This window comes from Nothobranchius furzeri, chromosome 15, assembly GCF_043380555.1.
Source record: "Nothobranchius furzeri strain GRZ-AD chromosome 15, NfurGRZ-RIMD1, whole genome shotgun sequence".
In the NCBI taxonomy this organism is placed as follows: domain Eukaryota; kingdom Metazoa; phylum Chordata; class Actinopteri; order Cyprinodontiformes; family Nothobranchiidae; genus Nothobranchius; species Nothobranchius furzeri.
Window position 1 is genome coordinate 16298320 of NC_091755.1, and position 72089 is coordinate 16370408.

The following is a 72089-nucleotide window of genomic DNA, read 5'->3' on the forward strand; positions in this document are numbered from 1 at the left end:
CTTGGCTTCTGAATGTCCTAGAGAGGTTAGGTTTGTTTTAGTGTACTCCAATCTACAGCCCCTACAACCACAAAAAGGAATGGAGTCATTAGCACTTATGGTTTGTAAATGGCACCCAGAATTATGTTGCACGAAGCACAATTTCACATCATTCTGGGTTCATTTGTGTGAAAACAAGGTCAAATCAGGCTGAAACGTTACAGGAAGGTAGAATCTATTGAGTTGTAAGTGATCTGAACGTTTAATGATGATAGCACTTTCCTAAGGGGGTCAAACCATGTCCCAAAGGTCACCGGATCTGGTGTCAATTTAAAGAAGTAGTCCAGTTACACATGTGTGGGCTTATAACTTGGTTTCTGAATGTCCTAGAGAGATCAGGTTTATTGTAGTGTACTCCAATCAACAGCCCCTACAACCACAAAAAGGAATGGAGTCATTAGCACTTATGGTTTGTAAATGGCACCCAGAATTATGTTGCACGAAGCACAATTTCACATCATTCTGGGTCCATTTGTGTGAAAACAAGGTCCAATCAGGCTGAAACGTTAGAGGAAGGTAGAATCTATTGAGTTGTAAGTGATCTGAACGTTTCATGATGATAGCACTTTCCTAAGGGGGTCAAACCATGTCCCAAAGGTCACCGGATCTGGTGTCAATTTAAAGAAGTAGTCCAGTTACACATGTGTGGGCTTATAACTTGGTTTCTGAATGTCCTAGAGAGATCAGGTTTATTGTAGTGTACTCCAATCAACAGCCCCTACAACCACAAAAAGGAATGGAGTCATTAGCACTTATGGTTTGTAAATGGCACCCAGAATTATGTTGCACAAAGCACTATTTCACATCATTCTGGGTCCATTTGTGTGAAAACAAGGTCCAATCAGGCTGAAACGTTAGAGGAAGGTAGAATCTATTGAGTTGTAAGTGATCTGAACGTTTCATGATGATCGCACTTTCCTAAGGGGGTCAAACAATGTCCCAAAGGTCACCGGATCTGGTGTCAATTTAAAGAAGTAGTCCAGTTACACATTTGTGGGCTTATAACTTGGCTTCTGAATGTCCTAGAGAGATCAGGTTTGTTTTAGTGTACTCCAATCAACAGCCCCTACAACCACAAAAAGGAATGGAGTCATTAGCACTTATGGTTTGTAAATGGCACCCAGAATTATGTTGCACGAAGCACAATTTCACATCATTCTGGGTCCATTTGTGTGAAAACAAGGTCCAATCAGGCTGAAACGTTACAAGAAGGTAGAATCTATTGAGTTGTAAGGGATCTGAACGTTTCATGATGATAGCACTTTCCTAAGGGGGTCAAACCATGTCCCAAAGGTCACCGGATCTGGTGTCAATTTAAAGAAGTAGTCCAGTTACACATTTGTGGGCTTATAACTTGGCTTCTGAATGTCCTAGAGAGATCAGGTTTGTTTTAGTGTACTCCAATCAACAGCCCCTACAACCACAAAAAGGAATGGAGTCATTAGCACTTATGGTTTGTAAATGGCACCCAGAATTATGTTGCACGAAGCACAATTTCACTTCATTCTTGGTCCATTTGTGTGAAAACAAGGTCCAATCAGGCTGAAACGCTATAAGAAGGTAGAATCTATTGAGTTGTAAGTGATCTGAACGTTTCAAGATGATCGCACATTCCTATAGGGGGTAAAACCATGTCCCAAAGGTCACCGGGCCTGGTGTCACTTTAAAGAAGTAGTCCAGTTACATCTTTGAGGGCTTATAACTTGGCTTCTGAATGTCCTAGAGAGGTTAGGTTTGTTTTAGTCTACTCCAATCAACAGCCCCTACAACCACAAAAAGGAATGGAGTCCTTAGCACTTATGGTTTGTAAATGGCACCCAGAATTATGTTGCACGAAGCACAATTTCACATCATTCTGGGTTCATTTGTGTGAAAACAAGGTCCAATCAGGCTGAAACGTTACAAGAAGGTAGAATCTATTGAGTTGTAAGTGATCTGAACGTTTCATGATGATCGCACATTCCTATAGGGGGTCAAACCATGTCCCAAAGGTCACCGGGCCTAGTGTCACTTTAAAGAAGTAGTCCAGTTACACATTTGTGGGCTTATAACTTGGCTTCTGAATATCCTAGAGAGGTCAGGTTTGTTTTAGAGTACTCCAGTTAACAGCCCCCATTACCCCAAAGAGGAATGGAGTCATTAGCACTTATGGTTTTTAAATGGCACCCAGAATTATGTTGCACGAAGCACACTTTCACATCATTTTGGGTTCATTTGTGTGAAAACAAGGTCCAATCAGGCTGAAACGTTACAGGAAGTTAGAATCTACTGAGTTGTAAGTGATCTGAACGTTTCATGATGATAGCACTTTCCTAAGGGGGTCAAACCATGTCCCAAAGGTCACCGGATCTGGTGTCAATTTAAAGTAGTCCAGTTACACATTTGTGGGCTTATAACGTGGCTTCTGAATGTCCTAGAGAGATCAGCTTTGTTTTAGTATACTCCAATCAACAGCCCCTACAGCCACAAAAAGGAATGGAGTCATTAGCACTTATGGTTTTTAAATGGCACCCAGAATTATGTTGCACGAAGCACAATTTCACATCATTCTGGGTCGATTTGTGTGAAAACAAGGTCCAATCAGGCTGAAACGTTACAGGAAGGTAGAATCTATTGAGTTGTAAGTGATCTGAACGTTTAATGATGATAGCACTTTCCTAAGGGGGTCAAACCATGTCCCAAAGGTCACCGGATCTGGTGTCAATTTAAAGAAGTAGTCCAGTTACACATTTGTGGGCTTATAACTTGGCTTCTGAATGTCCTAGAGAGATCAGGTTTATTTTAGTGTACTCCAATCAACAGCCCCTACAACCACAAAAAGGAATGGAGTCATTAGCACTTATGGTTTGTAAATGGCACCCAGAATTATGTTTCACGAAGCACTATTTCACATCATTCTGGGTCCATTTGTGTGAAAACAAGGTCCAATCAGGCTGAAACGTTACAAGAAGGTAGAATCTACTGAGTTGTAAGTGATCTGAACATTTCATGATGATAGCACTTTCCTAAGGGGGTCAAACCATGTCCCAAAGGTCACCGGATCTGGTGACAATTTAAAGAAGTAGTCCAGTTACACCTTTGTGGGCTTATAACTTGGCTTCTGAATGTCCTAGAGAGGTTAGGTTTGTTTTAGTGTACTCCAATCTACAGCCTCTACAACCACAAAAAGGAATGGAGTCATTAGCACTTATTGTTTGTAAATGGCACCCAGAATTATGTTGCACGAAGCACAATTTCACATCATTCTGGGTTCATTTGTGTGAAAACAAGGTCCAATCAGGCTGAAACGTTACAGGAAGGTAGAATATATTGAGTTGTAAGTGATCTGAACGTTTAATGATGATAGCACTTTCCTAAGGGGGTCAAACCATGTCCCAAAGGTCACCGGATCTGGTGTCAATTTAAAGAAGTAGTCCAGTTACAAATTTGTGGGCTTATAACTTGGCTTCTGAATGTCCTAGAGAGATCAGGTTTATTGTAGTGTACTCCAATCAACAGCCCCTACAACCACAAAAAGGAATGGAGTCATTAGCACTTATGGTTTGTAAATGGCACCCAGAATTATGTTGCACGAAGCACAATTTCACATCATTCTGGGTCCATTTGTGTGAAAACAAGGTCCAATCAGGCTGAAACGTTACAGGAAGGTAGAATCTATTGAGTTGTAAGTGATCTGAAGGTTTCATGATGATAGCGCTTTCCTAAGGGGGTCAAACCATGTCTCAAAGGTCACCGGATCTGGTGTCAGTTTAAAGAAGTAGTCCAGTTACACATTTGTGGGCTTATAACTTGGCTTCTGAATGTCCTAGAGCGATCAGGTTTGTTTTAGTGTACTCCAATCAACAGCCCCTACAACCACAAAAAGGAATGGAGACATTAGCACTTATGGTTTTTAAATGGCACCCAGAATTATGTTGCACGAAGGACAATTTCACATCATTCTGGGTTCATTTGTGTGAAAACAAGGTCCAATCAGGCTGAAACGTTACAGGAAGGTAGAATCTATTGAGTTGTAAGTGATCTGAACGTTTCATGATGATAGCCCTTTCCTAAGGGGGTCAAACAATGTCCCAAAGGTCACCGGATCTGGTGTCAATTTAAAGAAGTAGTCCAGTTACACATTTGTGGGCTTATAACTTGGCTTCTGAATGTCCTAGAGCGATCAGGTTTGCTTTAGTGTACTCCAATCAACAGCCCCTACAACCACAAACAGGAATGGAGACATTAGCACTTATGGTTTTTAAATGGCACCCAGAATTATGTTGCACGAAGCACAATTTCACATCATTCTGGGTTCATTTGTGTGAAAACAAGGTCCAATCAGGCTGAAACAATACAGGAAGGTAGAATCTATTGAGTTGTAAGTGATCTGAACGTTTCATGATGATCGCACTTTCCTAAGGGGGTCAAACCATGTTCCAAAGGTCACCGGATCTGGTGTCACTTTAAAGAAGTAGTCCAGTTACACATTTGTGGGCTTATAACTTGGCTTCTGAATGTCCTAGAGAGGTCAGGGTTGTTTTAGTGTACTCCAATCAACAGCCCCTACAACCACAAAAAGGAATGGAGTCATTAGCACTTATGGTTTGTAAATGGCACCCAGAATTATGTTGCACGAAGCACAATTTCACATCATTCTGCGTCCATTTGTGTGAAAACAAGGTCCAATCAGTCTGAAACGTTACAGGAAGGTAGAATCTATTGAGTTGTAGGTGATCTGAACGTTTCATGATGATAGCACTTTCCTAAGGGGGTCACACCATGTCCCAAAGGTCACCGGATCTGGTGTCAATTTAAAAAAGTAGTCCAGTTACACATGTGTGGGCTTATAACTTGGCTTCTGAATGTCCTAGAGAGATCAGGTTTGTTTTAGTGTACTCCAATCAACAGCCCCTACAACCACAAAAAGGAATGGAGTCATTAGCACTTATGGTTTTTAAATTGCACTCAGAATTATGTTGCACGAAGCACAATTTCACATCATTCTGGGTTCATTTGTGTGAAAACAAGGTCCAATCAGGCTGAAACATTACAGGAAGGTAGAATCTATTAAGTTGTAAGTGATCTGAACGTTTCATGATGATAGCACTTCCCTAAGGGGCTCAAACCATGTCCCAAAGGTCACTGGATCTGGTGTCTAAAGAAGTAGTCCAGTTACAAATTTGTGGGCTTATAACTTGGCTTCTGAATGTCCTAGAGAGATCAGGTTTGTTTTAGTATACTCCAATCAACAGCCCCTACAACCACAAAAAGGAATGGAGTCATTAGACTTATGGTTTTTAAATGGCACCCAGAATTATGTTGCACGAAGCACAATTTCACATCATTCTGGGTTCATTTGTGTGAAAACAAGGTCCAATCAGGCTGAAACGTTACAGGAAGGTAGAATCTATTGAGTTGTAAGTGATCTGAACGTTTCATGATGATAGCACTTTCCTAAGGGGGTCAAACCATGTCCCAAAGGTCACCGGATCTGGTGTCAATTTAAAGAAGTAGTCCAGTTACACATTTGTGGGCTTAAACCTTGGCTTCTGAATGTCCTAGAGCGATCAGGTTTGTTTTAGTGTACTCCAATCAACAGCCCCTACAACCACAAAAAGGAATGGAGACATTAGCACTTATAATTTTTAAATGGCACCCAGAATTATGTTGCACGAAGCACAATTTCACATCATTCTGGGTTCATTTGTGTAAAAACAAGGTCCAATCAGGCTGAAACAATACAGGAAGGTAGAATCTATTGAGTTGTAAGTGATCTGAACGTTTCAAGATGATCGCACATGCCTATAGGGGGTCAAACCATGTCCCAAATGTCACCGGGCCTGGTGTCACTTTAAAGAAGTAGTCCAGTTACACCTTTGTGGGCTTATAACTTGGCTTCTGAATGTCCTAGAGAGGTTAGGTTTGTTTTAGTGTACTCTAATCAAAAGCCCCTACAACCACAAAAAGGATTGGAGTCATTAGCACTTATGGTTTGTAAATAGCACCCAGAATTACGGTGCACGAAGCACAATTTCACATCATTCTGGGTTCATTTGTATGAAAACAAGGTCCAATCAGGCTGAAATGTTACAGGAAGGTAGAATCTATTGAGTTGTAAGTGATCTGAACGTTTCATGATGATAGCACTTTCCTAAGGGGGTCAAACCATGTCCCAAAGGTCACCGGATCTGGTGTCAATTTAAAGAAGTAGTCCAGTTACACATTTGTGGGCTTATAACTTGGCTTCTGAATGTCCTAGAGCGATCAGGTTTGTTTTAGTGTACTCCAATCAACAGCCCCTACAACCACAAAAAGGAATGGAGTCATTAGCACTTATGGTTTTTAAATGGCACCCAGAATTATGTTGCACGAAGCACAATTTCACATCATTCTGGGTTCATTTGTGTGAAAACAAGGTCCAATCAGGCTGAAACGTTACAGGAAGGTAGAATCTATTGAGTTGTAAGTGATCTGAACGTTTCATGATGATAGCACTTTCCTAAGGGGTTCAAACCATGTCCCAAAGGTCACCGGATCTGGTGTCAATTTAAAGAAGTCGTCCAGTTACACATTTGTGGGCTTATAACTTGGCTTCTGAATGTCCTAGAGAGATCACGTTTGTTTTAGTGTACTCCAATCAACAGCCCCTACAACCACAAAAAGGAATGGAGTCATTAGCACTTATGGTTTGTAAATGGCACCCAGAATTATGTTGCACGAAGCACAATTTCACATCATTCTGGGTCCATTTGTGTGAAAACAAGGTCCAATCAGGCTGAAACGTTACAAGAAGGTAGAATCTACTGAGTTGTAAGTGATCTGAACATTTCATGATGATAGCACTTTCCTAAGGGGGTCAAACCATGTCCCAAAGGTCACCGGATCTGGTGTCAATTTAAAGAAGTAGTCCAGTTACACCTTTGTGGGCTTATAACTTGGCTTCTGAATGTCCTAGAGAGGTTAGGTTTGTTTTAGTGTACTCCAATCTACAGCCTCTACAACCACAAAAAGGAATGGAGTCATTAGCACTTATTGTTTGTAAATGGCACCCAGAATTATGTTGCACGAAGCACAATTTCACATCATTCTGGGTTCATTTGTGTGAAAACAAGGTCCAATCAGGCTGAAACGTTACAGGAAGGTAGAATCTATTGAGTTGTAAGTGATCTGAACGTTTAATGATGATAGCACTTTCCTAAGGGGGTCAAACCATGTCCCAAAGGTCACCGGATCTGGTGTCAATTTAAAGAAGTAGTCCAGTTACAAATTTGTGGGCTTATAACTTGGCTTCTGAATGTCCTAGAGAGATCAGGTTTATTGTAGTGTACTCCAATCAACAGCCCCTACAACCACAAAAAGGAATGGAGTCATTAGCACTTATGGTTTGTAAATGGCACCCAGAATTATGTTGCACGAAGCACAATTTCACATCATTCTGGGTCCATTTGTGTGAAAACAAGGTCCAATCAGGCTGAAACGTTACAGGAAGGTAGAATCTATTGAGTTGTAAGTGATCTGAAGGTTTCATGATGATAGCGCTTTCCTAAGGGGGTCAAACCATGTCTCAAAGGTCACCGGATCTGGTGTCAATTTAAAGAAGTAGTCCAGTTACACATTTGTGGGCTTATAACTTGGCTTCTGAATGTCCTAGAGCGATCAGGTTTGTTTTAGTGTACTCCAATCAACAGCCCCTACAACCACAAAAAGGAATGGAGACATTAGCACTTATGGTTTTTAAATGGCACCCAGAATTATGTTGCACGAAGGACAATTTCACATCATTCTGGGTTCATTTGTGTGAAAACAAGGTCCAATCAGGCTGAAACGTTACAGGAAGGTAGAATCTATTGAGTTGTAAGTGATCTGAACGTTTCATGATGATAGCCCTTTCCTAAGGGGGTCAAACAATGTCCCAAAGGTCACCGGATCTGGTGTCAATTTAAAGAAGTAGTCCAGTTACACATTTGTGGGCTTATAACTTTGCTTCTGAATGTCCTAGAGCGATCAGGTTTGCTTTAGTGTACTCCAATCAACAGCCCCTACAACCACAAACAGGAATGGAGACATTAGCACTTATGGTTTTTAAATGGCACCCAGAATTATGTTGCACGAAGCACAATTTCACATCATTCTGGGTTCATTTGTGTGAAAACAAGGTCCAATCAGGCTGAAACAATACAGGAAGGTAGAATCTATTGAGTTGTAAGTGATCTGAACGTTTCATGATGATCACACTTTCCTAAGGGGGTCAAACCATGTTCCAAAGGTCACCGGATCTGGTGTCACTTTAAAGAAGTAGTCCAGTTACACATTTGTGGGCTTATAACTTGGCTTCTGAATGTCCTAGAGAGGTCAGGGTTGTTTTAGTGTACTCCAATCAACAGCCCCTACAACCACAAAAAGGAATGGAGTCATTAGCACTTATGGTTTGTAAATGGCGCCCAGAATTATGTTGCACGAAGCATAATTTCACATCATTCTGCGTCCATTTGTGTGAAAACAAGGTCCAATCAGTCTGAAACGTTACAGGAAGGTAGAATCTATTGAGTTGTAGGTGATCTGAACGTTTCATGATGATAGCACTTTCCTAAGGGGGTCACACCATGTCCCAAAGGTCACCGGATCTGGTGTCAATTTAAAAAAGTAGTCCAGTTACACATGTGTGGGCTTATAACTTGGCTTCTGAATGTCCTAGAGAGATCAGGTTTGTTTTAGTGTACTCCAATCAACAGCCCCTACAACCACAAAAAGGAATGGAGTCATTAGCACTTATGGTTTTTAAATTGCACTCAGAATTATGTTGCACGAAGCACAATTTCACATCATTCTGGGTTCATTTGTGTGAAAACAAGGTCCAATCAGGCTGAAACATTACAGGAAGGTAGAATCTATTAAGTTGTAAGTGATCTGAACGTTTCATGATGATAGCACTTCCCTAAGGGGGTCAAACCATGTCCCAAAGGTCACTGGATCTGGTGTCTAAAGAAGTAGTCCAGTTACAAATTTGTGGGCTTATAACTTGGCTTCTGAATGTCCTAGAGAGATCAGGTTTGTTTTAGTATACTCCAATCAACAGCCCCTACAACCACAAAAAGGAATGGAGTCATTAGACTTATGGTTTTTAAATGGCACCCAGAATTATGTTGCACGAAGCACAATTTCACATCATTCTGGGTTCATTTGTGTGAAAACAAGGTCCAATCAGGCTGAAACGTTACAGGAAGGTAGAATCTATTGAGTTGTAAGTGATCTGAACGTTTCATGATGATAGCACTTTCCTAAGGGGGTCAAACCATGTCCCAAAGGTCACCGGATCTGGTGTCAATTTAAAGAAGTAGTCCAGTTACACATTTGTGGGCTTAAACCTTGGCTTCTGAATGTCCTAGAGTGATCAGGTTTGTTTTAGTGTACTCCAATCAACAGCCCCTACAACCACAAAAAGGAATGGAGACATTAGCACTTATGGTTTTTAAATGGCACCCAGAATTATGTTGCACGAAGGACAATTTCACATCATTCTGGGTTCATTTGTGTGAAAACAAGGTCCAATCAGGCTGAAACGTTACAGGAAGGTAGAATCTATTGAGTTGTAAGTGATCTGAACGTTTAATGATGATAGCCCTTTCCTAAGGGGGTCAAACAATGTCCCAAAGGTCACCGGATCTGGTGTCAATTTAAAGAAGTAGTCCAGTTACACATTTGTGGGCTTATAACTTGGCTTCTGAATGTCCTAGAGCGATCAGGTTTGCTTTAGTGTACTCCAATCAACAGCCCCTACAACCACAAACAGGAATGGAGACATTAGCACTTATGGTTTTTAAATGGCACCCAGAATTATGTTGCACGAAGCACAATTTCACATCATTCTGGGTTCATTTGTGTGAAAACAAGGTCCAATCAGGCTGAAACAATACAGGAAGGTAGAATCTATTGAGTTGTAAGTGATCTGAACGTTTCATGATGATCGCACTTTCCTAAGGGGGTCAAACCATGTTCCAAAGGTCACCGGATCTGGTGTCACTTTAAAGAAGTAGTCCAGTTACACATTTGTGGGCTTATAACTTGGCTTCTGAATGTCCTAGAGAGGTCAGGGTTGTTTTAGTGTACTCCAATCAACAGCCCCTACAACCACAAAAAGGAATGGAGTCATTAGCACTTATGGTTTGTAAATGGCACCCAGAATTATGTTGCACGAAGCACAATTTCACATCATTCTGCGTCCATTTGTGTGAAAACAAGGTCCAATCAGTCTGAAACGTTACAGGAAGGTAGAATCTATTGAGTTGTAGGTGATCTGAACGTTTCATGATGATAGCACTTTCCTAAGGGGGTCACACCATGTCCCAAAGGTCACCGGATCTGGTGTCAATTTAAAAAAGTAGTCCAGTTACACATGTGTGGGCTTATAACTTGGCTTCTGAATGTCCTAGAGAGATCAGGTTTGTTTTAGTGTACTCCAATCAACAGCCCCTACAACCACAAAAAGGAATGGAGTCATTAGCACTTATGGTTTTTAAATTGCACTCAGAATTATGTTGCACGAAGCACAATTTCACATCATTCTGGGTTCATTTGTGTGAAAACAAGGTCCAATCAGGCTGAAACATTACAGGAAGGTAGAATCTATTCAGCTGTAAGTGATCTGAACGTTTCATGATGATAGCACTTCCCTAAGGGGCTCAAACCATGTCCCAAAGGTCACTGGATCTGGTGTCTAAAGAAGTAGTCCAGTTACAAATTTGTGGGCTTATAACTTGGCTTCTGAATGTCCTAGAGAGATCAGGTTTGTTTTAGTATACTCCAATCAACAGCCCCTACATCCACAAAAAGGAATGGAGTCATTAGACTTATGGTTTTTAAATGGCACCCAGAATTATGTTGCACGAAGCACAATTTCACATCATTCTGGGTTCATTTGTGTGAAAACAAGGTCCAATCAGGCTGAAACGTTACAGGAAGGTAGAATCTATTGAGTTGTAAGTGATCTGAACGTTTCATGATGATAGCACTTTCCTAAGGGGGTCAAACCATGTCCCAAAGGTCACCGGATCTGGTGTCAATTTAAAGAAGTAGTCCAGTTACACATTTGTGGGCTTAAACCTTGGCTTCTGAATGTCCTAGAGCGATCAGGTTTGTTTTAGTGTACTCCAATCAACAGCCCCTACAACCACAAAAAGGAATGGAGACATTAGCACTTATGGTTTTTAAATGGCACCCAGAATTATGTTGCACGAAGCACAATTTCACATCATTCTGGGTTCATTTGTGTAAAAACAAGGTCCAATCAGGCTGAAACAATACAGGAAGGTAGAATCTATTGAGTTGTAAGTGATCTGAACGTTTCAAGATGATCGCACATGCCTATAGGGGGTCAAACCATGTCCCAAATGTCACCGGGCCTGGTGTCACTTTAAAGAAGTAGTCCAGTTACACCTTTGTGGGCTTATAACTTGGCTTCTGAATGTCCTAGAGAGGTTAGGTTTGTTTTAGTGTACTCTAATCAAAAGCCCCTACAACCACAAAAAGGATTGGAGTCATTAGCACTTATGGTTTGTAAATAGCACCCAGAATTACGGTGCACGAAGCACAATTTCACATCATTCTGGGTTCATTTGTATGAAAACAAGGTCCAATCAGGCTGAAATGTTACAGGAAGGTAGAATCTATTGAGTTGTAAGTGATCTGAACGTTTCATGATGATAGCACTTTCCTAAGGGGGTCAAACCATGTCCCAAAGGTCACCGGATCTGGTGTCAATTTAAAGAAGTAGTCCAGTTACACATTTGTGGGCTTATAACTTGGCTTCTGAATGTCCTAGAGCGATCAGGTTTGTTTTAGTGTACTCCAATCAACAGCCCCTACAACCACAAAAAGGAATGGAGTCATTAGCACTTATGGTTTTTAAATGGCACCCAGAATTATGTTGCACGAAGCACAATTTCACATCATTCTGGGTTCATTTGTGTGAAAACAAGGTCCAATCAGGCTGAAACGTTACAGGAAGGTAGAATCTATTGAGTTGTAAGTGATCTGAACGTTTCATGATGATAGCACTTTCCTAAGGGGTTCAAACCATGTCCCAAAGGTCACCGGATCTGGTGTCAATTTAAAGAAGTCGTCCAGTTACACATTTGTGGGCTTATAACTTGGCTTCTGAATGTCCTAGAGAGATCACGTTTGTTTTAGTGTACTCCAATCAACAGCCCCTACAACCACAAAAAGGAATGGAGTCATTAGCACTTATGGTTTGTAAATGGCACCCAGAATTATGTTGCACGAAGCACAATTTCACATCATTCTGGGTCCATTTGTGTGAAAACAAGGTCCAATCAGGCTGAAACGTTACAAGAAGGTAGAATCTACTGAGTTGTAAGTGATCTGAACATTTCATGATGATAGCACTTTCCTAAGGGGGTCAAACCATGTCCCAAAGGTCACCGGATCTGGTGTCAATTTAAAGAAGTAGTCCAGTTACACCTTTGTGGGCTTATAACTTGGCTTCTGAATGTCCTAGAGAGGTTAGGTTTGTTTTAGTGTACTCCAATCTACAGCCTCTACAACCACAAAAAGGAATGGAGTCATTAGCACTTATTGTTTGTAAATGGCACCCAGAATTATGTTGCACGAAGCACAATTTCACATCATTCTGGGTTCATTTGTGTGAAAACAAGGTCCAATCAGGCTGAAACGTTACAGGAAGGTAGAATCTATTGAGTTGTAAGTGATCTGAACGTTTAATGATGATAGCACTTTCCTAAGGGGGTCAAACCATGTCCCAAAGGTCACCGGATCTGGTGTCAATTTAAAGAAGTAGTCCAGTTACAAATTTGTGGGCTTATAACTTGGCTTCTGAATGTCCTAGAGAGATCAGGTTTATTGTAGTGTACTCCAATCAACAGCCCCTACAACCACAAAAAGGAATGGAGTCATTAGCACTTATGGTTTGTAAATGGCACCCAGAATTATGTTGCACGAAGCACAATTTCACATCATTCTGGGTCCATTTGTGTGAAAACAAGGTCCAATCAGGCTGAAACGTTACAGGAAGGTAGAATCTATTGAGTTGTAAGTGATCTGAAGGTTTCATGATGATAGCACTTTCCTAAGGGGGTCAAACCATGTCTCAAAGGTCACCGGATCTGGTGTCAATTTAAAAAAGTAGTCCAGTTACACATGTGTGGGCTTATAACTTGGCTTCTGAATGTCCTAGAGAGATCAGGTTTGTTTTAGTGTACCCCAATCAACATCCCCTACAACCACAAAAAGGAATGGAGTCATTAGCACTTATGGTTTTTAAATTGCACTCAGAATTATGTTGCACGAAGCACAATTTCACATCATTCTGGGTTCATTTGTGTGAAAACAAGGTCCAATCAGGCTGAAACATTACAGGAAGGTAGAATCTATTAAGTTGTAAGTGATCTGAACGTTTCATGATGATAGCACTTTCCTAAGGGGTTCAAACCATGTCCCAAAGGTCACCGGATCTGGTGTCAATTTAAAGAAGTCGTCCAGTTACACATTTGTGGGCTTATAACTTGGCTTCTGAATGTCCTAGAGAGATCACGTTTGTTTTAGTGTACTCCAATCAACAGCCCCTACAACCACAAAAAGGAATGGAGTCATTAGCACTTATGGTTTGTAAATGGCACCCAGAATTATGTTGCACGAAGCACAATTTCACATCATTCTGGGTCCATTTGTGTGAAAACAAGGTCCAATCAGGCTGAAACATTACAGGAAGGTAGAATCTATTAAGTTGTAAGTGATCTGAAAGTTTCATGATGATAGCACTTCCCTAAGGGGGTCAAACCATGTCCCAAAGGTCACCGGATCTGGTGTCTAAAGAAGTAGTCCAGTTACACATTTGTGGGCTTATAACTTGGCTTCTGAATGTCCTTGAGAGATCAGGTTTGTTTTAGTATACTCCAATCAACAGCCCCTAAAACCACAAAAAGGAATGGAGTCATTAGCACTTATGGTTTGTAAATGGCACCCAGAATTATGTTGCACGAAGCACAATTTCACATCATTCTGGGTTCATTTGTGTGAAAACAAGGTCCAATCAGGCTGAAACGTTACAGGAAGGTAGAATCTATTGAGTTGTAAGTGATCTGAACGTTTCATGATGATAGCACTTTCCTAAGGGGGTCAAACCATGTCCCAAAGGTCACCGGATCTGGTGTCAATTTAAAGAAGTAGTCCAGTTACACATTTGTGGGCTTATAACTTGGCTTCTGAATGTCCTAGAGCGATCAGGTTTGCTTTTGTGTACTCCAATCAACAGCCCCTACAACCACAAAAACGAATGGAGACATTAGCACTTATGGTTTTTAAATGGCACCCAGAATTATGTTGCACGAAGCACAATTTCACATCATTCTGGGTTCATTTGTGTGAAAACAAGGTCCAATCAGGCTGAAACGTTACAGGAAGGTAGAATCTACTGAGTTGTAAGTGCTCTGAACGTTTCATGATGATAGCTCTTTCCTAAGGGGGTCAAACCATGTCCCAAAGGTCACCGGATCTGGTGTCAATTTAAAGAAGTAGTCCAGTTACACATTTGTGGGCTTATAACGTGGCTTCTGAATGTCCTAGAGAGATCAGGTTTGTTTTAGTATACTCCAATCAACAGCCCCTACAACCACAAAAAGGAATGGAGTCATTAGCACTTATGGTTTTTAAATGGCACCCAGAATTATGTTGCACGAAGCACAATTTCACATGTTTCTGGGTCGATTTGTGTGAAAACAAGGTCCAATCAGGCTGAAACGTTACAGGAAGGTAGAATGTATTGAGTTTTAAGTGATCTGAACGTTTCATGATGATAGCACTTTCCTAAGGGGGTCAAACCATGTCCCAAAGGTCACCGGATCTGGTGTCAATTTAAAGAAGTAGTCCAGTTACACATTTGTGGGCTTATAACTTGGCTTCTGAATGTCCTAGAGAGATCAGGTTTATTTTGGTGTACTCCAATCAACAGCCCCTACAACCACAAAAAGGAATGGAGTCATTAGCACTTATGGTTTGTAAATGGCACCCAGAATTATGTTGCACGAAGCACTATTTCACATCATTCTGGGTCCATTTGTGTGAAAACAAGGTCCAATCAGGCTGAAACGTTACAGGAAGGTAGAATCTATTGAGTTGTAAGTGATCTGAACGTTTCATGATGATCGCACTTTCCTAAGGGGGTCAAACCATGTCCCAAAGGTCACCGGATCTGTTGTCAATTTAAAGAAGTAGTCCAGTTACACATGTGTGGGCTTATAACTTGGTTTCTGAATGTCCTAGAGAGATCAAGTTTATTTTAGTGTACTCCAATCAACAGTCCCTACAACCACAAAAAGGAATGGAGTCATTAGCACTTATGGTTTGTAAATGGCACCCAGAATTATGTTGCACGAAGCACTATTTCACATCATTCTGGGTCCATTTGTGTGAAAACAAGGTCCAATCAGGCTGAAACGTTACAAGAAGGTAGAATCTACTGAGTTGTAAGTGATCTGAACATTTCATGATGATAGCACTTTCCTAAGGGGTCAAACCATGTCCCAAAGGTCACCGGATCTGGTGTCAATTTAAAGAAGTAGTCCAGTTACACATTTGTGGGCTTATAACTTGGCTTCTGAATGTCCTAGAGTGATCAGGTTTGTTTTAGTGTACTCCAATCAACAGCCCCTACAACCACAAAAAGGAATGGAGTCATTAGCACTTATGGTTTGTAAATGGCACCCATAATTATGTTGCACGAAGCACAATTTCACATCATTCTGGGTTCATTTGTGTGAAAACAATGTCCAATCAGGCAGAAACGTTACAGGAAGGTAGAATCTATTGAGTTGTAAGTGATCTGAACGTTTCATGATGATAGCACTTTCCTAAGGGGGTCAAACCATGTCGCAAAGGTCACCGGATCTGGTTACACTTTAAAGAATTAGTCCAGTTACACATGTGTGGGCTTATAACTTGGTTTCTGAATGTCCTAGAGAGATCAAGTTTATTTTAGTGTACTCCAATCAACAGCCCCTACAACCACAAAAAGGAATGGAGTCATTAGCACTTATGGTTTTTAAATGGCACCCAGAATTATGTTGCACAAAGCACTATTTCACATCATTCTGGGTCCATTTGTGTGAAAACAAGGTCCAATCAGGCTGAAACGTTACAAGAAGGTAGAATCTACTGAGTTGTAAGTGATCTGAACATTTCATGATGATAGCACTTTCCTAAGGGGGTCAAACCATGTCCCAAAGGTCACCGGATCTGGTGTCAATTTAAAGAAGTAGTCCAGTTACACCTTTGTGGGCTTATAACTTGGCTTCTGAATGTCCTAGAGAGGTTAGGTTTGTTTTAGTGTACTCCAATCTACAGCCCCTACAACCACAAAAAGGAATGGAGTCATTAGCACTTATGGTTTGTAAATGGCACCCAGAATTATGTTGCACGAAGCACTATTTCACATCATTCTGGGTTCATTTGTGTGAAAACAAGGTCCAATCAGGCTGAAACGTTACAGGAAGGTAGAATCTATTGAGTTGTAAGTGATCTGAACGTTTAATGATGATAGCACTTTCCTAAGGGGGTCAAACCATGTCCCAAAGGTCACCGGATCTGGTGTCAATTTAAAGAAGTAGTCCAGTTACACATTTGTGGGCTTATAACTTGGCTTCTGAATGTCCTAGAGAGATCAGGTTTATTGTAGTGTACTCCAATCAACAGCCCCTACAACCACAAAAAGGAATGGAGTCATTAGCACTTATGGTTTGTAAATGGCACCCAGAATTATGTTGCACGAAGCACAATTTCACATCATTCTGGGTCCATTTGTGTGAAAACAAGGTCCAATCAGGCAGAAACGTTACAGGAAGGTAGAATCTATTGAGTTGTAAGTGATCTGAACGTTTCATGATGATAGCACTTTCCTAAGGGGGTCAAACCATGTCGCAAAGGTCACCGGATCTGGTTACACTTTAAAGAATTAGTCCATTTACACATTGGTGGGCTTATAACTTGGCTTCTGAATGTCCTAGAGAGATCAGGTTTGTTTTAGTGTACTCCAATCAACAGCCCCTACAACCACAAAAAGGAATGGAGTCATTAGCACTTATGGTTTGTAAATGGCACCCAGAATTATGTTGCACGAAGCACAATTTCACATCATTCTGGGTCCATTTGTGTGAAAACAAGGTCCAATCAGGCTGAAACGTTACAAGAAGGTAGAATCTATTTAGTTGTAAGGGATCTGAACGTTTCATGATGATAGCACTTTCCTAAGGGGGTCAAACCATGTCCCAAAGGTCACCGGATCTGGTGTCAATTTAAAGAAGTAGTCCAGTTACACATTTGTGGGCTTATAACTTGGCTTCTGAATGTCCTAGAGAGATCAGGTTTGTTTTAGTGTACTCCAATCAACAGCCCCTACAACCACAAAAAGGAATGGAGTCATTAGCACTTATGGTTTGTAAATGGCACCCAGAATTATGTTGCACGAAGCACAATTTCACTTCATTCTGGGTCCATTTGTGTGAAAACAAGGTCCAATCAGGCTGAAACGCTATAAGAAGGTAGAATCTATTGAGTTGTAAGTGATCTGAACGTTTCAAGATGATCGCACATTCCTATAGGGGGTAAAACCATGTCCCAAAGGTCACCGGGCCTGGTGTCACTTTAAAGAATTAGTCCAGTTACATCTTTGTGGGCTTATAACTTGGCTTCTGAATGTCCTAGAGAGGTTAGGTTTGTTTTAGTCTACTCCAATCAACAGCCCCTACAACCACAAAAAGGAATGGAGTCATTAGCACTTATAATTTGTAAATGGCACCCAGAATTATGTTGCACGAAGCACTATTTCACATCATTCTGGGTCCATTTGTGTATAAACAAGGTCCAATCAGGCTGAAACGTTACAAGAAGGTAGAATCTATTGAGTTGTAAGTGATCTGAACGTTTCATGATGATCGCACTTTCCTAAGGGGGTCAAACCATGTCCCAAAGGTCACCGGATCTGGTAAAGAAGTAGTCCAGTTACAACTGTGTGGGCTTATAACTTGGTTTCTGAATGTCCTAGAGAGATCAAGTTTATTTTAGTGTACTCCAATCAACAGCCCCTACAACCACAAAAAGGAATGGAGTCATTAGCACTTATGGTTTGTAAATGGCACCCAGAATTATGTTGAACGAAGCACTATTTCACATCATTCTGGGTCCATTTGTGTGAAAACAAGGTCCAATCAGGCTGAAACGTTACAAGAAGGTAGAATCTACTGAGTTGTAAGTGATCTGAACATTTCATGATGATAGCACTTTCCTAAGGGGGTCAAACCATGTCCCAAAGGTCACCGGATCTGGTGTCAATTTAAAGAAGTAGTCCAGTTACACCTTTGTGGGCTTATAACTTGGCTTCTGAATGTCCTAGAGAGGTTAGGTTTGTTTTAGTGTACTCCAATCTACAGCCCCTACAACCACAAAAAGGAATGGAGTCATTAGCACTTATGGTTTGTAAATGGCACCCAGAATTATGTTGCACGAAGCACAATTTCACATCATTCTGGGTCCATTTGTCTGAAAACAAGGTCCAATCAGGCTGAAACGCTTCAAGAAGGTAGAATCTATTGAGTTGTAAGTGATCTGAACATTTCAAGATGATCGCACATTCCTATAGGGGGTAAAACCATGTCCCAAAGGTCACCGGGCCTGGTGTCACTTTAAAGAAGTAGTCCAGTTACACCTTTGTGGGCTTATAACTTGGCTTCTGAATGTCCTAACGAGGTTAGGTTTGTTTTACTGTACTCCAATCAACAGCCCCTACAACCACAAAAAGGAATGGAGTCATTAGCACTTATGGTTTGTAAATGGCACCCAGAATTATGTTGCACGAAGCACAATTTCACATCATTCTGGGTCCATTTGTGTGAAAACAAGGTCCAATCAGGCTGAAACGTTACAGGAAGGTAGAATCTATTGAGTTGTAAGTGATCTGAACGTTTCATGATGATAGCACTTTCCTAAGGGGGTCAAACCATGTCCCAAAGGTCACCGGATCTGGTGTCAATTTAAAGAAATAGTCCAGTTACACATTTGTGGGCTTATAACTTGGCTTCTGAATGTCCTAGAGAGATCAGGTTTATTTTAGTGTACTCCAATCAACAGTCCCTACAACTACAAAAAGGAATGGAGTCATTAGCACTTATGGTTTTTAAATGGCACCCAGAATTATGTTGCACGAAGCACAATTTCACATCATTCTGGGTTCATTTGTGTGAAAACAAGGTCCAATCAGGCTGAAACGTTACAGGAAGGTAGAATCTATTGAGTTGTAACTGATCTGAACGTTTCATGATGATAGCACTTTCCTAAGGGGGTCAAACAATGTCCCAAAGGTCACTGGATATGCTGTCAATTTAAAGAAGTAGTCCAGTTACACATTTGTGGGCTTATAACTTGGCTTATGAATGTCCTAGAGAGATCAGGTTTGTTTTAATGTACTCCAATCAACAGCCCCTACAAACACAAAAAGGAATGGAGTCATTAGCACTTATGGTTTGTAAGTGTCACCCAGAATTATGTTGCACGAAGCACAATTTCACATCATTCTGGGTCAATTTGTGTGAAAACAAGGTCCAATCAGGCTTACACGCTACAAGAAGGTAGAATCTATTGAGTTGTAAGTGATCTGAACGTTTCAAGATGATCGCACATTCCTATAGGGGGTCAAACCATGTCCCAAAGGTCACCGGGCCAAGTGTCACTTTAAAGAAGTAGTCCAGTTACACCTTTGTGGGCTTATAACTTGGCTTCTGAATGTCCTAGAGAGATCAGGTTTGTTTTAGTATACTCCAATCAACAGCCCCTACAACCACAAAAAGGAATGAAGTCTTTAGCACTTATGGTTTGTAAATGGCACCCAGAATTATGTTGCACGAAGCACAATTTCACATCATTCTGGGTCCATTTGTGTGAAAACAAGGTCCAATCAGGCTGATACGTTACAAGAAGGTAGAATCTATTGAGTTGTAAGTGATCTGAACGTTTCATGATGATAGCACTTTCCTAAGGGGGTCAAACCATGTCCCAAAGGTCACCGGATCTGGTGTCAATTTAAAGAAGTAGTCCAGTTACACATTTGTGGGCTTATAACCTGGCTTCTGAATGTCCTAGAGAGATCAGGTTTGTTTTAATGTACTCCAATCAACAGCCCCTACAACCACAAAAAGGAATGGAGTCATTAGCATTTATGGTTTGTAAATGGCACCCAGAATTATGTTGCACGAAGCACAATTTCACATCATTCTGGGTTCATTTGTGTGAAAACAAGGTCCAATCAGGCTGAAACGTTACAGGAAGGTAGAATCTATTTAGATGTAAGTGATCTGAACGTTTCATGATGATAGCGCTTTCCTAAGGGGATCAAACCATGTCCCAAAGGTCACCGGATCTGGTGTCAATTTAAAGAAGTAGTCCAGTTACACATTTGTGGGCTTATAACTTGGCTTCTGAATGTCCTAGAGAGATCAGGTTTGTTTTAGTGTATTCCAATCAACAGCCCCTACAACCACAAAAAGGAATGGAGTTATTATCACTTATGGTTTGTAAATGGCACCCAGAATTATGTTGCACGAAGCACAATTTCACATCATTCTGGGTCCATTTGTGTGAAAACAAGGTCCAATCAGGCTGAAACGTTACAAGAAGGTAGAATCTATTGAGTTGTAAGTGATCTGACCGTTTCATGATGATCTCACATTCCCATAGGGGGTCAAACCATGTCCCAAAGGTCACCGGGTCTGGTGTCACTTTAAAGAAGTAGTCCAGTTACAACTTTGTGGGCTTATAACTTGGCTTCTGAATGTCCTAGAGAGGTCAGGTTTGTTTTAGTGTACTCCAATCAACAGCCCCTACAACCACAAAAAGGAATGGAGTCATTAGCACTTATGGTTTGTAAATGGCACCCAGAATTATGTTGCACGAAGCACAATTTCACATCATTCTGGGTCCATTTGTGTGAAAACAAGGTCCAATCAGGCTGAAACGTTACAGGAAGGTAGAATCTATTGAGTTGTAAGTGATCTGAACGTTTCATGATGATAGCACTTTCCTAAGGGGGTCAAACCATGTCCCAAAGGTCACCGGATCTGGTGTCAATTTAAAGAAGTAGTCCAGTTACACATTTGTGGACTTTTAACTTGGCTTCTGAATGTCCTAGAGAGATCAGGTTTGTTTTAATGTACTCCAATCAACAGCCCCTACAACCACAAAAAGGAATGGAGTCATTAGCACTTATGGTTTGTAAATGGCATCCAGAATTATGTTGCACGAAGCACAATATCACATCATTCTGGGTTCATTTGTGTGAAAACAAGGTCCAATCAGGCTGAAACGTTACAGGAAGGTAGAATCTATTGAGTTGTAAGTGATCTGAACGTTTCATGATTATAGCACTTTCCTAAGGGGGTCAAACCATGTCCCAAAGGTCACCGGATCTGGTGTCAATTTAAAGAAGTAGTCCAGTTACACATTTGTGGGCTTATAACTTGGCTTCTGAATGTCCTAGAGCGATCAGGTTTGCTTTAGTGTACTCCAATCAACAGCCCCTACAACCACAAAAAGGAATGGAGACATTAGCACTTATGGTTTTTAAATGGCACCCTGAATTATGTTGCACGAAGCACAATTTCACATCATTCTGGGTTCATTTGTGTGAAAACAAGGTCCAATCAGGCTGAAACAATACAGGAAGGTAGAATCTATTGAGTTGTAAGTGATCTGAACGTTTCATGATTATCACACTTTCCTAAGGGGGTCAAACCATGTCCCAAAGGTCACCGGATCTGGTGTCACTTTAAAGAAGTAGTCCAGTTACACATTTGTGGGCTTATAACTTGGCTTCTGAATGTCCTAGAGAGGTCAGGGTTGTTTTAGTGTACTCCAATCAACAGCCCCTACAACCACAAAAAGGAATGGAGTCATTAGCACTTATGGTTTTTAAATGGCACCCAGAATTATGTTGCACGAAGCACAATTTCACATCATTCTGGGTTCCTTTGTGTGAAAACAAGGTCCAATCAGGCTGAAACGTTACAGGAATGTAGAATCTATTTAGTTGTAAGTGATCTGAACGTTTCATGATGATAGCACTTTCCTAAGGGGGTCAAACCATGTCCCAAAGATCACCGGATCTGGTGTCAATTTAAAGAAGTAGTCCAGTTACACATTTGTGGGCTTATAACTTGGCTTCTGAATGTCCTAGAGAGATCAGGTTTGTTTTAGTGTACTCCAATCAACAGCCCCTACAACCACAAAAAGGAATGGAGTCATTAGCACTTATGGTTTGTAAATGGCACCCAGAATTATGTTGCACGAAGCACAATTTCACATCATTCTGGGTCCATTTGTGTGAAAACAAGGTCCAATCAGGCTGAAACGCTACAAGAAGGTAGAATCTATTGAGTTGTAAGTGATCTGAACGTTTCAAGATGATCGCACATTCCTATAGGGGGTAAAACCATGTCCCAAAGGTCACCGGGCCTGGTGTCACTTTAAAGAAGTAGTCCAGTTACACCTTTGTGGGCTTATAACTTGGCTTCTGAATGTCCTAGAGAGGTTAGGTTTGTTTTAGTGTACTCCAATCAACAGCCCCTACAACCACAAAAAGGAATGGAGTCATTAGCACTTATGGTTTGTAAATGGCACCCAGAATTATGTTGCACGAAGCACTATTTCACATCATTCTGGGTCCATTTGTGTGAAAACAAGGTCCAATCAGGCTGAAACGTTACAGGAAGTTAGAATCTATTGAGTAGTAAGTGATCTGAACGTTTCATGATGATAGCACTTTCCTAAGGGGGTCAAACCATGTCCCAAAGGTCACCGGATCTGGTGTCAATTTAAAGAAGTAGCCCAGTTACACATTTGTGGGCTTATAACTTGGATTCTGAATGTCCTAGAGAGATCAGGTTTGTTTTAGTATACTCCAATCAACAGCCCCTACAACCACAAAAAGGAATGGAGTCTATAGCACTTATGGTTTGTAAATGGCACCCAGAATTATGTTGCACGAAGCACAATTTCACATCATTCTGGGTCCATTTGTGTGAAAACAAGGTCCAATCAGGCTGATATGTTACAAGAAGGTAGAATCTATTGAGTTGTAAGTGATCTGAACGTTTCATGATGATAGCGCTTTCCTAAGGGGATCAAACCATGTCCCAAAGGTCACCGGATCTGGTGTCAATTTAAAGAAGTAGTCCAGTTACACATTTGTGGGCTTATAACTTGGCTTCTGAATGTCCTAGAGAGATCAGGTTTGTTTTAGTGTACTCCAATCAACAGCCCCTACAACCACAAAAGGAATGGAGTCATTAGCCTAATGGTTTGTAAATGGCACCCAGAATTATGTTGCACGAAGCACAATTTCACATCATTCTGGGTCCATTTGTGTGAAAACAAGGTCCAATCAGGCTGAAACATTACAAGAAGGTAGAATCTATTGAGTTGTAAGTGATCTGAACGTTTCATGATGATCTCACATTCCCATAGGGGGTCAAACCATGTCCCAAAGGTCACCGGGCCTGGTGTCACTTTAAAGAAGTAGTCCAGTTACACATTTGTGGGCTTATAACTTGGCTTCTGAATGACCTAGAGAGGTCAGGTTTGTTTTAGTGTACTCCAATCAACAGCCCCTACAACCACAAAAAGTAATGGAGTCATTAGCACTTATGATTGTAAATGGCACCCAGAATTATGTTGCACGAAGCACAATTTCACATCATTCTGGGTCCATTTGTGTGAAAACAAGGTCCAATCAGGTTGAAATGTTACAGGAAGGTAGAATCTATTGAGTTGTAAGTGATCTGAACGTTTCATGATGATAGCACTTTCCTAAGGGGGCCAAACCATGTCCCAAAGGTCACCGGATCTGGTGTCAATTTAAAGAAGTAGTCCAGTTACACATTTGTGGGCTTATAACTTGGCTTCTGAATGTCTTAGAGCGATCAGGTTTGCTTTAGTGTACTCCAATCAACAGCCCCTACAACCACAAAAAGGAAGGGAGACATTAGCACTTATGGTTTTTAAATGGCACCCAGAATTATGTTGCACGAAGCACAATTTCACATCATTCTGGGTTCATTTGTGTGAAAACAAGGTCCAATCAGGCTGAAACAATACAGGAAGATAGAATCTATTGAGTTGTAAGTGATCTGAACGTTTCATGATGATCGCACTTTCCTAAGGGGGTCAAACCATGTCCCAAAGGTCACCGGATATGGTGTCACTTTAAAGAAGTAGTCCAGTTACACATTTGTGGGCTTATAACTTGGCTTCTGAATGTCCTAGAGAGGTCATGGTTGTTTTAGTGTACTCCAATCAACAGCCCCTACAACCACAAAAAGGAATGGAGTCATTAGCACTTATGGTTTTTAAATGGCACCCAGAATTATGTTGCACGAAGCACAATTTCACATCATTCTGGGTTCATTTGCGTGAAAACAAGGTCCAGTCAGGCTGAAACGTTACAGGAAGGTAGAATCTACTGAGTTGTAAGTGATCTGAACGTTTCATGATGATAGCACTTTCCTAAGGGGGTCAAACCATGTCCCAAAGATCACCGGATCTGGTGTCAATTTAAAGAAGTAGTCCAGTTACACATTTGTGGGCTTATAACTTGGCTTCTGAATGTCCTAGAGAGATCAGGTTTGTTTTAGTGTACTCCAATCAACAGCCCCTACAACCACAAAAGGGAATGGAGTCAATAGCACTTATGGTTTGTAAATGGCACCCAGAATTATGTTGCACGAAGCACAATTTCACATCATTCTGGGTCCATTTGTGTGAAAACAAGGTCCAATCAGGCTGAAACGCTACAAGAAGGTAGAATCTATTGAGTTGTAAGTGATCTGAACATTTCAAGATGATCGCACATTCCTATAGGGGGTAAAACCATGTCCCAAAGGTCACCGGGCCTGGTGTCACTTTAAAGAAGTAGTCCAGTTACACCTTTGAGGGCTTATAACTTGGCTTCTGAATGTCCTAGAGAGGTTAGGTTTGTTTTAGTGTACTCCAATCAACAGCCCCTACAACCACAAAAAGGAATGGAGACATTAGCACTTATGGTTTGTAAATGGCACACAGAAATATGTTGCACGAAGCACTATTTCACATCATTCTGGGTCCATTTGTGTGAAAACAAGGTCCAATCAGGCTGAAACGTTACAGGAAGGTAGAATCTATTGAGTTGTAAGTGATCTGAACGTTTCATGATGATAGCGCTTTCCTAAGGGGGTCAAACCATGTCCCAAAGGTCACCGGATCTGGTGTCAATTTAAAGAAGTAGTCCAGTTACACATTTGTGGGCTTATAACTTGGCTTCTGACTGTCCTAGAGAGATCAGGTTTGTTTTAATATACTCCAAGCAACAGCCCCTACAACCACAAAAAGGAATGGAGTCATTAGCACTTATGGTTTGTAAATGGCACCCAGAATTATGTTGCACGAATCACAATTTCACATCATTCTGGGTACATTTGTGTGCAAACAAGGTCGAATCAGGCTGATACGTTACAAGAAGGTAGAATCTATTTAGTTGTAAGTGATCTGAACGTTTCATGATGATAGCGCTTTCCTAAGGGGATCAAACCATGTCCCAAAGGTCACCGGATCTGGTGTCAATTTAAAGAAGTAGTCCAGTTACACATTTGTGGGCTTATAACTTGGCTTCTGAATGTCCTAGAGAGATCAGGTTTGTTTTAGTGTACTCCAATCAACAGCCCCTACAACCACAAAAGGAATGGAGTCATTAGCCTTATGGTTTGTAAATGGCACACAGAAATATGTTGCACGAAGCACTATTTCACATCATTCTGGGTCCATTTGTGTGAAAACAAGGTCCAATCAGGCTGAACCGTTACAGGAAGTTAGAATCTATTGAGTAGTAAGTGATCTGAACGTTTCATGATGATAGCACTTTCCTAAGGGGGTCAAACCATGTCCCAAAGGTCACCGGATCTGGTGTCAATTTAAAGAAGTAGCCCAGTTACACATTTGTGGGCTTATAACTTGGATTCTGAATGTCCTAGAGAGATCAGGTTTGTTTTAGTATACTCCAATCAACAGCCCCTACAACCACAAAAAGGAATGGAGTCTATAGCACTTATGGTTTGTAAATGGCACCCAGAATTATGTTGCACGAAGCACAATTTCACATCATTCTGGGTCCATTTGTGTGAAAACAAGGTCCAATCAGGCTGATACGTTACAAGAAGGTAGAATCTATTGAGTTGTAAGTGATCTGAACGTTTCATGATGATAGCGCTTTCCTAAGGGGATCAAACCATGTCCCAAAGGTCACCGGATCTGGTGTCAATTTAAAGAAGTAGTCCAGTTACACATTTGTGGGCTTATAACTTGGCTTCTGAATGTCCTAGAGAGATCAGGTTTGTTTTAGTGTACTCCAATCAACAGCCCCTACAACCACAAAAGGAATGGAGTCATTAGCCTAATGGTTTGTAAATGGCACCCAGAATTATGTTGCACGAAGCACAATTTCACATCATTCTGGGTCCATTTGTGTGAAAACAAGGTCCAATCAGGCTGAAACATTACAAGAAGGTAGAATCTATTGAGTTGTAAGTGATCTGAACGTTTCATGATGATCTCACATTCCCATAGGGGGTCAAACCATGTCCCAAAGGTCACCGGGCCTGGTGTCACTTTAAAGAAGTAGTCCAGTTACACCTTTGTGGGCTTATAACTTGGCTTCTGAATGACCTAGAGAGGTCAGGTTTGTTTTAGTGTACTCCAATCAACAGCCCCTACAACCACAAAAAGTAATGGAGTCATTAGCACTTATGATTGTAAATGGCACCCAGAATTATGTTGCACGAAGCACAATTTCACATCATTCTGGGTCCATTTGTGTGAAAACAAGGTCCAATCAGGTTGAAATGTTACAGGAAGGTAGAATCTATTGAGTTGTAAGTGATCTGAACGTTTCATGATGATAGCACTTTCCTAAGGGGGTCAAACCATGTCCCAAAGGTCACCGGATCTGGTGTCAATTTAAAGAAGTAGTCCAGTAACACATTTGTGGGCTTATAACTTGGCTTCTGAATGTCTTAGAGCGATCAGGTTTGCTTTAGTGTACTCCAATCAACAGCCCCTACAACCACAAAAAGGAAGGGAGACATTAGCACTTATGGTTTTTAAATGGCACCCAGAATTATGTTGCACGAAGCACAATTTCACATCATTCTGGGTTCATTTGTGTGAAAACAAGGTCCAATCAGGCTGAAACAATACAGGAAGGTAGAATCTATTGAGTTGTAAGTGATCTGAACGTTTCATGATGATCGCACTTTCCTAAGGGGGTCAAACCATGTCCCAAAGGTCACCGGATATGGTGTCACTTTAAAGAAGTAGTCCAGTTACACATTTGTGGGCTTATAACTTGGCTTCTGAATGTCCTAGAGAGGTCATGGTTGTTTTAGTGTACTCCAATCAACAGCCCCTACAACCACAAAAAGGAATGGAGTCATTAGCACTTATGGTTTTTAAATGGCACCCAGAATTATGTTGCACGAAGCACAATTTCACATCATTCTGGGTTCATTTGTGTGAAAATAAGGTCCAGTCAGGCTGAAACGTTACAGGAAGGTAGAATCTACTGAGTTGTAAGTGATCTGAACGTTTCATGATGATAGCACTTTCCTAAGGGGGTCAAACCATGTCCCAAATATCACCGGATCTGGTGTCAATTTAAAGAAGTAGTCCAGTTACACATTTGTGGGCTTATAACTTGGCTTCTGAATGTCCTAGAGAGATCAGGTTTGTTTTAGTGTACTCCAATCAACAGCCCCTACAACCACAAAAGGGAATGGAGTCAATAGCACTTATGGTTTGTAAATGGCACCCAGAATTATGTTGCACGAAGCACAATTTCACATCATTCTGGGTCCATTTGTGTGAAAACAAGGTCCAATCAGGCTGAAACGCTACAAGAAGGTAGAATCTATTGAGTTGTAAGTGATCTGAACATTTCAAGATGATCGCACATTCCTATAGGGGGTAAAACCATGTCCCAAAGGTCACCGGGCCTGGTGTCACTTTAAAGAAGTAGTCCAGTTACACCTTTGTGGGCTTATAACTTGGCTTCTGAATGTCCTAGAGAGGTTAGGTTTGTTTTAGTGTACTCCAATCAACAGCCCCTTCAACCACAAAAAGGAATGGAGTCATTAGCACTTATGGTTTGTAAATGGCACACAGAAATATGTTGCACGAAGCACTATTTCACATCATTCTGGGTCCATTTGTGTGAAAACAAGGTCCAATCAGGCTGAAACGTTACAGGAAGGTAGAATCTATTGAGTTGTAAGTGATCTGAACGTTTCATGATGATAGCGCTTTCCTAAGGGGGTCAAACCATGTCCCAAAGGTCACCGGATCTGGTGTCAATTTAAAGAAGTAGTCCAGTTACACATTTGTGGGCTTATAACTTGGCTTCTGACTGTCCTAGAGAGATCAGGTTTGTTTTAATATACTCCAATCAACAGCCCCTACAACCACAAAAAGGAATGGAGTCATTAGCACTTATGGTTTTTAAATGGCACCCAGAATTATGTTGCACGAAGCACAATTTCACATCATTCTGGGTCCATTTGTGTGAAAACAAGGTCCAATCAGGCTGATACGTTACAAGAAGGTAGAATCTATTGAGTTGTAAGTGATCTGAACGTTTCATGATGATAGCACTTTCCTAAGGGGGTCAAACCATGTCCCAAAGGTCACCGGATCTGGTGTCAATTTAAAGAAGTAGTCCAGTTACACATTTGTGGGCTTATAACATGGCTTCTGAATGTCCTAGAGAGATCAGGTTTGTTTTAATGTTCTCCAATCAACAGCCCCTACAACCACAAAAAGGAATGGAGTCATTAGCATTTATGGTTTGTAAATGGCACCCAGAATTATGTTGCACGAAGCACAATTTCATATCATTCTGGGTTCATTTGTGTGAAAACAAGGTCCAATCAGGCTGAAACGTTACAGGAAGGTAGAATCTATTTAGTTGTAAGTGATCTGAACGTTTCATGATGATAGCGCTTTCCTAAGGGGATCAAACCATGTCCCAAAGGTCACCGGATCTGGTGTCAATTTAAAGAAGTAGTCCAGTTACACATTTGTGGGCTTATAACTTGGCTTCTGAATGTCCTAGAGAGATCAGGTTTGTTTTAGTGTACTCCAATCAACAGCCCCTACAACCACAAAAGGAATGGAGTCATTAGCCTTATGGTTTGTAAATGGCACACAGAAATATGTTGCACGAAGCACTATTTCACATCATTCTGGGTCCATTTGTGTGAAAACAAGGTCCAATCAGGCTGAAACGTTACAGGAAGGTAGAATCTATTGAGTTGTAAGTGATCTGAACGTTTCATGATGATAGCGCTTTCCTAAGGGGGTCAAACCATGTCCCAAAGGTCACCGGATCTGGTGTCAATTTAAAGAAGTAGTCCAGTTACACATTTGTGGGCTTATAACTTGGCTTCTGACTGTCCTAGAGAGATCAGGTTTGTTTTAATATACTCCAATCAACAGCCCCTACAACCACAAAAAGGAATGGAGTCATTAGCACTTATGGTTTTTAAATGGCACCCAGAATTATGTTGCACGAAGCACAATTTCACATCATTCTGGGTCCATTTGTGTGAAAACAAGGTCCAATCAGGCTGATACGTTACAAGAAGGTAGAATCTATTGAGTTGTAAGTGATCTGAACGTTTCATGATGATAGCACTTTCCTAAGGGGGTCAAACCATGTCCCAAAGGTCACCGGATCTGGTGTCAATTTAAAGAAGTAGTCCAGTTACACATTTGTGGGCTTATAACATGGCTTCTGAATGTCCTAGAGAGATCAGGTTTGTTTTAATGTTCTCCAATCAACAGCCCCTACAACCACAAAAAGGAATGGAGTCATTAGCATTTATGGTTTGTAAATGGCACCCAGAATTATGTTGCACGAAGCACAATTTCATATCATTCTGGGTTCATTTGTGTGAAAACAAGGTCCAATCAGGCTGAAACGTTACAGGAAGGTAGAATCTATTTAGTTGTAAGTGATCTGAACGTTTCATGATGATAGCGCTTTCCTAAGGGGATCAAACCATGTCCCAAAGGTCACCGGATCTGGTGTCAATTTAAAGAAGTAGTCCAGTTACACATTTGTGGGCTTATAACTTGGCTTCTGAATGTCCTAGAGAGATCAGGTTTGTTTTAGTGTACTCCAATCAACAGCCCCTACAACCACAAAAGGAATGGAGTCATTAGCCTTATGGTTTGTAAATGGCACCCAGAATTATGTTGCACGAAGCACAATTTCACATCATTCTGGGTCCATTTGTGTGAAAACAAGGTCCAATCAGGCTGAAACTTTACAAGAAGGTAGAATCTATTGAGTTGTAAGTGATCTGAACGTTTCATGATGATCTCGCATTCCCATACGGGGTCAAACCATGTCCCAAAGGTCACCGGGCCTGGTGTCACTTTAAAGAAGTAGTCCAGTTACACCTTTGTGGGCTTATAACTTGGCTTCTGAATGTCCTAGAGAGGTCAGGTTTGTTTTAGTGTACTCCAATCAACAGCCCCTACAACCACAAAAAGTAATGGAGTCATTAGCACTTATGGTTTGTAAATGGCACCCAGAATTATGTTGCACGAAGCACAATTTCACATCATTCTGGGTCCATTTGTGTGAAAACAAGGTCCAATCAGGCTGAAATGTTACAGGAAGGTAGAATCTTTTGAGTTGTAAGTGATCTGAACGTTTCATGATGATAGCACTTTCCTAAGGGGGTCAAACCATGTCCCAAAGGTCACCGGATCTGGTGTCAATTTAAAGAAGTAGTCCAGTTACACATTTGTGGGCTTATAACTTGGCTTCTGAATGTCCTAGAGCGATCAGGTTTGCTTTAGTGTACTCCAATCAACAGCCCCTACAACCACAAAAAGGAATGGAGACATTAGCACTTATGGTTTTTAAATGGCACCCAGAATTATGTTGCACGAAGCACAATTTCACATCATTCTGGGTTCATTTGTGTGAAAACAAGGTCCAATCCGGCTGAAACGCTACAAGAAGGTAGAATCTATTGAGTTGTAAGTGATCTGAACGTTTCAAGATGATCGCACATTCCTATAGGGGGTCAAACCATGTCCCAAAGGTCACCGGGCCAAGTGTCACTTTAAAGAAGTAGTCCAGTTACACCTTTGTGGGTTTATAACTTGGCTTCTGAATGTCCTAGAGAGGTTAGGTTTGTTTTAGTGTACTCCAATCAACAGCCCTACAACCACAAAAAGGAATGGAGTCATTAGCACTTATGGTTTGTAAATGGCACCCAGAATTATGTTGCACGAAGCACAATTTCACATCATTCTGGGTTCATTTGTGTGAAAACAAGGTCCAATCAGGCTGAAACGTTACAGGAAGGTAGAATCTATTGAGTTGTAACTGATCTGAACGTTTCATGATGATAGCACTTTCCTAAGGGGGTCAAACCATGTCCCAAAGGTCACTGGATCTGGTGTCAATTTAAAGAAGTAGTCCAGTTACACATTTGTGGGCTTATAACTTGGCTTATGAATGTCCTAGAGAGATCAGGTTTGTTTTAATGTACTCCAATCAACAGCCCCTACAACCACAAAAAGGAATGGAGTCATTAGCAACTATGGTTTATAAATGGCACCCAGAATTATGTTGCACGAAGCACAATTTCACATCATTCTGGGTTCATTTGTGTGAAAACAAGGTCCAATCCGGCTGAAACGCTACAAGAAGGTAGAATCTATTGAGTTGTAAGTGATCTGAACGTTTCAAGATGATCGCACATTCCTATAGGGGGTCAAACCATGTCCCAAAGGTCACCGGGCCAAGTGTCACTTTAAAGAAGTAGTCCAGTTACACCTTTGTGGGCTTATAACTTGGCTTCTGAATGTCCTAGAGAGATCAGGTTTGTTTTAGTATACTCAAATCAACAGCCCCTACAACCATAAAAAGGAATGGAGTCATTAGCACTTATGGTTTGTAAATGGCACCCAGAATTATGTTGCACGAAGCACAATTTCACATCATTCTGGGTCCATTTGTGTGAAAACAAGGTCCAATCAGGCTGATACGTTACAAGAAGGTAGAATCTTTTGAGTTGTAAGTGATATGAACGTTTCATGATGATAGCACTTTCCTAAGGGGGTCAAACCATGTCCCAAAGGTCACCGGATCTGGTGTCAATTTAAAGAAGTAGTCCAGTTACACATTTGTGGGCTTATAACTTGGCTTCTGAATGTCCTAGAGAGATCAGGTTTGTTTTAATGTACTCCAATCAACAGCCCCTACAACAACAAAAAGGAATGGAGACATTAGCACTTATGGTTTTTAAATGGCACCCAGAATTATGTTGCACGAAGCACAATTTCACATCATTCTGGGTTCATTTGTGTGAAAACAAGGTCCAATCAGGCTGAAACAATACAGGAAGATAGAATCTATTGAGTTGTAAGTGATCTGAACGTTTCATGATGATAGCACTTTCCTAAGGGGGTCAAACCATGTCCCAAAGGTCACCGGATCTGGTGTCAATTTAAAGAAGTAGTCCAGTTACACATTTGTGGGCTTATAACTTGGCTTCTGAATGTCCTAGAGCGATCAGGTTTGCTTTAGTGTACTCCAATCAACAGCCCCTACAACCACAAAAAGGAATGGAGACATTAGCACTTATGGTTTTTAAATGGCACCCAGAATTATGTTGCACGAAGCACAATTTCACATCATTCTGGGTTCATTTGTGTGAAAACAAGGTCCAATCCGGCTGAAACGCTACAAGAAGGTAGAATCTATTGAGTTGTAAGTGATCTGAACGTTTCAAGATGATCGCACATTCCTATAGGGGGTCAAACCATGTCCCAAAGGTCACCGGGCCAAGTGTCACTTTAAAGAAGTAGTCCAGTTACACCTTTGTGGGTTTATAACTTGGCTTCTGAATGTCCTAGAGAGGTTAGGTTTGTTTTAGTGTACTCCAATCAACAGCCCTACAACCACAAAAAGGAATGGAGTCATTAGCACTTATGGTTTGTAAATGGCACCCAGAATTATGTTGCACGAAGCACAATTTCACATCATTCTGGGTTCATTTGTGTGAAAACAAGGTCCAATCAGGCTGAAACGTTACAGGAAGGTAGAATCTATTGAGTTGTAACTGATCTGAACGTTTCATGATGATAGCACTTTCCTAAGGGGGTCAAACCATGTCCCAAAGGTCACTGGATCTGGTGTCAATTTAAAGAAGTAGTCCAGTTACACATTTGTGGGCTTATAACTTGGCTTATGAATGTCCTAGAGAGATCAGGTTTGTTTTAATGTACTCCAATCAACAGCCCCTACAACCACAAAAAGGAATGGAGTCATTAGCAACTATGGTTTATAAATGGCACCCAGAATTATGTTGCACGAAGCACAATTTCACATCATTCTGGGTTCATTTGTGTGAAAACAAGGTCCAATCCGGCTGAAACGCTACAAGAAGGTAGAATCTATTGAGTTGTAAGTGATCTGAACGTTTCAAGATGATCGCACATTCCTATAGGGGGTCAAACCATGTCCCAAAGGTCACCGGGCCAAGTGTCACTTTAAAGAAGTAGTCCAGTTACACCTTTGTGGGCTTATAACTTGGCTTCTGAATGTCCTAGAGAGATCAGGTTTGTTTTAGTATACTCAAATCAACAGCCCCTACAACCATAAAAAGGAATGGAGTCATTAGCACTTATGGTTTGTAAATGGCACCCAGAATTATGTTGCACGAAGCACAATTTCACATCATTCTGGGTCCATTTGTGTGAAAACAAGGTCCAATCAGGCTGATACGTTACAAGAAGGTAAAATCTTTTGAGTTGTAAGTGATATGAACGTTTCATGATGATAGCACTTTCCTAAGGGGGTCAAACCATGTCCCAAAGGTCACCGGATCTGGTGTCAATTTAAAGAAGTAGTCCAGTTACACATTTGTGGGCTTATAACTTGGCTTCTGAATGTCCTAGAGAGATCAGGTTTGTTTTAATGTACTCCAATCAACAGCCCCTACAACAACAAAAAGGAATGGAGACATTAGCACTTATGGTTTTTAAATGGCACCCAGAATTATGTTGCACGAAGCACAATTTCACATCATTCTGGGTTCATTTGTGTGAAAACAAGGTCCAATCAGGCTGAAACAATACAGGAAGATAGAATCTATTGAGTTGTAAGTGATCTGAACGTTTCATGATGATCGCACTTTCCTAAGGGGGTCAAACCATGTCCCAAAGGTCACCGGATATGGTGTCACTTTAAAGAAGTAGTCCAGTTACACATTTGTGGGCTTATAACTTGGCTTCTGAATGTCCTAGAGAGGTCATGGTTGTTTTAGTGTACTCCAATCAACAGCCCCTACAACCACAAAAAGGAATGGAGTCATTAGCACTTATGGTTTTTAAATGGCACCCAGAATTATGTTGCACGAAGCACAATTTCACATCATTCTGGGTTCATTTGTGTGAAAACAAGGTCCAGTCAGGCTGAGACGTTACAGGAAGGTAGAATCTACTGAGTTGTAAGTGATCTGAACGTTTCATGATGATAGCACTTTCCTAAGGGGGTCAAACCATGTCCCAAAGATCACCGGATCTGGTGTCAATTTAAAGAAGTAGTCCAGTTACACATTTGTGGGCTTATAACTTGGCTTCTGAATGTCCTAGAGAGATCAGGTTTGTTTTAGTGTACTCCAATCAACAGCCCCTACAACCACAAAAGGGAATGGAGTCAATAGCACTTATGGTTTGTAAATGGCACCCAGAATTATGTTGCACGAAGCACAATTTCACATCATTCTGGGTCCATTTGTGTGAAAACAAGGTCCAATCAGGCTGAAACGCTACAAGAAGGTAGAATCTATTGAGTTGTAAGTGATCTGAACGTTTCAAGATGATCGCACATTCCTATAGGGGGTAAAACCATGTCCCAAAGGTCACCGGGCCTGGTGTCACTTTAAAGAAGTAGTCCAGTTACACCTTTGTGGGCTTATAACTTGGCTTCTGAATGTCCTAGAGAGGTTAGGTTTGTTTTAGTGTACTCCAATCAACAGCCCCTACAACCACAAAAAGGAATGGAGTCATTAGCACTTATGGTTTGTAAATGGCACACAGAAATATGTTGCACGAAGCACTATTTCACATCATTCTGGGTCCATTTGTGTGAAAACAAGGTCCAATCAGGCTGAAACGTTACAGGAAGGTAGAATCTATTGAGTTGTAAGTGATCTGAACGTTTCATGATGATAGCGCTTTCCTAAGGGGGTCAAACCATGTCCCAAAGGTCACCGGATCTGGTGTCAATTTAAAGAAGTAGTCCAGTTACACATTTGTGGGCTTATAACTTGGCTTCTGACTGTCCTAGAGAGATCAGGTTTGTTTTAATATACTCCAATCAACAGCCCCTACAACCACAAAAAGGAATGGAGTCATTAGCACTTATGGTTTTTAAATGGCACCCAGAATTATGTTGCACGAAGCACAATTTCACATCATTCTGGGTCCATTTGTGTGAAAACAAGGTCCAATCAGGCTGATACGTTACAAGAAGGTAGAATCTATTGAGTTGTAAGTGATCTGAACGTTTCATGATGATAGCACTTTCCTAAGGGGGTCAAACCATGTCCCAAAGGTCACCGGATCTGGTGTCAATTTAAAGAAGTAGTCCAGTTACACATTTGTGGGCTTATAACATGGCTTCTGAATGTCCTAGAGAGATCAGGTTTGTTTTAGTGTACTCCAATCAACAGCCCCTACAACCACAAAAGGAATGGAGTCATTAGCCTTATGGTTTGTAAATGGCACACAGAAATATGTTGCACGAAGCACAATTTCACATCATTCTGGGTCCATTTGTGTGAAAACAAGGTCCAATCAGGCTGAAACGTTACAGGAAGTTTGAATCTATTGAGTAGTAAGTGATCTGAACGTTTCATGATGATAGCACTTTCCTAAGGGGGTCAAACCATGTCCCAAAGGTCACCGGATCTGGTGTCAATTTAAAGAAGTAGCCCAGTTACACATTTGTGGGCTTATAACTTGGATTCTGAATGTCCTAGAGAGATCAGGTTTGTTTTAGTATACTCCAATCAACAGCCCCTACAACCACAAAAAGGAATGGAGTCTATAGCACTTATGGTTTGTAAATGGCACCCAGAATTATGTTGCACGAAGCACAATTTCACATCATTCTGGGTCCATTTGTGTGAAAACAAGGTCCAATCAGGCTGATACGTTACAAGAAGGTAGAATCTATTGAGTTGTAAGTGATCTGAACGTTTCATGATGATAGCGCTTTCCTAAGGGGATCAAACCATGTCCCAAAGGTCACCGGATCTGGTGTCAATTTAAAGAAGTAGTCCAGTTACACATTTGTGGGCTTATAACTTGGCTTCTGAATGTCCTAGAGAGATCAGGTTTGTTTTAGTGTACTCCAATCAACAGCCCCTACAACCACAAAAGGAATGGAGTCATTAGCCTAATGGTTTGTAAATGGCACCCAGAATTATGTTGCACGAAGCACAATTTCACATCATTCTGGGTCCATTTGTGTGAAAACAAGGTCCAATCAGGCTGAAACATTACAAGAAGGTAGAATCTATTGAGTTGTAAGTGATCTGAACGTTTCATGATGATCTCACATTCCCATAGGGGGTCAAACCATGTCCCAAAGGTCACCGGGCCTGGTGTCACTTTAAAGAAGTAGTCCAGTTACACCTTTGTGGGCTTATAACTTGGCTTCTGAATGACCTAGAGAGGTCAGGTTTGTTTTAGTGTACTCCAATCAACAGCCCCTACAACCACAAAAAGTAATGGAGTCATTAGCACTTATGATTGTAAATGGCACCCAGAATTATGTTGCACGAAGCACAATTTCACATCATTCTGGGTCCATTTGTGTGAAAACAAGGTCCAATCAGGTTGAAATGTTACAGGAAGGTAGAATCTATTGAGTTGTAAGTGATCTGAACGTTTCATGATGATAGCACTTTCCTAAGGGGGTCAAACCATGTCCCAAAGGTCACCGGATCTGGTGTCAATTTAAAGAAGTAGTCCAGTAACACATTTGTGGGCTTATAACTTGGCTTCTGAATGTCTTAGAGCGATCAGGTTTGCTTTAGTGTACTCCAATCAACAGCCCCTACAACCACAAAAAGGAAGGGAGACATTAGCACTTATGGTTTTTAAATGGCACCCAGAATTATGTTGCACGAAGCACAATTTCACATCATTCTGGGTTCATTTGTGTGAAAACAAGGTCCAATCAGGCTGAAACAATACAGGAAGGTAGAATCTATTGAGTTGTAAGTGATCTGAACGTTTCATGATGATCGCACTTTCCTAAGGGGGTCAAACCATGTCCCAAAGGTCACCGGATATGGTGTCACTTTAAAGAAGTAGTCCAGTTACACATTTGTGGGCTTATAACTTGGCTTCTGAATGTCCTAGAGAGGTCATGGTTGTTTTAGTGTACTCCAATCAACAGCCCCTACAACCACAAAAAGGAATGGAGTCATTAGCACTTATGGTTTTTAAATGGCACCCAGAAATATGTTGCACGAAGCACAATTTCACATCATTCTGGGTTCATTTGTGTGAAAACAAGGTCCAGTCAGGCTGAAACGTTACAGGAAGGTAGAATCTACTGAGTTGTAAGTGATCTGAACGTTTCATGATGATAGCACTTTCCTAAGGGGGTCAAACCATGTCCCAAAGATCACCGGATCTGGTGTCAATTTAAAGAAGTAGTCCAGTTACACATTTGTGGGCTTATAACTTGGCTTCTGAATGTCCTAGAGAGATCAAGTTTGTTTTAGTGTACTCCAATCAACAGCCCCTACAACCACAAAAGGGAATGGAGTCAATAGCACTTATGGTTTGTAAATGGCACCCAGAATTATGTTGCACGAAGCACAATTTCACATCATTCTGGGTCCATTTGTGTGAAAACAAGGTCCAATCAGGCTGAAACGCTACAAGAAGGTAGAATCTATTGAGTTGTAAGTGATCTGAACATTTCAAGATGATCGCACATTCCTATAGGGGGTAAAACCATGTCCCAAAGGTCACCGGGCCTGGTGTCACTTTAAAGAAGTAGTCCAGTTACACCTTTGTGGGCTTATAACTTGGCTTCTGAATGTCCTAGAGAGGTTAGGTTTGTTTTAGTGTACTCCAATCAACAGCCCCTACAACCACAAAAAGGAATGGAGTCATTAGCACTTATGGTTTGTAAATGGCACACAGAAATATGTTGCACGAAGCACTATTTCACATCATTCTGGGTCCATTTGTGTGAAAACAAGGTCCAATCAGGCTGAAACGTTACAGGAAGGTAGAATCTATTTAGTTGTAAGTGATCTGAACGTTTCATGATGATAGCGCTTTCCTAAGGGGATCAAACCATGTCCCAAAGGTCACCGGATCTGGTGTCAATTTAAAGAAGTAGTCCAGTTACACATTTGTGGGCTTATAACTTGGCTTCTGAATGTCCTAGAGAGATCAGGTTTGTTTTAGTGTACTCCAATCAACAGCCCCTACAACCACAAAAGGAATGGAGTCATTAGCCTTATGGTTTGTAAATGGCACACAGAAATATGTTGCACGAAGCACTATTTCACATCATTCTGGGTCCATTTGTGTGAAAACAAGGTCCAATCAGGCTGAAACGTTACAGGAAGGTAGAATCTATTGAGTTGTAAGTGATCTGAACGTTTCATGATGATAGCGCTTTCCTAAGGGGGTCAAACCATGTCCCAAAGGTCACCGGATCTGGTGTCAATTTAAAGAAGTAGTCCAGTTACACATTTGTGGGCTTATAACTTGGCTTCTGACTGTCCTAGAGAGATCAGGTTTGTTTTAATATACTCCAATCAACAGCCCCTACAACCACAAAAAGGAATGGAGTCATTAGCACTTATGGTTTTTAAATGGCACCCAGAATTATGTTGCACGAAGCACAATTTCACATCATTCTGGGTCCATTTGTGTGAAAACAAGGTCCAATCAGGCTGATACGTTACAAGAAGGTAGAATCTATTGAGTTGTAAGTGATCTGAACGTTTCATGATGATAGCACTTTCCTAAGGGGGTCAAACCATGTCCCAAAGGTCACCGGATCTGGTGTCAATTTAAAGAAGTAGTCCAGTTACACATTTGTGGGCTTATAACATGGCTTCTGAATGTCCTAGAGAGATCAGGTTTGTTTTAATGTTCTCCAATCAACAGCCCCTACAACCACAAAAAGGAATGGAGTCATTATCATTTATGGTTTGTAAATGGCACCCAGAATTATGTTGCACGAAGCACAATTTCATATCATTCTGGGTTCATTTGTGTGAAAACAAGGTCCAATCAGGCTGAAACGTTACAGGAAGGTAGAATCTATTAGTTGTAAGTGATCTGAACGTTTCATGATGATAGCGCTTTCCTAAGGGGATCAAACCATGTCCCAAAGGTCACCGGATCTGGTGTCAATTTAAAGAAGTAGTCCAGTTACACATTTGTGGGCTTATAACTTGGCTTCTGAATGTCCTAGAGAGATCAGGTTTGTTTTAGTGTACTCCAATCAACAGCCCCTACAACCACAAAAGGAATGGAGTCATTAGCCTTATGGTTTGTAAATGGCACCCAGAATTATGTTGCACGAAGCACAATTTCACATCATTCTGGGTCCATTTGTGTGAAAACAAGGTCCAATCAGGCTGAAACTTTACAAGAAGGTAGAATCTATTGAGTTGTAAGTGATCTGAACGTTTCATGATGATCTCGCATTCCCATACGGGGTCAAACCATGTCCCAAAGGTCACCGGGCCTGGTGTCACTTTAAAGAAGTAGTCCAGTTACACCTTTGTGGGCTTATAACTTGGCTTCTGAATGTCCTAGAGAGGTCAGGTTTGTTTTAGTGTACTCCAATCAACAGCCCCTACAACCACAAAAAGTAATGGAGTCATTAGCACTTATGGTTTGTAAATGGCACCCAGAATTATGTTGCACGAAGCACAATTTCACATCATTCTGGGTCCATTTGTGTGAAAACAAGGTCCAATCAGGCTGAAATGTTACAGGAATGTAGAATCTTTTGAGTTGTAAGTGATCTGAACGTTTCATGATGATAGCACTTTCCTAAGGGGGTCAAACCATGTCCCAAAGGTCACCGGATCTGGTGTCAATTTAAAGAAGTAGTCCAGTTACACATTTGTGGGCTTATAACTTGGCTTCTGAATGTCCTAGAGCGATCAGGTTTGCTTTAGTGCACTCCAATCAACAGCCCCTACAACCACAAAAAGGAATGGAGACATTAGCACTTATGGTTTTTAAATGGCACCCAGAATTATGTTGCACGAAGCACAATTTCACATCATTCTGGGTTCATTTGTGTGAAAACAAGGTCCAATCCGGCTGAAACGCTACAAGAAGGTAGAATCTATTGAGTTGTAAGTGATCTGAACGTTTCAAGATGATCGCACATTCCTATAGGGGGTCAAACCATGTCCCAAAGGTCACCGGGCCAAGTGTCACTTTAAAGAAGTAGTCCAGTTACACCTTTGTGGGTTTATAACTTGGCTTCTGAATGTCCTAGAGAGGTTAGGTTTGTTTTAGTGTACTCCAATCAACAGCCCTACAACCACAAAAAGGAATGGAGTCATTAGCACTTATGGTTTGTAAATGGCACCCAGAATTATGTTGCACGAAGCACAATTTCACATCATTCTGGGTTCATTTGTGTGAAAACAAGGTCCAATCAGGCTGAAACGTTACAGGAAGGTAGAATCTATTGAGTTGTAACTGATCTGAACGTTTCATGATGATAGCACTTTCCTAAGGGGGTCAAACCATGTCCCAAAGGTCACCAAATCTGGTGTCAATTTAAAGAAGTAGTCCAGTTACACATTTGTGGGCTTATAACTTGGCTTATGAATGTCCTAGAGAGATCAGGTTTGTTTTAATGTACTCCAATCAACAGCCCCTACAACCACAAAAAGGAATGGAGTCATTAGCAACTATGGTTTATAAATGGCACCCAGAATTATGTTGCACGAAGCACAATTTCACATCATTCTGGGTTCATTTGTGTGAAAACAAGGTCCAATCCGGCTGAAACGCTACAAGAAGGTAGAATCTATTGAGTTGTAAGAGATCTGAACGTTTCAAGATGATCGCACATTCCTATAGGGGGTCAAACCATGTCCCAAAGGTCACCGGGCCAAGTGTCACTTTAAAGAAGTAGTCCAGTTACACCTTTGTGGGCTTATAACTTGGCTTCTGAATGTCCTAGAGAGATCAGGTTTGTTTTAGTATACTCAAATCAACAGCCCCTACAACCACAAAAAGGAATGGAGTCATTAGCACTTATGGTTTGTAAATGGCACCCAGAATTATGTTGCACGAAGCACAATTTCACATCATTCTGGGTCCATTTGTGTGAAAACAAGGTCCAATCAGGCTGATACGTTACAAGAAGGTAGAATCTTTTGAGTTGTAAGTGATCTGAACGTTTCATGATGATAGCACTTTCCTAAGGGGGTCAAACCATGTCCCAAAGGTCCCCGGATCTGGTGTCAATTTAAAGAAGTAGTCCAGTTACACATTTGTGGGCTTATAACTTGGCTTCTGAATGTCCTAGAGAGATCAGGTTTGTTTTAATGTACTCCAATCAACAGCCCCTAGAACAACAAAAAGGAATGGAGTCATTAGCATTTATGGTTTGTAAATGGCACCCAGAATTATGTTGCACGAAGCACAATTTCACATCATTCTGGGTTCATTTGTGTGAAAACAAGGTCCAATCAGGCTGAAACGTTACAGGAAGGTAGAATCTATTTAGTTGTAAGTGATCTGAACGTTTCATGATGATAGCGCTTTCCTAAGGGGATCAAACCATGTACCAAAGGTCACCGGATCTGGTGTCAATTTAAAGAAGTAGTCCAGTTACACATTTGTGGGCTTATAACTTAGCTTCTGAATATCCTAGAGAGGTCAGGTTTGTTTTAGTGTACTCCAATCAACAGCCCCTACAACCACAAAAGGAATGGAGTCATTAGCCTTATGGTTTGTAAATGGCACCCAGAATTATGTTGCACGAAGCACAATTTCACATCATTCTGGGTTCATTTGTGTGAAAACAAGGTCCAATCCGGCTGAAACGCTACAAGAAGGTAGAATCTATTGAGTTGTAAGTGATCTGAACGTTTCAAGATGATCGCACATTCCTATAGGGGGTCAAACCATGTCCCAAAGGTCACCGGGCCAAGTGTCACTTTAAAGAAGTAGTCCAGTTACACCTTTGTGGGCTTATAACTTGGCTTCTGAATGTCCTAGAGAGATCAGGTTTGTTTTAGTATACTCAAATCAACAGCCCCTACAACCACAAAAAGGAATCGAGTCATTAGCACTTATGGTTTGTAAATGGCACCCAGAATTATGTTGCACGAAGCACAATTTCACATCATTCTGGGTCCATTTGTGTGAAAACAAGGTCCAATCAGGCTGAAACGTTACAAGAAGGTAGAATCTATTGAATTGTAAGTGATCTGAACGTTTCATGATGATCGCCAAGTTAAAAGCCCACAATTGTGTAACTGGACTACTTCTTTAAATTGACACCAGATCCGGTGACCTTTGGGACATGGTTTGACCCTCTTTGGAAAGTGTGATCATCTTGAAACGTTCAGATCACTTACAACTCAATAGATTCTACCTTCTTGAAACGTTTCAGCCTGATTGGACCTTGTTTTCACACAAATGGACCCAGAATGATGTGAAATTGTGCTTCGTGCAACATAATTCTGGATGCCATTTAAAAACCATAAGTGCTAATGACTCCATTCCTTTTAGTGGTAATGTGGGCTGCTAATTGGAGTACTCTAAAACAAACCTGACCTCTCTAGGATATTCAGAAGCCAAGTTATAAGCCCACAAAGGTGTAACTGGACTACTTCTTTAAAGTGACACCAGGCCCGGTGACCTTTGGGACATGGTTTGACCCCCAATAGGAATGTGCGATCATCATGAAACGTTCAGATCACTTACAATTCAATAGATTCTACCGTCTTGTAACGTTTCAGCCTGACTGGACCTTGTTTTCACACAAATGGACCCAGAATGATGTGAAATTGTGCTTCGTGCAACATAATTCTGGGTGCCATTTACAAACCATAAGTGCTAATGACTCCATTCCTTTTTGTGGTTATAGGGGCTGTTGATTGGAGTACATTAAAACAAACCTGATCTCTCTAGGACATTCAGAAGCCAAGTAATAAGCCCACAAATGTGTAACTGGACTACTTCTTTAAATTGACACCAGATCCGGTGACCTTTGGGACATGGTTTGACCCCCTTAGGAAAGTGCTATCATCATGAAACGTTCAGATCACTTACAACTCAATAGATTCTACCTTCCTGTAACGTTTCAGCCTGATTGGACCTTGTTTTCACACAAATGAACCCAGAATGATGTGAAATTGTGCTTCATGCAACATAATTCTGGGTGCCATTTAAAAACCATAAGTGCTAATGACTCCATTCCTTTTAGTGGTAATGGGGGCTGCTAATTGGAGTACTCTAAAACAAACCTGACCTCTCTAGGATATTCAGAAGCCAAGTTATAAGCCCACAAAGGTGTAACTGGACTACTTCTTTAAAGTGACACCAGGCCCGGTGACCTTTGGGACATGGTTTGACCCCCAATAGGAATGTGCGATCATCATGAAACGTTCAGATCACTTACAACTCAATAGATTCTACCTTCTTGTAACGTTTCAGCCTGATTGGACCTTGTTTTCACACAAATGGACCCAGAATGATGTGAAATTGTGCTTCGTGCAACATAATTCTGGATGCCATTTAAAAACCATAAGTGCTAATGACTCCATTCCTTTTTGAGGTTGTAGGGGCTGTTGATTGGAGTACACTAAAACAAACCTGATCTCTCTAGGACATTCAGAAACCAAGTTAAAAGCCCACAATTGTGTAACTGGACTACTTCTTTAAATTAACACCAGATCCGGTGACCTTTGGGACATGGTTTGACCCTCTTTGGAAAGTGTGATCGTCTTGAAACGTTCAGATCACTTACAACTCAATAGATTCTACCTTCTTGTAACATTTCAGCCTGATTGGCCCTTGTTTTCAAACAAATGGACCCAGAATGATGTGAAATTGTGCTTCATGCAACATAATTCTGGGTGCCATTTACAAACCATAAGTGCTAATGACTCCATTCCTTTTAGTGGTAATGTGGGCTGCTAATTGGAGTACTCTAAAACAAACCTGACCTCTCTAGGATATTCAGAAGCCAAGTTATAAGCCCACAAAGGTGTAACTGGACTACTTCTTTAAAGTGACACCAGGCCGGTGACCTTTGGGACATGGTTTGACCCCCAATAGGAATGTGCGATCATCATGAAACTTTCAGATCACTTACAATTCAATAGATTCTACCGTCTTGTAACGTTTCAGCCTGACTGGACCTTGTTTTCACATAAATGGACCCAGAATGATGTGAAATTGTGCTTCGTGCAACATAATTCTGGTAGCCATTTACAAACCATAAGTGCTAATGACTCCATTCCTTTTTGTGGTTGTAGGGACTGTTGATTGGAGTACATTAAAACAAATCTGATCTCTCTAGGACATTCAGAAGCCAAGTTATAAGCCCACAAATGTGTAACTGGACTACTTCTTTAAATTGACACCAGATCCGGTGACCTTTGGGACATGGTTGAACCCCCTTAGGAAAGTGCTATCATCATGAAACGTTCAGATCACTTACAACTCAATAGATTCTACCTTCCTGTAACGTTTCAGCCTGATTGGACCTTGTTTTCACACAAATGAACCCAGAATGATGTGAAATTGTGCTTCATGCAACATAATTCTGGGTGCCATTTAAAAACCATAAGTGCTAATGACTCCATTCCTTTTAGTGGTAATGGGGGCTGCTAATTGGAGTACTCTAAAACAAACCTGACCTCTCTAGGATATTCAGAAGCCAAGTTATAAGCCCACAAAGGTGTAACTGGACTACTTCTTTAAAGTGACACCAGGCCCGGTGACCTTTGGGACATGGTTTGACCCCCAATAGGAATGTGCGATCATCATGAAACGTTCAGATCACTTACAACTCAATAGATTCTACCTTCTTGTAATGTTTCAGCCTGATTGGACCTTGTTTTCACACAAATGGACCCAGAATGATGTGAAATTGTGCTTCGTGCAACCAAATTCTGGGTGCCATTTAAAAACCATAAGTGCTAATGACTCCATTCCTTTTTGAGGTTGTAGGGGCTGTTGATTGGAGTACACTAAAACAAACCTGATCTCTCTAGGACTCAGGAACCAAGTCATAAGCCCTCAGAGGTGTAATTGGACTACTTCTTTAAAGTGACACCAGGCCCGGTGACCTTTGGGACATGGTTTGACCCCCTATAGGAATGTGCGATCATCATGAAACGTTCAGATCACTTACAACTCAATAGATTCTACCTTCTTGTAACGTTTCAGCCTGATTGGACCTTGTTTTCACACAAATGAACCCAGAATGATGTGAAATTGTGCTTCGTGCAACATAATTCTGGGTGCCATTTAAAAACCATAAGTGCTAATTACTCCATTCCTTTTTGTGGTTGTAGGGGCTGTTGATTGGAGTATACTAAAACAAACCTGATCTCTCTAGGACATTCAGAAGCCAAGTTATAAGCCCACAAATGTGTAACTGGACTACTTCTTTAAATTGACACCAGATTCGTTGACCTTTGGGACATGGTTTGAACCCCTTAGTAAAGTGTGATCATCTTGAAACGTTCAGATCACTTACAACTCAATAGATTCTACCTTCTTGTAACGTTTCAGCCTGATTGGACCTTGTTTTCACACAAATGGACCCAGAATGATGTGAAATTGTGCTTCGTGCAACATAATTCTGGGTGCCATTTAAAAACCAAAAGTGCTAATGACTCCATTCCTCTTAGTGGTAATGGGGGCTGTTAATTGGAGTACTCTAAAACAAACCTGACCTCTCTAGGATATTCAGAAGCTAAGTTATAAGCCAACAAATGTGTAACTGGACTACTTCTTTAAATTGACACCAGATCCGGTGACCTTTGGGACAGGGTTTGACTCCCTTAGGAAAGTGCTATCATCATGAAACGTTCAGATCACTTACAACTCAATAGATTCTACCGTCTTGTAACGTTTCAGCCTGATTGGACCTTGTTTTCACACAAATGGACCCAGAATGATGTGAAATTCTGCTTCGTGCAACATAATTCTGGGTGCCATTTACAAACCATAAGTGCCAATGACTCCATTCCTTTTTGAGGTTGTAGGGGCTGTTGATTGGAGTACACTAAAACAAACCTGATCTCTCTAGGATTCAGGAACCAAGTCAAAAGCCCTCAGAGGTGTAATTGGACTACTTCTTTAAAGTGACACCAGGCCCGGTGACCTTTGGGACATGGTTTGACCCCCTATAGGAATGTGCGATCATCATGAAACGTTCAGATCACTTACAACTCAATAGATTCTACCTTCTTGTAACGTTTCAGCCTGATTGGACCTTGTTTTCACACAAATGAACCCAGAATGATGTGAAATTGTGCTTCGTGCAACATAATTCTGGGTGCCATTTAAAAACCATAAGTGCTAATTACTCCATTCCTTTTTGTGGTTGTAGGGGCTGTTGATTGGAGTATACTAAAACAAACCTGATCTCTCTAGGACATTCAGAAGCCAAGTTATAAGCCCACAAATGTGTAACTGGACTACTTCTTTAAATTGACACCAGATTCGGTGACCTTTGGGACATGGTTTGAACCCCTTAGTAAAGTGTGATCATCTTGAAACGTTCAGATCACTTACAACTCAATAGATTCTACCTTCTTGTAACGTTTCAGCCTGATTGGACCTTGTTTTCACACAAATGGACCCAGAATGATGTGAAATTGTGCTTCGTGCAACATAATTCTGGGTGCCATTTAAAAACCAAAAGTGCTAATGACTCCATTCCTCTTAGTGGTAATGGGGGCTGTTAATTGGAGTACTCTAAAACAAACCTGACCTCTCTAGGATATTCAGAAGCTAAGTTATAAGCCAACAAATGTGTAACTGGACTACTTCTTTAAATTGACACCAGATCCGGTGACCTTTGGGACAGGGTTTGACTCCCTTAGGAAAGTGCTATCATCATGAAACGTTCAGATCACTTACAACTCAATAGATTCTACCTTCTTGTAACGTTTCAGCCTGATTGGACCTTGTTTTCACACAAATGGACCCAGAATGATGTGAAATTCTGCTTCGTGCAACATAATTCTGGGTGCCATTTAAAAACCATAAGTGCTAATGACTCCATTCCTTTTTGTGGTTGTAGGGGGTGTTGATTGGAGTATACTAAAACAAACCTGATCTCTCTAGGACATTCAGAAGCTAAGTTATAAGCCAACAAATGTGTAACTGGACTACTTCTTTAAATTGACACCAGATCCGGTGACCTTTGGGACAGGGTTTGACTCCCTTAGGAAAGTGCTATCATCATGAAACGTTCAGATCACTTACAACTCAATAGATTCTACCTTCTTGTAACGTTTCAGCCTGATTGGACCTTGTTTTCACACAAATGGACCCAGAATGATGTGAAATTGTGCTGCGTGCAACATAATTCTGGGTGCCATTTAAAAACCATAAGTGCTAATGACTCCATTCCTTTTTGTGGTTGTAGGGGCTGTTGATTGGAGTATACTAAAACAAACCTGATCCCTCTAGGACATTCAGAAGCTAAGTTATAGGCCCACAAATGTGTAACTGGACTATTTTAAATTGACACCAGATCCGGTGACCTTTGGGACATGGTTTGACCCCCTTAGGAAAGTGCTATCATCATGAAACGTTCAGATCACTTAAAACTCAATAGATTCTACCTTCTTGTAACGTTTCAGCCTGATTGGACCTTGTTTTCACACAAATGGACCCAGAATGATGTGAAATTGTGCTTCGTGCAACATAATTCTGGGTGCCATTTAAAAACCATAAGTGCTAATGACTCCATTCCTTTTTGAGGTTGTAGGGGCTTTGATTGGAGTACACTAAAACAAACCTAACCTCTCTAGGACATTCAGAAGCCTAGTTATAAGCCCACAAATGTGTAACTGGACTACTTCTTTAAATTGACACCAGATCCGGTGACCTTTGGGACATGGTTGAACCCCCTTAGGAAAGTGCTATCATCATGAAACGTTCAGATCACTTACAACTCAATAGATTCTACCTTCCTGTAACGTTTCAGCCTGATTGGACCTTGTTTTCACACAAATGAACCCAGAATGATGTGAAATTGTGCTTCATGCAACATAATTCTGGGTGCCATTTAAAAACCATAAGTGCTAATGACTCCATTCCTTTTAGTGGTAATGGGGGCTGCTAATTGGAGTACTCTAAAACAAACCTGACCTCTCTAGGATATTCAGAAGCCAAGTTATAAGCCCACAAAGGTGTAACTGGACTACTTCTTTAAAGTGACACCAGGCCCGGTGACCTTTGGGACATGGTTTGACCCCCAATAGGAATGTGCGATCATCATGAAACGTTCAGATCACTTACAACTCAATAGATTCTACCTTCTTGTAACGTTTCAGCCTGATTGGACCTTGTTTTCACACAAATGGACCCAGAATGATGTGAAATTGTGCTTCGTGCAACATAATTCTGGGTGCCATTTAAAAACCATAAGTGCTAATGACTCCATTCCTTTTTGAGGTTGTAGGGGCTGTTGATTGGAGTACACTAAAACAAACCTGATCTCTCTAGGACTCAGAAACCAAGTCATAAGCCCTCAGAGGTGTAATTGGACTACTTCTTTAAAGTGACACCAGGCCCGGTGACCTTTGGGACATGGTTTGACCCCCTATAGGAATGTGCGATCATCATGAAACGTTCCGATCACTTACAACTCAATAGATTCTACCTTCTTGTAACGTTTCAGCCTGATTGGACCTTGTTTTCACACAAATGAACCCAGAATGATGTGAAATTGTGCTTCGTGCAACATAATTCTGGGTGCCATTTAAAAACCATAAGTGCTAATGACTCCATTCCTTTTTGAGGTTGTAGGGGCTTTGATTGGAGTACACTAAAACAAACCTAACCTCTCTAGGACATTCAGAAGCCTAGTTATAAGCCCACAAAGGTGTAACTGGACTACTTCTTTAAATTGACACCAGATCCGGTGACCTTTGGGACAGGGTTTGACTCCCTTAGGAAAGTGCTATCATCATGAAACGTTCAGATCACTTACAACTCAATAGATTCTACCTTCTTGTAACGTTTCAGCCTGATTGGACCTTGTTTTCACACAAATGGACCCAGAATGATGTGAAATTCTGCTTCGTGCAACATAATTCTGGGTGCCATTTACAAACCATAAGTGCTAATGACTCCATTCCTTTTTGAGGTTGTAGGGGCTGTTGATTGGAGTACACTAAAACAAACCTGATCTCTCTAGGACTCAGGAACCAAGTCATAAGCCCTCAGAGGTGTAATTGGACTACTTCTTTAAAGTGACACCAGGCCCGGTGACCTTTGGGACATGGTTTGACCCCCTATAGGAATGTGCGATCATCATGAAACGTTCAGATCACTTACAACTCAATAGATTCTACCTTCTTGTAACGTTTCAGCCTGATTGGACCTTGTTTTCACACAAATGAACCCAGAATGATGTGAAATTGTGCTTCGTGCAACATAATTCTGGGTGCCATTTAAAAACCATAAGTGCTAATTACTCCATTCCTTTTTGTGGTTGTAGGGGCTGTTGATTGGAGTATACTAAAACAAACCTGATCTCTCTAGGACATTCAGAAGCCAAGTTATAAGCCCACAAATGTGTAACTGGACTACTTCTTTAAATTGACACCAGATTCGGTGACCTTTGGGACATGGTTTGAACCCCTTAGTAAAGTGTGATCATCTTGAAACGTTCAGATCACTTACAACTCAATAGATTCTACCTTCTTGTAACGTTTCAGCCTGATTGGACCTTGTTTTCACACAAATGGACCCAGAATGATGTGAAATTGTGCTTCGTGCAACATAATTCTGGGTGCCATTTAAAAACCAAAAGTGCTAATGACTCCATTCCTCTTAGTGGTAATGGGGGCTGTTAATTGGAGTACTCTAAAACAAACCTGACCTCTCTAGGATATTCAGAAGCTAAGTTATAAGCCAACAAATGTGTAACTGGACTACTTCTTTAAATTGACACCAGATCCGGTGACCTTTGGGACAGGGTTTGACTCCCTTAGGAAAGTGCTATCATCATGAAACGTTCAGATCACTTACAACTCAATAGATTCTACCTTCTTGTAACGTTTCAGCCTGATTGGACCTTGTTTTCACACAAATGGACCCAGAATGATGTGAAATTCTGCTTCGTGCAACATAATTCTGGGTGCCATTTAAAAACCATAAGTGCTAATGACTCCATTCCTTTTTGTGGTTGTAGGGGGTGTTGATTGGAGTATACTAAAACAAACCTGATCTCTCTAGGACATTCAGAAGCTAAGTTATAAGCCAACAAATGTGTAACTGGACTACTTCTTTAAATTGACACCAGATCCGGTGACCTTTGGGACAGGGTTTGACTCCCTTAGAAAAGTGCTATCATCATGAAACGTTCAGATCACTTACAACTCAATAGATTCTACCTTCTTGTAACGTTTCAGCCTGATTGGACCTTGTTTTCACACAAATGGACCCAGAATGATGTGAAATTGTGCTGCGTGCAACATAATTCTGGGTGCCATTTAAAAACCATAAGTGCTAATGACTCCATTCCTTTTTGTGGTTGTAGGGGCTGTTGATTGGAGTATACTAAAACAAACCTGATCCCTCTAGGACATTCAGAAGCTAAGTTATAGGCCCACAAATGTGTAACTGGACTATTTTAAATTGACACCAGATCCGGTGACCTTTGGGACATGGTTTGACCCCCTTAGGAAAGTGCTATCATCATGAAACGTTCAGATCACTTAAAACTCAATAGATTCTACCTTCTTGTAACGTTTCAGCCTGATTGGACCTTGTTTTCACACAAATGGACCCAGAATGATGTGAAATTGTGCTTCGTGCAACATAATTCTGGGTGCCATTTAAAAACCATAAGTGCTAATGACTCCATTCCTTTTTGAGGTTGTAGGGGCTTTGATTGGAGTACACTAAAACAAACCTAACCTCTCTAGGACATTCAGAAGCCTAGTTATAAGCCCACAAATGTGTAACTGGACTACTTCTTTAAATTGACACCAGATCCGGTGACCTTTGGGACATGGTTGAACCCCCTTAGGAAAGTGATATCATCATGAAACGTTCAGATCACTTACAACTCAATAGATTCTACCTTCCTGTAACGTTTCAGCCTGATTGGACCTTGTTTTCACACAAATGAACCCAGAATGATGTGAAATTGTGCTTCATGCAACATAATTCTGGGTGCCATTTAAAAACCATAAGTGCTAATGACTCCATTCCTTTTAGTGGTAATGGGGGCTGCTAATTGGAGTACTCTAAAACAAACCTGACCTCTCTAGGATATTCAGAAGCCAAGTTATAAGCCCACAAAGGTGTAACTGGACTACTTCTTTAAAGTGACACCAGGCCCGGTGACCTTTGGGACATGGTTTGACCCCCAATAGGAATGTGCGATCATCATGAAACGTTCAGATCACTTACAACTCAATAGATTCTACCTTCTTGTAACGTTTCAGCCTGATTGGACCTTGTTTTCACACAAATGGACCCAGAATGATGTGAAATTGTGCTTCGTGCAACATAATTCTGGGTGCCATTTAAAAACCATAAGTGCTAATGACTCCATTCCTTTTTGAGGTTGTAGGGGCTGTTGATTGGAGTACACTAAAACAAACCTGATCTCTCTAGGACTCAGAAACCAAGTCATAAGCCCTCAGAGGTGTAATTGGACTACTTCTTTAAAGTGACACCAGGCCCGGTGACCTTTGGGACATGGTTTGACCCCCTATAGGAATGTGCGATCATCATGAAACGTTCAGATCACTTACAACTCAATAGATTCTACCTTCTTGTAACGTTTCAGCCTGATTGGACCTTGTTTTCACACAAATGAACCCAGAATGATGTGAAATTGTGCTTCGTGCAACATAATTCTGGGTGCCATTTAAAAACCATAAGTGCTAATTACTCCATTCCTTTTTGTGGTTGTAGGGGCTGTTGATTGGAGTATACTAAAACAAACCTGATCTCTCTAGGACATTCAGAAGCCAAGTTATAAGCCCACAAATGTGTAACTGGACTACTTCTTTAAATTGACACCAGATTCGGTGACCTTTGGGACATGGTTTGAACCCCTTAGTAAAGTGTGATCATCTTGAAACGTTCAGATCACTTACAACTCAATAGATTCTACCTTCTTGTAACGTTTCAGCCTGATTGGACCTTGTTTTCACACAAATGGACCCAGAATGATGTGAAATTGTGCTTCGTGCAACATAATTCTGGGTGCCATTTAAAAACCAAAAGTGCTAATGACTCCATTCCTCTTAGTGGTAATGGGGGCTGTTAATTGGAGTACTCTAAAACAAACCTGACCTCTCTAGGATATTCAGAAGCTAAGTTATAAGCCAACAAATGTGTAACTGGACTACTTCTTTAAATTGACACCAGATCCGGTGACCTTTGGGACAGGGTTTGACTCCCTTAGGAAAGTGCTATCATCATGAAACGTTCAGATCACTTACAACTCAATAGATTCTACCTTCTTGTAACGTTTCAGCCTGATTGGACCTTGTTTTCACACAAATGGACCCAGAATGATGTGAAATTCTGCTTCGTGCAACATAATTCTGGGTGCCATTTAAAAACCATAAGTGCTAATGACTCCATTCCTTTTTGTGGTTGTAGGGGGTGTTTATTGGAGTATACTAAAACAAACCTGATCTCTCTAGGACATTCAGAAGCTAAGTTATAAGCCATCAAATGTGTAACTGGACTACTTCTTTAAATTGACACCAGATCCGGTGACCTTTGGGACAGGGTTTGACTCCCTTAGGAAAGTGCTATCATCATGAAACGTTCAGATCACTTACAACTCAATAGATTCTACCATCTTGTAACGTTTCAGCCTGATTGGACCTTGTTTTCACACAAATGGACCCAGAATGATGTGAAATTGTGCTGCGTGCAACATAATTCTGGGTGCCATTTAAAAACCATAAGTGCTAATGACTCCATTCCTTTTTGTGGTTGTAGGGGCTGTTGATTGGAGTATACTAAAACAAACCTGATCCCTCTAGGACATTCAGAAGCTAAGTTATAGGCCCACAAATGTGTAACTGGACTATTTTAAATTGACACCAGATCCGGTGACCTTTGGGACATGGTTTGACCCCCTTAGGAAAGTGCTATCATCATGAAAAGTTCAGATCACTTAAAACTCAATAGATTCTACCTTCTTGTAACGTTTCAGCCTGATTGGACCTTGTTTTCACACAAATGGACCCAGAATGATGTGAAATTGTGCTTCGTGCAACATAATTCTGGGTGCCATTTAAAAACCATAAGTGCTAATGACTCCATTCCTATTTGAGGATTGTAGGGGCTGTTGATTGGAGTACATTAAAACAAACCTGATCTCTCTAGGACATTCAGAAGCCAAGTTATAAGCCCACAAATGTGTAACTGGACTACTTCTTTAAATTGACACTAGATCCGGTGACCTTTGGGACATGGTTTGACCCCCTTAGGAAAGTGCTATCATCATGAAACGTTCAAATCACTTACAACTCAATAGATTCTACCTTCCTGTAACGTTTCAGCCTGATTGGACCTTGTTTTCACACAAATGAACCCAGAATGATGTGACATTGTGCTTCGTGCAACATAATTCTGGGTGCCATTTACAAACCATAAATGCTTATGACTCCATTCATTTTTATGGTTGTAGGGGCTGTTGATTGGAGTACACTAAAACAAACCTTATCTCTCTAGGACATTCAGAAGCCAAGTTATAAGCCCACAAATGTGTAACTGGACTACTTCTTTAAAGTGACACCAGGCCCGGTGACCTTTTGGACATGGTTTTACCCCCTATAGGAATGTGCGATCATCATGAAACGTTCAGATCACTTACAACTCAATAGATTCTACCTTCTTGTAACGTTTCAGCCTGATTGGACCTTGTTTTCACACAAATGAACCCAGAATGATGTGAAATTGTGCTTCGTGCAACATAATTCTGGGTGCTTTTTAAAAGCCATAAGTGCTAATGACTCCATTCCTTTTAGTGGTAATGGGGGCTGTTAATTGGAGTACTCTAAAACAAACCTGACCTCTCTAGGATATTCAGAAGCCAAGTTATAAGCCCACAAAGGTGTAACTGGACTACTTCTTTAAAGTGACACCAGGCCCGGTGACCTTTGGGACATGGTTTGACCCCCTATAGGAATGTGCGATCATCATGAAACGTTCAGATCACTTACAACTCATTAGATTCTACCTTCTTGTAACGTTTCAGCCTGATTGGACCTTGTTTTCACACAAATGGACCCAGAATGATGTGAAATTGTGCTTCGTGCAACATAATTCTGGGTGCCATTTAAAAACCATAAGTGCTAATCCATTCCTTTTTGAGGTTGTAGGGGCTGTTGATTGGAGTACACTAAAACAAACCTGATCTCTCTAGGACATTCAGAAGCCAAGTTATAAGCCCACAAATGTGTAACTGGACTACTTCTTTAAATTTACACCAGATCCGGTGACCTTTGGGACATGGTTTGACCCCCAATAGGAATGTGCGATCATCATGAAACATTCAGATCACTTACAACTCAATAGATTCTACCTTCTTGTATCGTTTCAGCCTGATTGGACCTTGTTTTCACACAAATGGACCCAGAATGATGTGAAATTGTGCTTCGTGCAACATAATTCTGGGTGCCATTTAAAAACCATAAGTGCTAATGACTCCATTCCTTTTTGAGGTTGTAGGGGCTGTTGATTGGAGTACACTAAAACAAACCTGATCTCTCTAGGACATTCAGAAACCAAGTTATAAGCCCTCAAATGTGTAATTGGACTACTTTAAAGTGACACCAGGCCCGGTGACCTTTGGGACATGGTTTGACCCCCTATAGGAAAGTGCGATCATCATGAAACGTTCAGATCACTTACAATTCAATAGATTCTACCGTTTTGTAACGTTTCAGCCTGATTGGACCTTGTTTTCACACAAATGAACCCAGAATGATGTGAAATTGTGCTTCGTGCAACATAATTCTGGGTGCCATTTAAAAACCATAAGTGCTAATGACTCCATTCCTTTTAGTGGTAATGGGGGCTGCTAATTGGAGTACTCTAAAACAAACCTGACCTCTCTAGGATATTCAGAAGCCAAGTTATAAGCCCACAAAGGTGTAACTGGACTACTTATTTAAAGTGACACCAGGCCCGGTGACCTTTGGGACATGGTTTGACCCCCTATAGGAATGTGCGATCATCATGAAACGTTCAGATCACTTACAACTCAATAGATTCTACCTTCTTGTAACGTTTCAGCCTGATTGGTCCTTGTTTTCACACAAATGGACCCAGAATGATGTGAAATTGTGCTTCGTGCAACATAATTCTGGGTGCCATTTAAAAACCATAAGTGCTAATGACTCCATTCCTTTTTGAGGTTGTAGGGGCTGTTGATTGGAGTACACTAAAACAAACCTGATCTCTCTAGGACATTCAGAAGCCAAGTTATAAGCCCACAAATGTGTAACTGGACTACTTCTTTAAATTGACACCAGATCCGGTGACCTTTGGGACATGGTTTGACCCCCAATAGGAATGTGCGATCATCATGAAACGTTCAGATCACTTACAACTCAATAGATTCTACCTTCTTGTAACGTTTCAGCCTGATTGGACCTTGTTTTCACACAAATGGACCCAGAATGATGTGAAATTGTGCTTCGTGCAACATAATTCTGGGTGCCATTTAAAAACCATAAGTGCTAATGACTCCATTCCTTTTTGAGGTTGTAGGGGCTGTTGATTGGAGTACACTAAAACAAACCTGATCTCTCTAGGACATTCAGAAACCAAGTTATAAGCCCTCAAATGTGTAATTGGACTACTTTAAAGTGACACCAGGCCCGGTGACCTTTGGGACATGGTTTGACCCCCTATAGGAATGTGCGATCATCATGAAACGTTCAGATCACTTACAATTCAATAGATTCTACCGTCTTGTAACGTTTCAGCCTGATTGGACCTTGTTTTCACACAAATGAACCCAGAATGATGTGAAATTGTGCTTCGTGCAACATAATTCTGGGTGCCATTTAAAAACCATAAGTGCTAATGACTCCATTCCTTTTAGTGGTAATGGGGGCTGCTAATTGGAGTACTCTAAAACAAACCTGACCTCTCTAGGATATTCAGAAGCCAAGTAATAAGCCCACAAAGGTGTAACTGGACTACTTCTCTAAAGTGACACCAGGCCCGGTGACCTTTGGGACATGGTTTGACCCCCAATAGGAATGTGCGATCATCATGAAATGTTCAGATCACTTACAACTCAATAGATTCTACCTTCTTGTAAAGTTTCAGCCTGATTGGACCTTGTTTTCACACAAATGGACCCAGAATGATGTGAAATTGTGCTTTGTGCAACATAATTCTGGGTGCCATTTAAAAACCATGAGTGCTAATGACTCCATTCCTTTTTGAGGTTGTAGGGGCTGTTGATTGGAGTACACTAAAACAAACCTGATCTCTCTAGGACTCAGAAACCAAGTTATAAGCCCTCAAAGGTGTAATTGGACTACTTCATTAAAGTGACACCAGGCCCGGTGACCTTTGGGACATGGTTTGACCCCCTATAGGAATGTGCGATCATCATGAAACGTTCAGATCACTTACAACTCAATAGATTATACCTTCTTGTAACGTTTCAGCCTGATTGGACCTTGTTTTCACACAAATGGACCCAGAATGATGTGAAATTGTGCTTCGTGCAACATAATTCTGGGTGCCATTTAAAAACCATAAGTGCTAATGACTCCATTCCTTTTTGAGGATTGTAGGGGCTGTTGATTGGAGTACACTAAAACAAACCTGATCTCTCTAGGACATTCAGAAGCCAAGTTATAAGCCCACAAATGTATAACTGGACTACTTCTTTAAATTGACACTAGATCCGGTGACCTTTGGGACATGGTTTGACCCCCTTAGGAAAGTGCTATCATCATGAAACGTTCAGATCACTTACAACTCAATAGATTCTACCTTCCTGTAACGTTTCAGCCTGATTGGACCTTGTTTTCACACAAATGGACCCAGAATGATGTGAAATTGTGCTTCGTGCAACATAATTCTGGGTGCCATTTAAAAACCATAAGTGCTAATGACTCCATTCCTTTTTGAGGTTGTAGGGGCTGTTGATTGGAGTACACTAAAACAAACCTGATCTCTCTAGGACATTCAGAAACCAAGTTATAAGCCCTCAAAGGTGTAATTGGACTACTTCTTTAAAGTGACACCAGATCCGGTGACCTTTGGGACATGGTTTGACCCCCTTAGGAAAGTGCTATCATCATGAAACGTTCAGATCACTTACAACTCAATAGATTCTACCTTCTTATAACGTTTCAGCCTGATTGTACCTTGTTTTCACACAAATGAACCCAGAATGATGTGAAATTGTGCTTCGTGCAACATAATTCTGGGTGCCATTTAAAAACCATAAGTGCTAATGACTTCATTCCTTTTTGTGGTTGTAGGGGCTGTTGATTGGAGTATACTAAAACAAACCTGATCTCTCTAGGACATTCAGAAGCCAAGTCATAAGTCCACAAATGTGTAACTGGACTACTTCTTTAAATTGACACCAGATCCGGTGACCTTTGGGACAAGGTTCGACCCCTTAGGAAAGTGCTATCATCATGAAACTTTCAGATCACTTACAACTCAATAGATTCTACCTTCCTGTAACGTTTCAGCCTGATTGGACCTTGTTTTCACACAAATGAACCCAGAATGATGTGAAATTGTGCTTCGTGCAACATAATTCTGGGTGCCATTTACAAACCATAAATGCTAATGACTCCATTCCTTTTTGTGGTTGTAGGGGCTGTTGATTGGAGTATATTAAAACAAACCTGATCTCTCTAGGACATTCAGAAGCCAAGTTATAAGCCCACAAATGTGTAACTGGACTACTTCTTTAAATTGACACCAGATCCGGTGACCTTTGGGACATGGTTTGACCCCCTTAGGAAAGCGCTATCATCATGAAACGTTCAGATCACTTACAACACAATAGATTCTAGCTTCCAGTAACGTTTCAGCCTGATTGGACCTTGTTTTCACACAAATGAACCCAGAATGATGTGAAATTGTGCTTCGTGCAAAATAATTCTGGGTGCCATTTACAAACAATAAGTGCTAATGACTCCATTCCTTTTTGTGGTTGTAGGGGCTGTTGATTGGAGTACATTAAAACAAACCTGATCTCTCTAGGACATTCAGAAGCCAAGTTATAAGCCCACAAATGTGTAACTGGACTACTTCTTTAAATTGACACCAGATCCGGTGACCTTTGGGACATGGTTTGACCCCCTTAGGAAAGTGCTATCATCATGAAACGTTCAGATCACTTACAACTCAATAGATTCTACCTTCCTGTAACGTTTCAGCCTGATTGGACCTTGTTTTCACACAAATGGACCCAGAATGATGTGAAATAGTGCTTCGTGCAACATAATTCTGGGTGCCATTTACAAACCATAAGTGCTAATGACTCCATTACTTTTTGTGGTTGTAGGGGCTGTTGATTGGAGTACACTAAAACAAACCTAACCTCTCTAGGACATTCAGAAGCCAAGTTATAAGCCCACAAAGGTGTAACTGGACTACTTCTTTAAAGTGACACCAGGCCCGGTGACCTTTGGGACATGGTTTTACCCCCTATAGGAATGTGCGATCATCTTGAAACGTTCAGATCACTTACAACTCAATAGATTCTACCTTCTTGTAGCGTTTCAGCCTGATTGGACCTTGTTTTCACACAAATGGACCCAGAATGATGTGAAATTGTGCTTCGTGCAACATAATTCTGGGTGCCATTTACAAACCATAAGTGCTAATGACTCCATTCCTTTTTGTGGTTGTAGGGGCTGTTGATTGGAGTACACTAAAACAAACCTGATCTCTCTAGGACATTCAGAAGCCAAGTTATAAGCCCACAAATGTGTAACTGGACTACTTCTTTAAATTGACACCAGATCCGGTGATCTTTGGGACATGGTTTGACCCCATTAGGAAAGTGCTATCATCATGAAACGTTCAGATCACTTACAACTCAGTAGATTCTAGCTTCCTGTAACGTTTCAGCCTGATTCGACCTTGTTTTCACACAAATGAACCCAGAATGATGTGAAATTTTACTTCGTGCAACATAATTCTGGGTGCCATTTAAAAACCATAAGTGCTAATGACTCCATTCCTTTTTGTGGTAATAGGGGCTGTTGATTGGAGTACACTAAAACAACCCTGACCTCTCTAGGACATTCAGAAGCCAAGTTATAAGCCCACAAATGTGTAACTGGACTACTTCTTTAAAGTGACACTAGATCCGGTGACCTTTGGGACATGGTTTGACCCCCTTAGGAAAGTGAGATCATCATGAAACGTTCAGATCACTTACAACTCAATAGATTCTACCTTCCTGTATTGTTTCAGCCTGATTGGACCTTGTTTTCACACAAATGAACCCAGAATGATGTGAAATTGTGCTTCGTGCAACATAATTCTGGGTGCCATTTACAAACCATAAGTGCTAATGACTCCATTCCTTTTTGTGGTTGTAGGGGCTGTTGATTGGAGTACACTAAAACAAACCTGATCTCTCTAGGACATTCAGAAGCCAAGTTATAAGCCCACAAATGTGTAACTGGACTACTTCTTTAAATTGACACCAGATCCGGTGATCTTTGGGACATGGTTTGACCCCCTTAGGAAAGTGCTATCATCATGAAACGTTCAGATCACTTACAACTCAGTAGATTCTACCTTCCTGTAACGTTTCAGCCTGATTGGACCTTGTTTTCACACAAATGAACCCAGAATGATGTGAAATTGTGCTTCGTGCAACATAATTCTGGGTGCCATTTAAAAACCATAAGTGCTAATGTCTCCATTCCTTTTTGTGGTTGTAGGGGCTGTTGATTGGAGTACACTAAAGCAAACCTGATCGCTCTAGGACATTCAGAAGCCAAGTTATAAGCCCACAAATGTGTAACTGGACTACTACTTTAAATTGACACCAGATCCGGTGACCTTTGGGACATGGTTTGACCCCCTTAGGAAAGTGCTATCATCATGAAACGTTCAGATCACTTACAACTCAATAGATTCTACGTTCCTGTAACATTTCAGCCTGATTGGACCTTGTTTTCACACAAATGGACCCAGAATGATGTGAAATTGTGCTTCGTGCAACATAATTCTGGGTGCCATTTACAAACCATAAGTGCTAATGACTCCATTACTTTTTGTGGTTGTAGGGGCTGTTGATTGGAGTACACTAAAACAAACCTGACCTCTCTAGGACATTCAGAAGCCAAGTTATAAGCCCACAAAGGTGTAACTGGACTTCTTCTTTAAAGTGACACCAGGCCCGGTGACCTTTGGGACATGGTTTGACCCCCTATGGGAATGCGAGATCATCATGAAACGTTCAGATCACTTACAACTCAATAGATTCTACCTTCTTGTAAACTTTCAGCCTGATTGGACCTTGTTTTCACACAAATGGACCCAGAATGATGTGAAATTGTGCTTCGTGCAACATAATTCTGGGTGCCATTTACAAACCATAAGGCTAATGACTCCATTCCTTTTGTGGTTGTAGGGGCTGTTGATTGGAGTACACTAAAACAAACCTGATCTCTCTAGGACATTCAGAAGCCAAGTTATAAGCTCACAAATGTGTAACTGGACTACTTCTTTAAATTGACACCAGATCCGGTGACCTTTGGGACATGGTTTGATCCCCTTAGGAAAGCGCTATCATCATGAAACGTTTAGATCACTTACAACTAAATAGATTCTACCTTCCTGTAACGTTTCAGCCTGATTGGACCTTGTTTTCACACAAATGAACCCAGAATGATGTGAAATTGTGCTTCGTGCAACATAATTCTGGGTGCCATTTACAAACCATAAATGCTAATGACTCCATTCCTTTTTGTGTTTGTAGGGGCTGTTGATTGGAGTATATTAAAACAAACCTGATCTCTCTAGGACATTCAGAAGCCAAGTTATAAGCCCACAAATGTGTAACTGGACTACTTCTTTAAATTGACACCAGATCCGGTGACCTTTGGGACATGGTTTGACCCCCTTAGGAAAGCGCTATCATCATGAAACGTTCAGATCACTTACAACACAATAGATTCTAGCTTCCAGTAACGTTTCAGCCTGATTGGACCTTGTTTTCACACAAATGGACCCAGAATGATGTGAAATAGTGCTTCGTGCAACATAATTCTGGGTGCCATTTACAAACCATAAGTGCTAATGACTCCATTCCTTTTTGTGGTTGTAGGGGCTGTTGATTGGAGTACACTAAAACAAACCTAACCTCTCTAGGACATTCAGAAGCCAAGTTATAAGCCCACAAATGTGTAACTGGACTACTTCTTTAAATTGACACCAGATCCGGTGACCTTTGGGACATGGTTTGACCCCATTAGGAAAGTGCTATCATCATGAAACGTTCAGATCACTTACAACTCAGTAGATTCTACCTTCCTGTAACGTTTCAGCCTGATTGGACCTTGTTTTCACACAAATGAACCCAGAATGATGTGAAATTTTACTTCGTGCAACATAATTCTGGGTGCCATTTAAAAACCATAAGTGCTAATGACTCCATTCCTTTTTGTGGTTGTAGGGGCTGTTGATTGGAGTACACTAAAACAACCCTGACCTCTCTAGGACATTCAGAAGCCAAGTTATAAGCCCACAAATGTGTAACTGGACTACTTCTTTAAAGTGACACCAGATCCGGTGACCTTTGGGACATGGTTTGACCCCCTTAGGAAAGTGCGATCATCATGAAATGTTCAGATCACTTACAACTCAATAGATTCTACCTTCCTGTATTGTTTCAGCCTGATTGGACCTTGTTTTCACACAAATGAACCCAGAATGATGTGAAATTGTGCTTCGTGCAACATAATTCTGGGTGCCATTTAAAAACCATAAGTGCTAATGTCTCCATTCCTTTTTGTGGTTGTAGGGGCTGTTGATTGGAGTACACTAAAGCAAACCTGATCGCTCTAAGACATTCAGAAGCCAAGTTATAAGCCCACAAATGTGTAACTGGACTACTTCTTTAAATTGACACCAGATCCGGTGACCTTTGGGACATGGTTTGACCCCCTTAGGAAAGTGCTATCATCATGAAACGTTCAGATCACTTACAACTCAATAGATTCTACCTTCCTGTAACATTTCAGCCTGATTGGACCTTGTTTTCACACAAATGGACCCAGAATGATGTGAAATTGTGCTTCGTGCAACATAATTCTGGGTGCCATTTACAAACCATAAGTGCTAATGACTCCATTACTTTTTGTGGTTGTAGGGGCTGTTGATTGGAGTACACTAAAACAAACCTGACCTCTCTAGGACATTCAGAAGCCAAGTTATGAGCCCACAAAGGTGTAACTGGACTACTTCTTTAAAGTGACACCAGGCCCGGTGACCTTTGGGACATGGTTTGACCCCCTATGGGAATGTGAGATCATCATGAAACGTTCAGATCACTTACAACTCAATAGATTCTACCTTCTTGTAATGTTTCAGCCTGATTGGACCTTGTTTTCACACAAATGGACCCAGAATGATGTGAAATTGTGCTTCGTGCAACATAATTCTGGGTGCCATTTACAAACCATTAGGCTAATGACTCCATTCCTTTTGTGGTAATGTGGGCTGCTAATTGGAGTACTCTAAAACAAACCTGACCTCTCTAGGACATTCAGAAGCCAAGTTATAAGCCCACAAATGTGTAACTGGACTACTTCTTTAAATTGTTACCAGATCCGGTGACCTTTGGGACATGGTTTGATCCCCTTAGGAAAGCGCTATCATCATGAAACGTTCAGATCACTTACAACTAAATAGATTCTACCTTCCTGTAACGTTTCAGCCTGATTGGACCTTGTTTTCACACAAATGAACCCAGAATGATGTGAAATTGTGCTTCGTGCAACATAATTCTGGGTGCCATTTACAAACCATAAATGCTAATGACTCCATTCCTTTTTGTGGTTGTAGGGGCTGTTGATTGGAGAACATTAAAACAAACCTGATATCTCTAGGACATTCAGAAGCCATGTTATAAGCCCACAAATGTGTAACTGGACTACTTCTTTAAATTGACACCAGATCCGGTGACCTTTGGGACATGGTTTGACCCCCTTAGGAAAGTGCTATCATCATGAAACGTTCAGATCGCTTACAACTCAATAGATTCTACCTTCTTGTAACGTATCAGCCTGATTGGACCTTGTTTTCACACAAATGGACCCAGAATGATGTGAAATTGTGCTTCGTGCAACATAATTCTGGGTGCCATTTACAAACCATAAGTGCTAATGACTCCATTCCTTTTTGTGGTTGTAGGGGCTGTTGATTAGAGTACATTAAAACAAACCTGATCTCTATAGGACATTCAGAAGACAAGTTATAAGCCCACAAATGTGTAACTGGGCTACTTCTTTAAATTGACACCAGATCCGGTGACCTTTGGGACATGGTTTGACCCCCTTCGGAAAGTGCTATCATCATGAAACGTTCAGATCACTTACAACTCAATAGATTCTACCTTCCTGTAACGTTTCAGCCTGATTGGACCTTGTTTTCACACAAATGGACCCAGAATGATGTGAAATAGTGCTTCGTGCAACATAATTCTGGGTGCCATTTACAAACCATAAGTGCTAATGACTCCATTACTTTTTGTGGTTGTAGGGGCTGTTGATTGGAGTACACTAAAACAAACCTAACCTCTCTAGGACATTCAGAAGCCAAGTTATAAGCCCACAAAGGTGTAACTGGACTACTTCTTTAAAGTGACACCAGGCCCGGTGACCTTTGGGACATGGTTTTACCCCCTATAGGAATGTGCGATCATCTTGAAACGTTCAGATCACTTACAACTCAATAGATTCTACCTTCTTGTAGCGTTTCAGCCTGATTGGACCTTGTTTTCACACAAATGGACCCAGAATGATGTGAAATTGTGCTTCGTGCAACATAATTCTGGGTGCCATTTACAAACCATAAGTGCTAATGACTCCATTCCTTTTTGTGGTTGTAGGGGCTGTTGATTGGAGTACACTAAAACAAACCTGATCTCTCTAGGACATTCAGAAGCCAAGTTATAAGCCCACAAATGTGTAACTGGACTACTTCTTTAAATTGACACCAGATCCGGTGATCTTTGGGACATGGTTTGACCCCATTAGGAAAGTGCTATCATCATGAAACGTTCAGATCACTTACAACTCAGTAGATTCTACCTTCCTGTAACGTTTCAGCCTGATTGGACCTTGTTTTCACACAAATGAACCCAGAATGATGTGAAATTTTACTTCGTGCAACATAATTCTGGGTGCCATTTAAAAACCATAAGTGCTAATGACTCCATTCCTTTTTGTGGTTATAGGGGCTGTTGATTGGAGTACACTAAAACAACCCTGACCTCTCTAGGACATTCAGAAGCCAAGTTATAAGCCCACAAATGTGTATCTGGACTACTTCTTTAAAGTGACACTAGATCCGGTGACCTTTGGGACATGGTTTGACCCCCTTAGGAAAGTGCGATCATCATGAAACGTTCAGATCACTTACAACTCAATAGATTCTACCTTCCTGTATTGTTTCAGCCTGATTGGACCTTGTTTTCACACAAATGAACCCAGAATGATGTGAAATTGTGCTTCGTGCAACATAATTCTGGGTGCCATTTACAAACCATAAGTGCTAATGACTCCATTCCTTTTTGTGGTTGTAGGGGCTGTTGATTGGAGTACACTAAAACAAACCTGATCTCTCTAGGACATTCAGAAGCCAAGTTATAAGCCCACAAATGTGTAACTGGACTACTTCTTTAAATTGACACCAGATCCGGTGATCTTTGGGACATGGTTTGACCCCCTTAGGAAAGTGCTATCATCATGAAACGTTCAGATCACTTACAACTCAGTAGATTCTACCTTCCTGTAACGTTTCAGCCTGATTGGACCTTGTTTTCACACAAATGAACCCAGAATGATGTGAAATTGTGCATCGTGCAACATAATTCTGGGTGCCATTTAAAAACCATAAGTGCTAATGTCTCCATTCCTTTTTGTGGTTGTAGGGGCTGTTGATTGGAGTACACTAAAGCAAACCTGATCGCTCTAGGACATTCAGAAGCCAAGTTATAAGCCCACAAATGTGTAACTGGACTACTACTTTAAATTGACACCAGATCCGGTGACCTTTGGGACATGGTTTGACCCCCTTAGGAAAGTGCTATCATCATGAAACGTTCAGATCACTTACAACTCAATAGATTCTACCTTCCTGTAACATTTCAGCCTGATTGGACCTTGTTTTCACACAAATGGACCCAGAATGATGTGAAATTGTGCTTCGTGCAACATAATTCTGGGTGCCATTTACAAACCATAAGTGCTAATGACTCCATTACTTTTTGTGGTTGTAGGGGCTGTTGATTGGAGTACACTAAAACAAACCTGACCTCTCTAGGACATTCAGAAGCCAAGTTATAAGCCCACAAAGGTGTAACTGGACTACTTCTTTAAAGTGACACAGGCCCGGTGACCTTTGGGACATGGTTTGACCCCCTATGGGAATGCGAGATCATCATGAAACATTCAGATCACTTACAACTCAATAGATTCTACCTGCTTGTAAACTTTCAGCCTGATTGGACCTTGTTTTCACACAAATGGACCCAGAATGATGTGAAATTGTGCTTCGTGCAACATAATTCTGGGTGCCATTTACAAACCATAAGGCTAATGACTCCATTCCTTTTGTGGTTGTAGGGGCTGTTGATTGGAGTACACTAAAACAAACCTGATCTCTCTAGGACATTCAGAAGCCAAGTTATAAGCCCACAAATGTGTACTGGACTACTTCTTTAAATTGACACCAGATCCGGTGACCTTTGGGACATGGTTTGATCCCCTTAGGAAAGCGCTATCATCATGAAACGTTCAGATCACTTACAACTAAATAGATTCTACCTTCCTGTAACATTTCAGCCTGATTGGACCTTGTTTTCACACAAATGAACCCAGAATGATGTGAAATTGTGCTTCGTGCAACATAATTCTGGGTGCCATTTACAAACCATAAATGCTAATGACTCCATTCCTTTTTGTGGTTGTAGGGGCTGTTGATTGGAGTATATTAAAACAAACCTGATCTCTCTAGGACATTCAGAAGCCAAGTTATAAGCCCACAAATGTGTAACTGGACTACTTCTTTAAATTGACACCAGATCCGGTGACCTTTGGGACATGGTTTGACCCCCTTAAGAAAGCGCTATCATCATGAAAAGTTCAGATCACTTACAACACAATAGATTCTAGCTTCCAGTAACGTTTCAGCCTGATTGGACCTTGTTTTCACACAAATGAACCCAGAATGATGTGAAATTGTGCTTCGTGCAAAATAATTCTGGGTGCCATTTACAAACAATAAGTGCTAATGACTCCATTCCTTTTTGTGGTTGTAGGGGCTGTTGATTGGAGTACATTAAAACAAACCTGATCTCTCTAGGACATTCAGAAGCCAAGTTATAAGCCCACAAATGTGTAACTGGACTACTTCTTTAAATTGACACCAGATCCGGTGACCTTTGGGACATGGTTTGACCCCCTTAGGAAAGTGCTATCATCATGAAACGTTCAGATCACTTACAACTCAATAGATTCTACCTTCCTGTAACGTTTCAGCCTGATTGGACCTTGTTTTCACACAAATGGACCCAGAATGATGTGAAATAGTGCTTCGTGCAACATAATTCTGGGTGCCATTTACAAACCATAAGTGCTAATGACTCCATTCCTTTTTGTGGTTGTAGGGGCTGTTGATTGGAGTACACTAAAACAAACCTAACCTCTCTAGGACATTCAGAAGCCAAGTTATAAGCCCACAAATGTGTAACTGGACTACTTCTTTAAATTGACACCAGATCCGGTGATCTTTGGGACATGGTTTGACCCCATTAGGAAAGTGCTATCATCATGAAACGTTCAGATCACTTACAACTCAGTAGATTCTACCTTCCTGTAACGTTTCAGCCTGATTGGACCTTGTTTTCACACAAATGAACCCAGAATGATGTGAAATTTTACTTCGTGCAACATAATTCTGGGTGCCATTTAAAAACCATAAGTGCTAATGACTCCATTCCTTTTTGTGGTTGTAGGGGCTGTTGATTGGAGTACACTAAAACAACCCTGACCTCTCTAGGACATTCAGAAGCCAAGTTATAAGCCCACAAATGTGTAACTGGACTACTTCTTTAAAGTGACACCAGATCCGGTGACCTTTGGGACATGGTTTGACCCCCTTAGGAAAGTGCGATCATCATGAAACGTTCAGATCACTTACAACTCAATAGATTCTACCTTCCTGTATTGTTTCAGCCTGATTGGACCTTGTTTTCACACAAATGAACCCAGAATGATGTGAAATTGTGCTTCGTGCAACATAATTCCGGGTGCCATTTAAAAACCATAAGTGCTAATGTCTCCATTCCTTTTTGTGGTTGTAGGGGCTGTTGATTGGTGTACACTAAAGCAAACCTGATCGCTCTAAGACATTCAGAAGCCAAGTTATAAGCCCACAAATGTGTAACTGGACTACTTCTTTAAATTGACACCAGATCCGGTGACCTTTGGGACATGGTTTGACCCCCTTAGGAAAGTGCTATCATCATGAAACGTTCAGATCACTTACAACTCAATAGATTCTACCTTCCTGTAACATTTCAGCCTGATTGGACCTTGTTTTCACACAAATGGACCCAGAATGATGTGAAATTGTGCTTCGTGCAACATAATTCTGGGTGCCATTTACAAACCATAAGTGCTAATGACTCCATTACTTTTTGTGGTTGTAGGGGCTGTTGATTGGAGTACACTAAAACAAACCTGACCTCTCTAGGACATTCAGAAGCCAAGTTATGAGCCCACAAAGGTGTAACTGGACTACTTCTTTAAAGTGACACCAGGCCCGATGACCTTTGGGACATGGTTTGACCCCCTATGGGAATGTGAGATCATCATGAAACGTTCAGATCACTTACAACTCAATAGATTCTACCTTCTTGTAATGTTTCAGCCTGATTGGACCTTGTTTTCACACAAATGGACCCAGAATGATGTGAAATTGTGCTTCGTGCAACATAATTCTGGGTGCCATTTACAAACCATTAGGCTAATGACTCCATTCCTTTTGTGGTAATGTGGGCTGCTAATTGGAGTACTCTAAAACAAACCTGACCTCTCTAGGACATTCAGAAGCCAAGTTATAAGCCCACAAATGTGTAACTGGACTACTTCTTTAAATTGACACCAGATCCGGTGACCTTTGGGACATGGTTTGATCCCCTTAGGAAAGCGCTATCATCATGAAACGTTCAGATCACTTACAACTAAATAGATTCTACCTTCCTGTAACGTTTCAGCCTGATTGGACCTTGTTTTCACACAAATGAACCCAGAATGATGTGAAATTGTGCTTCGTGCAACATAATTCTGGGTGCCATTTACAAACCATAAATGCTAATGACTCCATTCCTTTTTGTGGTTGTAGGGGCTGTTGATTGGAGAACATTAAAACAAACCTGATATCTCTAGGACATTCAGAAGCCATGTTATAAGCCCACAAATGTGTAACTGGACTACTTTAAATTGACACCAGATCCGGTGACCTTTGGGACATGGTTTGACCCCCTTAGGAAAGTGCTATCATCATGAAACATTCAGATCACTTACAACTCAATAGATTCTACCTTCTTGTAACATATCAGCCTGATTGGACCTTGTTTTCACACAAATGGACCCAGAATGATGTGAAATTGTGCTTCGTGCAACATAATTCTGGGTGCCATTTACAAACCATAAGTGCTAATGACTCCATTCCTTTTTGTGGTTGTAGGGGCTGTTGATTGGAGTACACTAAAATAAACCTGATCTCTCTAGGACATTCAGAAGCCAAGTCATAAGCCCACAAAGGTGTAACTGGACTACTTCTTTAAAGTGACACCAGGCCCGGTGACCTTTGGGACATGGTTTTACCCCCTATAGGAATGTGCGATCATCTTGAAACGTTCAGATCACTTACAACTCAATAGATTCTACCTTCTTGTAGCGTTTCAGCCTGATTGGACCTTGTTTTCACACAAATGGACCCAGAATGATGTGAAATTGTGCTTCGTGCAACATAATTCTGGGTGCCATTTACAAACCATAAGTGCTAATGACTCCATTCCTTTTTGTGGTTGTAGGGGCTGTTGATTGGAGTACACTAAAACAAACCTGATCTCTCTAGGACATTCAGAAGCCAAGTTATAAGCCCACAAATGTGTAACTGGACTACTTATTTAAATTGACACCAGATCCGGTGATCTTTGGGACATGGTTTGACCCCCTTAAGAAAGTGCGATCATCATGAAACGTTCAGATCACTTACAACTCAATAGATTCTACCTTCCTGTATTGTTTCAGCCTGATTGGACCTTGTTTTCACACAAATGGACCCAGAATGATGTGAAATTGTGCTTCGTGCAACATAATTCTGGGTGCCATTTAAAAACCATAAGTGCTATTGTCTCCATTCCTTTTTGTGGTTGTAGGGGCTGTTGATTGGAGTACAGTAAAGCAAACCTGATCGCTCTAGGACATTCAGAAGCCAAGTTATAAGCCCACAAATGTGTAACTGGACTACTTCTTTAAATTGACACCAGATCCGGTGACCTTTGGGACATGGTTTGACCCCCTTAGGAAAGTGCTATCATCATGAAACGTTCAGATCACTTACAACTCAATAGATTCTACCTTCCTGTAACGTTTCAGCCTGATTGGACCTTGTTTTCACACAAATGAACCCAGAATGATGTGAAATTGTGCTTCGTGCAACATAATTCTGGGTGCCATTTACAAACCATAAGTGCTAATGACTCCATTCCTTTTTGTGGTTGTAGGGGCTGTTGATTGGAGAACATTAAAACAAACCTGATCTCTCTAGGACATTCAGAAGCCAAGTTATAAGTCCACAAATGTGTAACTGGACTACTTCTTTAAATTGACACCAGATCCGGTGACCTTTGGGACATGGTTTGACCCCCTTAGGAAAGTGCTATCATCATGAAACGTTCAGATCACTTACAACTCAATAGATTCTACCTTCCTGTAACGTTTCAGCCTGATTGGACCTTGTTTTCACACAAATGGACCCAGAATGACGTGAAATTGTGCTTCGTGCAACATAATTCTGGGTGACATTTACAAACCATAAGTGCTAATGACTCCATTCCTTTTTGTGGTTGTAGGGGCTGTTGATTGGAGTACACTAAAACAAACCTGACCTCTCTAGGACATTCAGAAGCCAAGTTATAAGCCCACAAAGGTGTAACTGGACTACTTCTTTAAAGTGACACCAGGCCCGGTGACCTTTGGGACATGGTTTGACCCCCTATGGGAATGTGAGATCATCATGAAACGGTCAGATCACTTACAACTCAATAGATTCTACCTTCTTGTAACGTTTCAGCCTGATTGGACCTTGTTTTCACACAAATGGACCCAGAATGATGTGAAATTGTGCTTCGTGCAACATAATTCTGGGTGCCATTTACAAACCATAAGTGCTAATGACTCCATTCCTTTTTGTGGTTGTAGGGGCTGTTGATTGGAGTACACTAAAACAAACCTGATCTCTCTAGGACATTCAGAAGCCAAGTTATAAGCCCACAAATGTGTAACTGGACTACTTATTTAAATTGACACCAGATCCGGTGACCTTTGGGACATGGTTTGATCCCCTTAGGAAAGCGCTATCATCATGAAACGTTCAGATCACTTACATCTAAATAGATTCTACCTTCCTGTAACGTTTCAGCCTGATTGGACCTTGTTTTCACACAAATGAACCCAGAATGATGTGAAATTGTGCTTCGTGCAACATAATTCTGGGTGGCATTTACAAACCATAAATGCTAATGACTCCATTCCTTTTTGTGGTTGTAGGGGCTGTTGATTGGAGTACACTAAAACAAACCTAACCTCGTTAGGACATTCAGAAGCCAAGTTATAAGCCCACAAAGGTGTAACTGGACTACTTCTTTAAAGTGACACCAGGCCCGGTGACCTTTGGGACATGGTTTGACCCCCTTAGGAAAGTGCTATCATCATGAAACGTTCAGATCACTTACAACTCAATAGATTCTACCTTCCTGTAACATTTCAGCCTGATTGGACCTTGTTTTCACACAAATGGACCCAGAATGATGTGAAATTGTGCTTCGTGCAACATAATTCTGGGTGCCATTTACAAACCATAAGTGCTAATGACTCCATTACTTTTTGTGGTTGTAGGGGCTGTTGATTGGAGTACACTAAAACAAACCTGACCTCTCTAGGACATTCAGAAGCCAAGTTATGAGCCCACAAAGGTGTAACTGGACTACTTCTTTAAAGTGACACCAGGCCCGGTGACCTTTGGGACATGGTTTGACCCCCTATGGGAATGTGAGATCATCATGAAACGTTCAGATCACTTACAACTCAATAGATTCTACCTTCTTGTAATGTTTCAGCCTGATTGGACCTTGTTTTCACACAAATGGACCC